The sequence below is a fragment of the Lactuca serriola genome, chromosome 5, assembly GCF_051521515.1.
Source record: "Lactuca serriola cultivar US96UC23 chromosome 5, Lser_US96UC23_V15, whole genome shotgun sequence".
NCBI lineage: Eukaryota > Viridiplantae > Streptophyta > Magnoliopsida > Asterales > Asteraceae > Lactuca > Lactuca serriola.
This window is the reverse complement of record NC_136412.1, coordinates 46,375,379-46,447,467: the sequence shown is the minus strand read 5'-3', so window position 1 is coordinate 46,447,467 and position 72,089 is coordinate 46,375,379. Positions and strand designations below refer to the sequence as shown.

Sequence of the window (72,089 nt, the reverse complement as noted above, 5' to 3'; positions counted from 1 at the left end):
TTTTAGAATGGTCAAATATCCAAGCATTTGCAATCGATCGTATACCCAAAGCGTATGGGACACGATACATGATGTCTTACATAAAGATTTGATACCCTATCAATCTTCTGCCATAATATTTTATTTGCTATGTTCTCAAAATTCGAATTGTGAAGAGGAATGCCGTAATCATAATTGAAATTTTAAGAACGCACTATGTTTCCTTGATTAAATTATTAACATTCCACAACCTAAGCCTTTAGATTTGAAATGAAGCATAATATTCTCTCCCTTAATTATAGTAAAACAACTATTCCATCCTTACAACTTTGCAAAGAATGACTCTTGTTTTCTATAATTAATATTGCCAACTTGCAATACTTTCCTCAATAATCATGCAATCATAACATTTATGCTCCCATTATCATGATGATTATTATAAACATAACACTTATGCTCCCACTAGCTTTGACATGTATTCAGAAACAACTTAACTTTCAGAAAAACAATGCTTATTGAATTTCTTAAGTTCATGTTTCTAATACTTAGTGCTTTGATAATATTTTATCAAGTCTTCTTGAAATTATACACCTTTGCCTTAGATAGTTCATATGTGTGTCTAAACAACTAAGACTAATTGCCAAACCTCACAATTCAAATTATGGAAACGGATACCGTAACCATAATCGAATTCGAGAATGCAATTTTACAATCACTATCTTCTTAAAATCTTTCTTAGTGAAAGCATTTCCTCACAATCATTTTCATGAAGGAGGAAATCTTATGACACTTAGATTTAAACGGTGTATTTGTTCCTATCCATGTGAATTTGTCAAAACCAAAGTTTACGACAAATTCAAACTCATATGGACCGAACTTTCTTAATCTTGATTTCTTGCCTTATGATAGCACAACTGCCCACCATGTCTTCCAAGTAGTTAAACAGCTCACCCTTTCCTTTCAATGTACTTTCCATTGATCAAGGTCCTTGCCTTTTATGCATTTAAATGAGAACTCATAGGACTCACATGCATAATTAACTCGATTGGAATGGCACAGAAATAAAATAGTGTCAACACGATAGGTTGTAAACCTCAACTCGTGTGCTAGTGATGATCGATAAGGTCTATTTTGATTTGTTCTTGAAACTTTTCAAGGCTATTAAGACTCCCACTAACTTCTTGACATATAAGATTCTCTTGTCAATAAACATTTCTTGACAAACAAATATTCAAGAGTTAGTGTAGCTTATATCAAAACACTTCATATATTGGTCCTAGTTGGTCTTTGTCTTATCCAAGACATCACAACTTTCACATTTGATGAATGTTATGAACCTTCTTAATACTTATCACTTAATTTCACAATCTTAACTTCAAGACTTGTTTTGGAACGAAGTATGATTGACTTCTTGATTTAACCATTTCTTCTATCCTTGATTCCTCTTCTTAAACATACAATTATACTAAGACTCTCTTAGAGGATCAATTGAGATATGGTTCTTAATCATTAAGACCTATCATAAAGCATAAAAGGTACTCTCCCTTCTTAGAATGGTGAAACTTTTATCTTTTTGCCTACTTGATTCTTTTTATTCGTTCTGCTATTGATTTAAACTTTTGCAATCAATTCAGAATTACATTTAATCTTATAAGTACAATCATATTTACTAAACCTTTAGTAAATCATGATGAATATTTTATTATTCTTATGGTGGACTTGATCAACACGCAACTTTGTGTACTCGATCTCTTAGTCCTTCATTTGACACTTTGTCAATGAATTAGTCTAATTTCCAAATATGAAATTTCTCATTCATCGTGCAACCAAGTTGCATGATTCCAAGTTTCTGTCCAATTGAAACTTGGGCGATGAGAAACTCTCCATATTTGGTAAATTCTCGACTTTCCACATCATAAACAAGAATCATATCCACTCGTTGTAGAAATATGCAAACATCAATTTTCATAACGATTTCATTGCAAGGAATTAAACGAATAAATAAATAAGTCAAATCAAAATTTATTTTATTTATAAAAGCAGCGGAAAACATTTGTCCTTACAATGCAAAATCAACTGAAAACTACGTATTCAAAAGAAAATTCCTAACAACTCTATCATAACTATCTAAGCTCAAAATCTAATCTTCAAGTCCATGCGATCTAGATCCATTTCTTTGTGATTAGATTCTTCTTGCTCTCTTACCAAGCTTCCTTTCTTTTCACCGATCCTGCAAAACATTCAAATGCCATCTTATCACATCATGTATCAAGAATCAATGAATAGGAACTTGACAGAGTTAGATAGTGGATTTTACCTGAAGCGCAGCCATACTCTTTGACTCTCCCATCTTCTGGACTCTTCAGGCTCTTTGGGCAGAATTGTATCCAACGCCCTTTCTTTTGGCAGCAAACGTAGGTCGGTTCTCCTAGAACGTCCTCGGAAGCATGGTCGGTTGACTATCCCAACAAATACGCTCCATTGCTTCGCCAAATCATTTCTGATTCAGCAGCAATGAGCATGTAAGTTAGGTTAATGAGGTTGTCGTCATGATCCATCATATAATACTTTCTTTTGAACTCATTATATGATTCAGGAAGTGACTGCAGAACCCAGTTCACAACCAACTTACCAGGGAATGACACACCCAACATAATCAACCTATCGATGTGTGATTTCATTCCTAGAATGTGGGCACACACGGATTTACCATCTTCATGTTTCATTTCCAATAGGGCTTTAGTGATGTTGAACCTTTCAATTCTTCGATCTTGTGGGTTAGGGAGAACAATTGGAGGAGGTGGAGGAAGTGAAGCATGATTTCTTGTTCGTTGATCGAATCGTGGAATACCATCTTCATGTGGAATGCTTGTTCCACGGGAGTTGGGAAGACCATAGTTGTCGAACGTTGACATCTACAAAACGGGAGAAACAAATTCAAGTTAGTTGATTGATTGAGTACTTATTAAATCACCCAAATGAGATACTAAGGCTAGGACCCAACACAATATGCTACAACCTAGAAAAGGGATGTCGTAATCTAGTTGCAGAATATTTGAAGGTAAGTGAATGACAATTCACTAATTTCCACCATGAAAAAACGAAAAATAAATTTAAGTTTTAAATCTATGAAAACTCCTAGATCCTATGAGATTTATTGAACATTTCAATGGCATGTTTAAATCTCGATATGCCCCTCTTGTTTGTGACTGGGATGTCGAGGATCACAAAGCGGGTGTGAATAACCATGCAAACTACATGGTGCCCCCACATGTTACAGTCACCTATTCGATGTGTCGGTAAACCACACACGCTCCACCGAACTATGACAAACATTGAGTCACCCTTTGCTACCTTTTCTTAGAACCATTTAGTGTGCCGGTAAACCACACACGCTCCACTAACGTCTTCGCAAGGGCACAAAGTGTAATTTCATGGAATTGCATCAATTCACTTTGCCTAAGTAACTAAGATTGGGAATTTGAAAAACATTTAGTTACTTTTATACTTCACTATACTTATAATGGAAGGTTTCGTCCTATCCTACCCATTCGGCTAACGACCCTCCACTAGTCAAGAGTGCGGTGGGTAAGAGTGGATACCCATTCAATCGCCATTTTATAGGCAATTTCCTTTAACACCCTTTATAGACCAGCTTCGTGAATGACGCCTACTAACGGTAAGACTGAATTTTACTGATACATATATATATATATATATATATATATATATATATATATATATATATATATATATATATATAATGTTAGACTTTTAATGTTATATATAGTATAGGGTATATTTTACACTTTTAAAATACTAGATGGTTAAATTTAATAATTATACCTTTAATTCAATTAAATTGTAAACCAAAACTTTTATGGATTTATTAAACTTCTTTTAATTATACACCTTAATTAATTAATAAAACCATAAGGGTGTGATTTGAATCTTTTTCAAAACAATACTAGGGTTTTAGAATTTAACATTCCTAATTAAACTTTTAATCAACTTTTAAATTCCAAAACTTGAGGGCATGTTTTGAAACATTTCAAAATATTAGGGTTTAGAATTTAAATATACATCAAAATTAAACAATTAATCAAAATTTAAATTCCAAAACTTGAGGGCAAGTTTTGAACCATCTCAAAACATTAGGGTTTTAACTATTTAAATTTCAAAACAACAAACTTTTGAGGTCAAATTTAAACTATAAAACCTAAAGGGGAAAAATATGAAACTTTTCATAATACAAGGATCAAATAACAAATAATCTAAATTAACAATTAATCACATAATTATCCATATTTGATTTATTTAATGATTTCTTGCAAAACAATTTACCAATTTAATCAAAATAATTAATCAATTATCACATAAGGAAACAAATATTTTATTAATTGATAAATATCTTCAATTAGATCAAGAATATAGTCATATATATCAAAAAACGGATTTATATTGATCTAAGATGATAAGGTAAGTATCCTCAAGCAGAAACAGCAAGAAATCCCGGTTTTCCCTCATTTTGACCAGTCGACACGTCGAGTCAGCATGGACTCGGCGAGTTCATCTTGAAACTCGGCGAGTTCAGCAAGCAGAACCACAAAAAATGATTTTTTTTAACATACAATGCATCAATACAATAGAAACCAATCAAGTCTCTGATACCACTGATGGGTTTTGGTCCTAAGAACATCCTATGTACTCATACAAACCCTAATGCTTGGATCTAGGTTTCTCTATTGTACATGCAAGTTATCCAAGACTATAAACCCTAATTCTAGCATTCAAGTAATCATATTAACGTGAGAATAGGTTTAAGATATTACCTTGATTGTTATGTAGCAATAACAATCCCAAATCCTTCTTCTATTGACTTTAGAAAGCTTAGAGTCACAAATGTCACTCCTCTAATGGTTCACAAACACCAAGATCAAGAGGATGAAGAGGAGAGAGGATGGAGGCGGCCCAAAAACGTGTGAAACCCTAGAAGGATGCTTAGCCACGTTTTTGGGTCATAAGGGATCTATTTATAGGAGGCTATTAGGGTTATCTTAACAAGGAAACCCTAATTTGGATGCTTAAGCCCTAAGCAACCCATGGATTCCTTTCCTTAAGGGCTTGGACGATTTCCTCATGGGTTTCCCCATAGAATTCGTCCACTCCTTAATACAAGGCAATCCATGGCCCAAATTGCAATTATCTTATAATTACAATTCTAGTCCCTTAAGTTTAATTAATCTCTTTTAGTCACAAAACTAATTACCAATTAATTATTGACTAATATTAATTAAACAATATGATTTCTCCCTTAATATATTATTCTCATAATATATTAATAAATCATATTTAATCCTTTCTCTCCATAATTCATCCTATCAAGTTGCTTTGGTCAAGTACATACCAAAATAGTTATGGACTTAGACACTAATCCAACATATAGTCCCTACCAAGAAGGTTGCCAAAACACCTCACAACATGTGGACTGGGAAAGTTACCAATTTAGACCACATCAAGATTTAGGAGGCTTTCGTGAGGCGTGAGACTTAGGACAAGCTCGAACCTCGTATTAAACAGTGTATTTTCATCAGCTATCCACATAATTCTTTTGGTTACCTCTTCTACAGACCCAGTGAGAATGTGGTCTTTATAGCAAGGAGATAGGTCTTGAGAGAGAGAGAGAGAGAGAGTTTATAGGCCAAGGAAACAGTGGGAGGCAAATTGACCTTGAAGAGCTTCAAGAGTCAAGTGGTGAAGGAACCTCAAACCCTAGCAATCAACTTGAGGAGGAAACTCCTGTTGAACCAACTGACGAGTATGTACCTCTAAGGCGTTCCACTAGAGTTAGGAATGCACCTGAGCATTACTATGGTCTCCATTTTACTAAGGAAGGTGACACATTTATCAGTGATAGTACACTAGTAAAGTTAGATGAACCTAACAACTATAAGGAAGCCATGGAAGGCCCTGAGTCTACCAAATGGAAAGAGGCTATGGACAGCAAGATTTAGTCCATGTATGACAATCAAGTTTGGAACTTGGTTGACAATGTATCGGGTCATAAGATGGTTGGGTGCAAATGGATCTTCAAGACGAAGACCGACATGGATGGGAAAGTGCACACTTATAATGCGCGACTGGTTGCGAAGGGTTTCACTCAAACTCAAGGAGTTGATTATGATGAAACCTTCTCACCAGTATCAAAGATTAAGTCTATTAGGGTTATGCTAGCCTTTGCTGCATTTCATGATTATGAAATATGGAAAATGGATGTCAAAACCGCTTTCCTTAATGGAAAGTTGGCTGAGGATGTTTACATGAGTGAGCCAGAGGGTTTTGTCAGTGTAGAATACCCTTATAAAGTGTCTAAGCTTGAGAAATCCATTTATGGATTGAAACAAGCATCTCGCAGCTAGAATCTTTCTTTTGAAGAGAAAGTCAAAGAGTTTGGATTTTCGAGAAGCGAATATGAGTCTTGTGTATATGTCAGAGCTATTGGGAGTATAGTTAGCTTTTCGGTACGGTATGTGGATGACATACTACTCATGGGAAATGACATCCCAACTTTGTAGTAGGTTAAGTTCTGGCTTGGGAAGTCTTTCGCTATGAAGGACCTTAGAGAAGCTGCCTATATCCTAAGGATAAGGATATTGAGAGAAAGGAGTAAAAGACTAATTGGACTTAGTCAAAGCACATAAGTGGACAAAGTTTTGAAAAGGTTCAACATGCAAAATTCCAAGAAAGGTGACTTACTGATCCAACATAATGCCAAACTGAGCAAGGCTCAGAGTCCGAGTATAGAGGCTGAGATAGCTGAGATGAGTCGATTACCATATGCTTCCGCTGTTGGCTCGATCATGTATGCTTTAAGTTGTACCCGCCTTGATGTCACCTTTGCTTTGATCATGGTAAGCAATTATCAGGGGAACCCTATCAAGGCTCACTGGACTGTGGTGAAGAACATTCTCAAGTACCTGCGGAGGACTAAGGAATGGGTCCTTACCCTTGGTGGGAGTGATGACTTGAGAGTAGTAGGGTATAGTAACGCTAGCTTTCAGACTGATAGGGATAATTTCCGCTCTCAGTCGGGCTATGTCTTTACCATGACTGGAGGAGCTATTACTTGGAAAAGTTCCAAGCAGGAGACAGTAGTTGATTCGACATGTGAATCGGCATATATAATAGTGAGTTAAGCGGCGAACGAGGCGATATGGCTGAGGAACTTCATCGGAGACCTTGGAGTTGTACCAGCTATAAAGGAGCCTATGGAGATTTTTTGTAATAGCAATAGTGTGGTTGCCTTTGCCTAGGAACCGAGAGATCAAGGCAGATCCATACACATTGACATAAAATATCACTTCATAAGACATAAGATAGAAGAAGGAATCCTCGTGGCAAAGAGGATATCGTCAGAAGAGAACCCAGCAGATCCCCTCACGAAGGGACTGACTAGGGTTAGGCATTTGCAGCATGCGAGGCACATCGGGCTGAAGAATGATATTAGTTTTATAGATTAGATAGCTCTGAAACTTGTAAGGTCTAATTGACATTTGATGATTGAATAAAAGTTGTTGTTTATTTATAAGTAAGGTGTTGCTATCTTGTGTCAATTGTTTGCTATTGTATCAATTTTGCATGTTTTGACTTCCAGAATAATTACTTTATTCAAATTCTCCACAGTCAGTCATATGTTGGAAGTAGGTATGAATCAAGATTGTCATGAAGTTGGCTTGTAGATGTCTAAGGTGTTGGATATAACAAGAGTTGCTACAACATTCATGAGTGCTCATAAGTTCTAAGTATTGGATTAAACCCACGCTCACTTGTATCACTTCATGGAATTTATCTCGAGTGATCGTCAGATGGTAATATCATATAAGTCTTCAAACATAGAGATATGAGTTGTTGCCTATGAGTTGGTTGTGCTTTGATTGTACAAAAACACATCAGTAACTTGATGTTACAAAACATGCCTTTATGTATGATTCAACAAGTAGTAGAAAAAGCATATGAGTCGAAGTTTATCTATTCCTTTTAGTCCTTGGAGGATTAAAAGCGATATCTGGGGCCCTCGATGATTTTATTTTGACCTATGTACCAAGCCCGGTCATAACCAAATTGATGTGTTCAGTTTCGTTCTATTTCAAACAAATTGGAAATCGGGAAACAAATTGTTGGACAATAAGTACAACATTGTTCCATGTATTTGTCAGGCTGATATCTAGAACAGAGGATTATATGATCACTTTTCTAAAATGGTATTTCATAGTTCAACAGAGTTTTAAGAGCTATGATTGTTGATCGGTTCCAGAAGTCATACTATAGTTATCAGACTTATCTAAGTGGGAGACTGTTCGATAAGGTGTCTAAGTCCGTAACTATATTTGGTATGCACTTGACCTGACCCGACATGGTCCATTTGGGTTACACTTCACCGAAACAATTTATACGGATAATCTTTTGAGAATAGTGTATTTATGATTTATTAATATATTATTAGCTATAATATATTAATATGAAATCATATTATTTAATTAGTATTGATCAAGAATTAACTTGGAACTAATTTAGTGATCAAATGGAACTAATTAAATATGGACTCTTATATATACATGGAATGAGCCAAGTTCATTTAGGATGGGATAAGCTTGCATGGATAGTCCATGGAGTCTTTAACTCATGGATCCTTTGGAATTGAAAGGTCATGGGTATTAGGGTTTACATGAATGTAACCCTAATCCTCCCTACTATATAAAGAGGTCTTTGACACATGAAATGGCACTAGTGTGTGTGTGAGAACATAAGGGTGGCCGATTTCTACTAAGTACATACTATTCTCTCAAGTTTCCAAGTTGGTTTGGTGATTTTTGATTCCAGTTGAGGCATCCACATTATTGGTGCTAGGCTCTCATAACTCCAAGCAATCAACCACAAAGAAAAGCATGTTATTCTATCAAGTTTTTGTATTACAAGTACCCCACCGCAGTTAGGTTTTTGTATTACAAGTACCCCATAACGTGCTAGGGTTGCATGTACACCATTAGAGTGTTAGAATGCTCAAAACCCATCATTTAGGTCCAAAGAATGGATTTTTATGATGCAAATTCGTATTTAGGCTTAGGGTTGCCACCATTAGAGCTAAAAGTGTCCCATAAGCAGTAAATTTTCAATCTTTAAGGCCTATTTGCAACCATGCATGAGATCTAGCCATTTCCATGAAGTTAGTTTTATGTTTCCAAGTTTGATCTCACTTGGTGGGTTGCAAGCCACCAAGTGATCGACTTTATGGGTTAAGACAGATTAATGAACTCAGATTTGTAATTTGGACTTAGTGTCTTAAGGGGTTAAGAGGTTTTTAAGAAAATGGCTTAATAGATCAGTACACTGGGAGTACACGCCAGTATGTGCAGCGTACAAGCCATGTAATTTGTATGCATAACGTATAAAAGAGTACGCTCAGTGTACTCTCAGATTTTGGGCTTTATGATATTGGGCCTTGGTTTGGGCCAATCTTTGGACTTAGCAGTTATTGGGCTGAAATGGGCCATCAGAAATTAGATAATGGACCAAGGACATGTTTGGGCTTAATGAAAGGCCCATTTAAGGAGTTGCCCAATTTATAGAATTGGGCCATTAGAGGGCCTTTAGTAGGCCATGAGTGAGTTTGGAAAGACTAGAAGGGATTGGGCCTAGGTTATGGTCCAATATAGATCAAGGGGGTAAAATAGTCATTTTACACTTAAAAGGATTCTCAGTTTTTTGACTAAGTGTTTACTTTGGTCATAATAGTCGGGGAGTCATTGGATCAGCCGTCAGAGATACCCTCGCACGAGTTTTCAGCAGTCAGTTTGAGACGTGAGTTTTCCTCTAGTAGGAATTGGTCGAAGGCACCAATGCCAGCCTGTTTATGTATGTTAGTGTATGTCAGACTTTGGTCCGATGTCGGGGTTAGCCCGATGCATATTATGTGTTTACGGACTTTGGTCTTTTGTCGGGGCGGTCCCAAGAAGTGTTTATGTATGCTTGATGTCTTTGTGATTCATGCATGTTATGTGTCATGTGTTCCGGGCCTAGGTCCGATGTCGAGGGAAGCCCGATGTATGTTAGCTTATATGTTAGGTGTTATGTGTTCCGGGCTTCAATCCAATGTCGGGGCAAGCCCGATGTATGTTATATGTTTATGTTATTTTCTTATGATATATGATATGTTGTGTGTATTCCAGGGCAAGCCCGATGCCGGGCGAGGCCCGATGCCAGACGTGGTCTGATGTCGGGGTAAGTCCGATGTCGGGCAGGAGTCCGATTTCGGGTTCGTCCCGATGCAGCTGGGCGGAGTCCCAAAGTTTATATTATATGTTATATGTTATGTGTATGATATGTGGTAGTTTGGGGGAGCTCACTAAGCTTCGTTCTTATAGTTTTCATCTTTGGTTTCAAGTACTTCTGCTAGCAAAGGGAAGGGCTCAGGATGATCGCATGGCATACACCACAGTTTCTAGCCTGGGATATTTCACTCTGATATTTGATATGATATTTTGATAATTTGATAGCTGTTATGATGTTTTTGAGATACATGATTTATGTTGTTTACTTGATGATGATAGTTATGGTTTTAATAATGATTTAAAAACGAAATTTTTGGACCGTACTTTTGGGATGTTTCAGTATAATTGTAATTAGTGACTAGTATAATAAAGAAACTCATAACCACCATCGTGAGGTGGTGGCTTCCGCCTTTCGCCGCTACCATACGCCGTGTTGGGTGGTAGTGTGCTTTTGCTTGTGTTTAGATTGCTTTTTGGATGCTTGGACATAATTGGACTAGAACCATAACCACCACTGTGAGGTGGTAGCCACCGCAGTGAGCCGCCGTTTACCACGACTACCTGAGGTGGTAGTGGGTGGTGCCCGACTTATTTAACCCTAATTCGCCTAATGAAACCCTAATTAACCGAAAAACCTAATTTGGATTAATTGGCTTGAAATTTGGTTGGAAACCCTAATTTTGGAAATGTGTATTTTGGATTTGTTGAGACCCGTATTAGATCATTGGAATTGAATTATGAATTTCACCCGAACACACCGTGTGATTTATCTAGTAGAGTGATGGAATTAATGGATTAAGTCGTTAATAGGTTAAGTAAGAAACAATTAACCCTAATAGTCATTTTATGGGAAAACCCTAATTTTGCTTGGGCCTTACTATTTGGTTTTGGTGATTGGGCTATTGAGAGGCTATCCAAGAACAAGTAAATTGACTAAAATATTTGTAGATAGGATGTTATTATGATATTATGATTTGTTAGATCGGCATCTTGGTAGATAGGATGTTATTATGTTGTTATGATCTATTAGATCGGTTTTTATGTCAATAGACTATTATGTGATTATCTGATATATGTGCACATGTTTGACTAGTGGTTGAGACTTATCTGCTTTATGCGAGAGCCAATAAAGCTAGGAATTCCAATCCGATGGTTGTGGGACGTGAGTATTCCATCCCGAGGATGATTGGACTTGTAGTATGTGGGCATTCCAACCCGATGGTTGTGGGCCAAGGGTATTCCATCCCGAGGATGACTGGATCCATAATATGTTGGAATTTGAACCTGATGGTTAAGGGTCTGGGGTATTCTAACCCGATGGTTGATTGGACCCATAGTATGTTGGCATTCCAACCTGATGGTTGATTGGACCCATAGTATGTTGGCATTCAAACCCGATGGTTGAGGGTCTAGTGTATTCCAACCCAATGGTTGATTAGACCCATAGTATGTTGGCATTCCAACCCGATGGTTGATTGGACCCAGATTCAATCCAAATCACGATGTTATTTTCTTGTTCTTAAATGGGCCTCTTTAATCTTTTTAGGTTTATGCTCTACTCCAGGTAAAGATCCGCCCGATTTTCATTTGCACATATAGTACAAATGCTCCCATTACCACTTCTTTTTCTTATGCCTTTTTTTTTAATTCACGCATTCCGTAAAATAGTTGACGGCTTCATGCATATTACTCGATTGATTAACATAAGAGTTTGAAATAACTTCTACTTACAAAAAAGGATTTATTTTCTTGGCATTCCAGCTAGATGGTTGAAGGCCTGGGGTATTCCAACTCGATGGTTGATTGGACCCATAGTATGTTGGCATTCCAATCTGATGGTTGAGGTCCTGGGGTATTCCAACCTGATGGTTGATTGGACCCATAGTATGTTGGCATTCCAACCCGATGGTTGAGGGCCTGGGGTATTCCAACTCAATGTTTGATTGGACGCATAGTATGTTGGCATTCCAACCCGATGGTTGAGCGCATGGGGTATTCCAACCCAATGGTTGATTGGACCCATAGTATGCTATTTGTGATTATATGTGTATTGTTGTGTGTATGGGTATTTTGGGGGAACTCACTAAGCTTTGTGCTTACGGTTTCAGTTTATTTTTTAGGTGCTTCAGATATCTCGGCAAAGTGAAGGTGTGACCGTACACATCCTCGCGTTTTAGACTTATGGTTTTTGGGATACTCTGATATGAAACTATTTTGAAAACATTTTGTAATAACTAATGGTTTTTAGATGTTTGAAAAAGTTTTAAATTTGCTTGATTTTTTATGGGTGTTACATTGACATTGTTAAATTACATTAAAAAAATAATTCAAATAAAACACATATTAAATTAAAACACATTACATTAATTTTAAAACACACAAATTTAAATCCTAGGATACTTAAAAACATAAAAAAAAAATCCTATATTACTTAAAAAACACACAACATACCAACTAAAACATAAATATTAGAGCCTAATTTTCATATTTAGCGTTGACACGTTGTTGGATTTTTAGAAATGTCGCGAGATTTTCCTTGTCGAGATCCGATTGGGGCTTTGTGTTTATGATTTGAAGATTGGTAAAAGCGGTTTTTTGGCGACGAGCTTCCTCCATTGATTGGTATTTTTTTCTAGAAAACTTCGAGTTTTATCTATGGATTCCAAAAGCCTGTCCTCGCTATTTGCGGTTGCTTTTCCGCTTGAAGACGACGACCATTTTGCTTTGTCCCTTCCCAGTGGTCAACAGAGTTGGACTTCCGGTGGACCCTCTACATTGGCAACATCGACATCATCATTGAGGTCAATCCCAAAGCCCGCGTCCGGATAAGAAGTTCTTGGTCTTTTTTTTGGAGCCAGTGGTCGAGTCCAAATGTGATGTCTCCGGATTAAGGACCCATTTTGGACCGTTATGGAAAACTGCCCATGCTTTTTGATGACCAAATGGTTTACCATTGTTGGTAACTTTGAATTGATAGCACGTGGTTGATAAAATGTTGAAGTCGTGGGAACCACTTTTATGCATATTTTTTATATTTTCAAATATGCCATTAAACTTTGTGCAAGCCACGCATAGATCACGCTATTTTCTGTTAACAACGTTGTACGATCGATCCGTTTGCCTTCCAAGTAGCACGTGAAAGTGATCCAAATCACGATTCCAAAAACTTTCTTCGGATTGCATGTTGCTTCTTCTCAAGTCACATGATATGAAAATCCAAGCTTTTGCTAAACTTCTTCATCTTCTTCGTTCCAAGCCACTGCTTTCTTTTTCCCTTTTACTTTTGATTGTGGTGTTTCTTGGACCCGTTCATCGTCGTTGTTGAGGTTCACAGTTTGGGATTGAGATAATGGGACTTGGGATGATTGTGTTTGGAATTGTTTAGAAGTTTGTTGTTGAAAACCTTGGAATTAGGGTTGAGTGAATTGGGGTCGAATGAATTGTTGTTGGAAGAATTGTGAGTTGTATGGAAGGTTAGTGAATAAAGGTTATTGTTGGATTTAAGAGTTCAACAATTACATGTTTGTTTGATAATCATTTGGAGTGTTTGAGATATTTGGAGTGGGTGTGGTATTTTGGTTTGGGTCCATTTTCTGAACAACAGAGAAAGAAAGTACGAGAAATTTTTTGTTTTAGAAGTGTAAAATGAAGATAAAGTATGTAGTATATATAGATAAAAGATGTAGAAGTTATTTAAATTTAAATTTTTAATATTTTTTTAAAGTTCATAAATGGTTGAAAAAGGACCGTTACATTTCTCTCTCCTCACGCAATTGGGTGTCTTCGTCTTTGGATGGGGCTACGCCACAAGCCACCTACGTGCACCTGGGACGGTGTTCACGCGTAGTTTTGGCTTTCCAACTCATCACCTACACGTGAAAATGTACTCCATACCGCCAGGGGCGGCCCTAGAGCATGGGCAAGCTGGGCGACCGCCCCGGGCCTCGCCAAGTCTTGGGGCCCCCAAAAATTTCGATTTCTTTATATATACATATAGATTATATGAGATATAATATGCAACGAAGAACCAAAAATAGTATTGGTTAAGGTGGCTAACATGCATAAGTTTAGGTTTGTGAAGTCTCGTGTTCGATCCTAATTTTGGTAATTTTTTTTGAACTTTTACTTATTTTACTTATGAATCTATTAAAGGCAAAAGGCCCAACAACGTATTCCAAGAGAGGATGCTTTAATTTTCAATAAGTAATCAATGTCTCCTCGAAATACACAGCTTCACACAACAATTTTCAAGAAGGAAAAAACTTAAATGCGTGAGAAAGAGACCGAAAACCTGCCATATTGTTTCTCTATTTGTTTAGAGGGTGGTTCGGTGATTATATTTTCATGTTCTAAAAATTTGGTTGCTCTTTGCACACGTGGACGGTTTTGCCCCTGCCACCATTTGGCTCTAGATGTGGTTTGTATGTCTCTCCAATGTTTTGTTCCTGATGTGGAAGGGTTTATATGGTTTTGAACTTTATTTTGGGAAGATCTATACCCTGGCTATTAGATTTTTTTACCATTATGGACAGTTTTGCCCCTTGCTCCAATTTTGCTCCTGCTATGGTTTTTTCCCCTATTGTCGGCCTTGCTCATTGTTTTTTGATTGCTTGCTGTTTTCACGGTGCTTAAAGAGAAAGTCATGTAAATGTTTTTTTGTTCTCTTTTGGCTTATTGTTTGTTGTGTAACGCCCAGTTCCTGGTACGTATTTATGTTGATTAAAAGTTCTTTTTGGAAGAGCTACTCGGCGAGTTGTATCCCTAACTCGCCGAGTAGATGTCGAGATGGGTGCGGGCTTTAAGTGATCTACTCAGCGAGTCCACGCCTGGACTCGGCGAGTGGGCCAATCAGGAGGAGACTCAAATCCTTAGGATTTGCACCCTATTTAAATGTCCTTATAGCCCCATCTCAGCCTCTATCATCCTCAGAGCGTTCCTTAGCGAAACCCTAGCCTCCATTTGTAAGATTAAGTGATTTGTTGCCTTGTGAAGGATTTTTGGGGCACTTTGGAGCAAGTGGAAGAAGAAGGAGATTGAAGAGGTCAAGGAGAGGACTTAGATCCAGAGCAAGCTCATTTGTAGTCATCCATTCTGGTAATAAAGTTTGCATATTGGTTATTGATTTATGAGATCTTGTTTGTCCCTAAAATTGTTGCTTTTAAGCCCTAAGACCCCAAATCAGTGAAGATAAACCTTTTGGTTGGATTATACTTCGGATCTAGGCCTTATAGACGTGTTAGAAGCATAAAGTTGTTGTGGTTGAAGTGATTAAGGACCCCATTGAGTGCATGACCCCTTAAAGGACTTGGAATTGCAATTTTGAGCTTATAAGGCCATGCATGCACGTAAAGGTTGCAACTTTATGTGTTAAGCATGCCCTGTGATCATGGATCTGTGGTTTTGAAGCGTTGCATGTCTCTGTTTCGGCTTATATGGAAATTGGGTCAAGGGACTCGGCGAGTCCCAAGGTGGAACTCGGCGAGTTCTATGAAGATGGCCTTAGACTCGGCGAGTTGGAAGAACAAATCGGCAAGTCCTATGAAGATTACCTGGTACTCGACGAGTTGTTCATACAACTCGGCGAGTAGGATGAAGGACTATTGGACTTTGGTTTAGAAAGAAAACTCGCCGAGTCAACGCTCAACTCGACGAGTGGAGACGGGTTATGGTCAGACCAAGGGGTGGGGACTCGGCGAGTTGGCAAGCCAACTCGGCGAGTCGGGTCAACTGACAGTTGACTTTGACTTTGACTTTTGGTATGGTTAGGGGGTAAATGGTCATTTTACCCTAACGTCGGTTAGCAGTATTTGACTAAGTGTTTGGTGCGAATTATAGCCAGAAGATTTCCGGGACAGCAGCAGCAGAAGACAGTCAGTTTCCACGCAGACCAGTAGCTACCTTTCGAGGTGAGTTTCCTTCTACTAGTAACGGGTCTAAGGTACCAAGGCCGGACCATATAGACAATATGTTAGTGTCGGAGTGTGGGCAGAGCCCGTATATCACAGTTGAGTGTGATTATGATATATGCCAGTATGATAGAATTATTTATACTTGTTGTCTGTGTGATACTTGTATGTTATGGTTAAGCAGCTGAGTGTAGGAGAGGCCCGTATCTCTCTGATAGTGAATTGTGGGCGAGGCCCGTATCTCCCAGATAGCAGAGTGTAGGAGAGGCCCGTATCTCTCGGATAGTGGAGTGTGGGCGAGGCCCATATCTCCCAGCTAGCGAAGTGTGGGCGAAGCCCGTATCTTCATGAGTGTGGGCGAGGCCCGTATCTCCTAGTTGTTCATCGTATGTTTGTATGGTATGAGGTATTATGGGGGAACTCACTAAGCTTAGTGCTTACGGTTTTCAGTTTTTGTTTCAGGTACCTCTTCTTCGAAGGGGAAGGAGCTGGCGCGGTAGCGGCCCATCACAAACATGTCTTGTATTTCCGCACTAGGAGATCTTCCTGGGGATTCGAACTCTGACATTTGTTATGTTTTATGAAAATGTTTTTCAGACACACGATATCTTTTATGAAATGTTATGATCGGTGAAAGTTTTATTTCTAATGTTTTACTAAGTATATGTTTTAAAAAAATGAAATTTTTGGCTCGTATTTTTGGGATGTTACAAGTTGGTATCAGAGCCCTGGTTTGAGGGATTCGGACACACCTTCGGGGGTGTCTGAACTCAAATCGAGGGTTTAAAGATTTTGAAAAAGAAAATGTTTTCTAAAGGGTTAAGTAAAGAGTTTTAAGAAGGAACAAAGTGTGTGATGTGCGCGACCGGCCGAACTCAAGTAAGTATTCCCCAAAGTACCCATACAAGCTTATGCTATGTTATTAGTTTCAGTATAATAGCATGCTAGAATAGGACTAAGGATCTAGGAGTGATACTTTATGTGCCTTCTTTATGTGCTTCAGTGTATGAAAATTGCATGCTAGAATCGAGTAGACAGCGGTAGGATAGCCTGTTTAGTTTATGCCTGATAGTATGAGTTTAGCACTGTATGCTAGTTCAGTTTCTCTCTATGAGAGCGGATTTGTTTAATATTGTTTCTTTTTGCCTGAATGTTGCTTGCTTTGTGCTTTGTGGGACTCTGAGTGATGGGAGCTAGCCATTAGGTGAATACGTCACGTCACATGTGATCAGGGTTGAATAATCTTAGAGTGTTGGATTTGGCCCTATTGCACAGCTCTTGTCTGAGTCTAACCGTCGTAGGGACGAGTTTGTTACTCGAAGGATTATCTGAGCCTCATCACATGTGATGGTATTCAGGTAATGGCTAATTGGCATTACAAGGAGGCCTTCAACAGCTGAGGACCGAGTAGGATGGGGACAGAGATTTCCCTAAGGCAAGCCTAGGATGGGTATAGTAGTGATCAGCAGTAGTGAAAGGGATCTGGTGGAGTCAAGGCAGTCCTTGAAAAAGGTACGGATAGATGTGGAAGGTAGTATGGGACCGTACTACTGAAAGCATAGGATCCGTACCCGAACCAAGGAAGGCCAAGATAAGACCGGGGAACTTGTAATAGATGTGATCCCTCAAGAGGTATCAGTATCACTAACGAATGTTATTTATGTATTGCAGAATGGTGGTACTATGATCGAGGCCGATAGATGGCGGTTCAGGAGAGGGGTCAGGTTCGGGATCAGGTTCCGAGCCAGTAGACGAGGGACTACGCGAGTTCATCGCGTCGGAGATCACCAGGGGTATTCTTGAGTCGACCCCCATTATCTTCGGGTCGATCAAGGAAGGGATAATTGAGTTGATGGAGGATCGCCTCCGGGCATTCAGGAGCGATATGGCATCTGGCCAGTCGGGATCTCGCACACTGTCCTTCAAGGACTTCAGGGGCTGCGGTGCGCCGGATTTTCACGGGGTGAAGGACCCCATAGCTGCCAGACGATAGATTGCAGACATTGAGTCTGCATAGTTGACTAGCTTCTGCCCTGAGGGGTCGAAGGTGAGGTATGCAACAGGATGTTTGAGAGACCGAGCTAGGGATTGGTGGGAGTCCATTGGTGACTCGTTGGGAGCCTCGGTTGTTGAGGCTATGACCTGGTCGGACTTCGTGACCAGGTTCAGGGTAGATTTTGCGCCGGCTGTCGAGCTTCAGCAGCTGGCCAGGGAGTTCTTAGACATGATACAGACGACGGAGACTGTGGCGGAGATCACCGCCAAGTTCCGGGAGAGGGAATTGTTGGTACCCCAGTATGCGGGTGATGAGGACATGAGGAGGACCCACTATCATGACATGCTCTGAGCTGATATTTGGGAGCATGTCAGTTTTTCAGATTGCCCCACCCTGGACTCTATGATTGCTAGGGCGAGGGAGAGGGAGATAGACCTGGAGCACATCCGGAAGAGGAAGGCACAGGAGGGACAGGCAGGAGGGGCTTCGGGGAAGAAGCCCATGGGATCAGATGGTAGGCCGAACGGCCAAAGAGGACCAGGCCGTTGCGGGAAATGCAGCAGGTCGCACGAGGGAGCATGTAGATTGGGATCGTCGGGCCGCTACAAGTGCGGCAAGACGGGACACTTTAGCAGGGATTGTACCGCCCCTGCACCTGTGATTCAGACATCGGAGATACTGTGTTTCCATTGCAACCAGAGGGGCCACAAGAAGGCCAATTGCCCCCAGTTGACAGCATCAGCGTCGGTGAAGACGCCGACTCCAGCTACCCTGCGGATTACAGATGGCCGGCAGGGCAAGGCAGAGGCTCAAGTGGTAAGGAGCCGGGCGTTTCAGCTGACGGCAGAGGAGGCACGTGCCGCACCGAATGTGGTGACGGGTATGATTCTTTCCCTCTATCTTACTTTTATGATGTTATGATATTGATATGTCCTATATATATATATATATATATATATATATATATATATATGTGCATTAGGATCGTTCCATGTGAACGGTATTCCTGTTCAGGTGTTGTTTGACTCGGGTGCCACCCGGTCATTTGTTTCCCTTGCGCTTAGCAAGAGGTTTACTGAGTCTTCGGGCATGTTGGATTGTCCTTTAGAGGTGGAGATCGCCGATGATCGATTAGTGCAAGTGTCAGCAGTGTTCAGGGATTGTGTTCTAAGGTTGTTTGAGGAGCGCTACCTAGTGGATTTGGTTCCCATTCCGTTGCGTGGGAACAAGATAATTATAGGCATGGATTGGTTGAGCCCTAATGGGGCGGTGATAGATTGCGCACAGCAGCTGGTGCGGATCAGGACCCCGAGTGGGGGAGAGTTGGTGATCCACAGCGAGAGGCCACAGCGTGGACCCACAGTATGTTCAGCAGCAAGGGCTAGGTGCTACCTTCAGTAGGGTTGCGCGGGTTATGTGGTGAACGTTATGGATACCCAGAAAGCGGGTAAGGCGACGGTGAGCGAGGTTCAAGTGGTGCGAGACTACGCTGATGTGTTCCCGGAGGAGCTTCCTGGATTACCTCCGGAGCATCAAGTGGAGTTCAGGATCGACTTAGTTCCTGGTACGGCTCCGATAGCAAAGGCACCCTATCGGTTGGCTCCTCCCGAGATGCAGGAGTTGTCTACGCAGCTGCAGGAGCTGCTGGACAAGGGATTTATTCGACCGAGAAGTTCACCCTAGGGAGCCCCGATCCTGTTTGTGAAAAAGAAGGACGGGTCGCATCTGATGTGTATAGATTACCGGGAGCTGAACAAGGTAACGGTGAAGAACCGTTACCCACTCCCGAGGATTGACGACCTTTTTGATCAGTTGCAGGGAGCATCTTGGTTCTCAAAGATCGACTTGCGTTCCGGTTATCATCAGATGAGGGTCAGAGAGGAGGATGTGCAGAAGACCGCGTCTCGGACGCGTTATGGCCATTATGAGTTCGTGGTGATGCCGTTTGGGCTCACCAATGCTCCTGCCGCATTCATCGACCTCATGAACCGCGTGTGCAGACCGATGCTGGACCGGTCTGTGATAGTTTTCATTGATGACATATTGGTTTATTCCAAGATGTGGGAGGAACACGAGGAGCACCTGAGGGAGGTTCTGGAGACCCTGAGGAGGGAGAGTTTGTATGCTAAGTTCTCAAAGTGCGAGTTCTGGTTGCGCAAGGTGCAATTCCTTGGGCACATTGTCAACCAAAATGGCATACTGGTTGACCCGGGCAAGATCGAGGCCGTGATGAGATGGGAGGTTCCGAAGTCTCCGTCCGAGATTCAGAGTTTCCTAGGATTAGCAGGCTACTATCGGAGATTCATCCTGGATTTCTCCAAGATAGTCGTACCCCTGGCACGGTTGACTAAGAAAGTTGTGGTCTTTCGGTGGGGGCCTGAGCAGCAGGCAGAATTCGAGACTCTCAGATAGAGATTGTGCAAGGCGCCAATCTTAGCCCTGCCCGAGGGCGTAGAAGATTTTGTGGTATACTGTGACGCATCCATTTCGGGGTTGGGCGCGGTACTGATGCAGAGGGGACATGTCATTGCTTACGCCTCGAGGCAGCTGAAGCCTCACGAGGCGAACTACCCGACGCATGATTTGGAGCTGGGGGCGGTGGTCTTCGCCCTCAAGATTTGGTGGCATTACCTCTATGGGGTTCGATGTACCATTTACATGGACCACAAGAGTTTGAGGTACCTCATGGATCAGCCGAATATGAACATGAGGCAGCGTCGGTGGCTGGACGTGGTGAAGGATTATGATTGTGAGATCATTTATCACCCGGGGAAGGCCAATGTAGTGGCCGATGCGCTTAGCCATAAGGCAGCACCGATTAGGGATGTATGTATGAGAATGACAGTAGTGACTCCACTGTTGGAGAAGATTCGGGAAGCTAAACAGGAGGCTATAAAGGAGGAGCATCGGAAAAGTGAGCGGATAGTGGGCCAAGTAACCTCCTTCGATTATGATAGCTGAGGATTATTGACACTACACAGTAGAGTGTGGGTGCCGTATCACGAAGGCGTGCGTCAGATTTTGATGGGGGAGGCGCACAAATCCCGATTTTCTATTCATCCAGGAGCAAAGAAGATGTATAGGGATCTTCGTCTATACTATTGGTGGCCCTGCATGAAGCGGGATGTGGCTTGGTACGTTGAGCGGTGCTTGACCTGTAGGAAAGTCAAGGCCGAACATCAGAGACCGCACGGAAAAATGCAGCCGCTGGACATCCCATTATGGAAATGGGAAGATATTACGATGGATTTTATCACAAAGCTTCCCAGGACCGCGTGGGGAGTAGATTCAATTTGGGTCATCGTGGATCGATTGACCAAGAGCGCCCATTTTATTCCGATCCAGGAGAGTATCTCGGCCGAGAAGGTGGCCGATATCTATATCAGGGAGATAGTGGCACGGCACGGGGTGCCGGTGTCCGTAGTATCAGACAGAGATGTGCGATTCACTTCCAGGTTTTGGAAGAAGTTTCATGATGAGTTGGGCACTCGTCTTCATTTTAGCACCGCCTTTCATCCGCAGACTGACGGTCAGAGCGAGTGCACCATTCAGACTCTGGAGGATATGTTGCGAGCGTGCATGCTAGACTTTGGTGGCAGTTGGGATACCTATCTTCCCTTGGCTGAGTTTTCGTACAACAACAGCTACCATGCGAGTATTGACCGCCCTCCTTTTGAGATGCTCTACGGGAGAAAGTGCAGGACCCCGATTTGTTGGGGTGAGGTCGGTCAACGCATCATCAGGAGCACCGAAGTGGTGCTCAAGACGACAGAGTTGATCCAACAGGTTCGTAGTAGGCTGCAGACTGCGCAAAGTCGGCAGAAGAGTTACACCGACAGAAGGCGTTCAGACTTGGAGTTTCAGGTGGGTGACATGGTCCTCCTGAAGGTATCACCCTGGAAGGGTGTCATTAGGTTCCGGAAAAGGGGCAAGTTGGGCCCCAGATGTTGGATAAGGTGTCTAAGTCCATAACTTATTTGGTACATACTTGACCCGACCCGGCATGGTCCATTTGGGTTGCACTTCACCCGAACTATTTATGGATAATTTTATGAGAGTTATACACATATGTTTATTAATATATTGTAAGTTATAATATATTAATATGAAGTTATTTAATTAATCTTAGTCTTAAATTAATTATGAATTAATTTAGAGATTAAAAGGAAGACTAATTAAATTGTGGGCTATTGTTTTATATGGTGTGGGCTAACACTAATTTTGTTAATGGGCTAGGCTTATATGGAAGTCCATGGATGATCCATGGAGCTTTTAACCCATGGATCCTTGGAAAAGGAAAGGTCATGGGTTATTAGGGTTTCACCCTAACCATGCACACTATATAAGCATGCTTATGTTGCATGAAATAGCCACTAGTGTGGTTTTGTGTGTGTGGCCGATTTTTATGTGTGTATACACTCTCTCAAAGTTTTCCAAGTGTTTGTGGTGATTTGTGATTCCATTTGAGGCATTCACACTATTGGTGCTTGGCTCTCAAACTCCAAACAATCAACCATCATCAAAAGGTATGTATTTCTACTAGTACTTTTATGATTCATAATCCTTATGCTATGCTAGTTAGGAAGAAACCTTGGAAGTTATTATTTGCATGTATTTTAGAAGAAAACATAGATCCAAGGTTTATTAGGGTTGCATGCACACTTAGGAAGTGTTAGATTGCTCAAAACCCAACACCAGATTCATTGGTCCTTTTAAGGTTTTGGCCCGGGTGGGTCGGGCCACCTATAGGTTGGATCTTCCAGCAAAGCTTAGCCAGATCCACAACACTTTTCATGTTTCTCAGTTGAGAAAGTGTTTGGTGGACGAGTCAGCAGTTGTACCCTTGGAGGATATTCAGGTTGATAGCAACCTGAATTATATCGAGAGACCAGTTGCGATCTTAGATCGAAAGACGAAGACCTTGAGGAACAAGGTGGTTCAGTTGGTGAAGGTGCAGTGGCAGCACCGGAGGGGTTCAGAATGGACATGGGAGGCGGACGAGGAGATGAGGGAGCACTACCCAGAGTTGTTTCTGGAATCAGCAGACTTCGAGGACGAAGTCTAAGATAAGTGGGGGAGATTTATAACACCTAGTTCCTGGTACGTATTTATGTTGATTAAAAGTTCTTTTTGGAAGAGCTACTCGGCGAGTTGTAGCCCTAACTTGCCGAGTAGATGTCGAGATGGGTGCAGGCTTTAAGTGATCTACTCGGCGAGTCCACGCCTGGACTCGGCGAGTAGGCCAATCAGGAGGAGACCCAAATCCTTAGGGTTTGCACCCTATTTAAATGCCCTTATAGCCCCATCTCAGCCTCTATCATCCTCAGAGTGTTCCTTAGCGAAACCCTAGCCTCCATTTGTAAGATTAAGTGATTTGTTGCCTTGTGAGGGATTTTTGGGGCACTTTGGAGCAAGTGGAAGAAGAAGGAGATTGAAGAGGTCAAGGAGAGGACTTAGATCCAGAGCAAGCTCATTTGTAGTCATCCATTCTGGTAATAAAGTTTGCATCTTGGTTATTGATTTATGAGATCTTGTTTGTCCCTAAAATTGTTGCTTTTAAGCCCTAAGACCCCAAATCCGTGAAGATAAACCTTTTGGTTGGATTATACTTCGGATCTAGGCCTTATAGACGTGTTAGAAGAATAAAGTTGTTGTGGTTGAAGTGATTAAGGACCCCATTGAGTGCATGACCCCTTAAAGGACTTGGAATTGCAATTTTGAGCTTATAAGGCCATGCATGCACGTAAAGGTCTGGCCCCGGGTTAGGGATTTTGTTTAGTTGAGGTAGTGATTCTGTGGAGTGGAGGGAGTGCATGGGCTTGAGAGCCCCTGCAATGAGAGCCAGAGTAGGTGGATAGCGGTTACGCAAAAAGGGTGGTGTCGCTTGGGGCGAGCACCGTGGCACTGGTTGGAGTAGCATTATGACCAAGAGGGTTCCTTGGAAAAGGAAAAGAGAAAGGTGTGTAACTCCGAAGGGGAGTGCAAGTTCACGAAAGTGAAAGCTGCAGAACAGAGTCGTGGTTAGAGTATTCGAGTATGGTTTTGAGCATCGTGTGCACGGCAGTGAAGTAGGAACCCATCCGGTTTGGGATGTCTGTTGAGGCTCAGAAGGGATGCGGGGGGAGAGAGAATCTTGAATTCTCAGTGTGAGTCTGATCAGGATATTAGTGGTTCATCCTGGGAGATGTTCGAGGATATCATCAGTGTATCGGGTTTTCCAACCTGCGGGTGTTGGGGCTAGTTCAGCATGGGTATGTGATTGCAAGAGGAGAACTCGTGAGAGTTGCTCTAAGAGTGAGAATGGGTCTCTCAGTCGGTCCGGTATGGACAAAGTGGGCTTTGGATCGGGGATCCGATGGTTTCTGGTTTCCTAACCCTTGTGGGTCGAGTGATTGTTGAGATTTAGAGCAGAGTTGCATCTTGGGTAATTCTCGGTTACAGAAAGTGATGGGTAGTACAGAGATCGTGCTTCAGTCGACAAAGCAGATTCAGCAGATGAGACAGAGGTTATTGACCGCCCAGAACCGACAAGAAAAGTTATGCAGACAGACGCCGGTCCGAGCTTGAGTTTCAGGTCGGCGACTTCATACTCCTGAAGGCCTCTTCTTGGAGAGGAGTGATTCGATTCAGGAAGAGGGGCAAGTTGGGGCCCCGGTATATTGGGTCTTTTCATGTGATTGCGGGGGTAGGCCGGGTGGCCTACCGTTTGGAGTTGCCCACGGATTGGAGACAAATCCACGACACTTTTCATGTGTCACAATTGAGGAAGTGCATAGCCGATGAGTCGGCAGTGGTTCCATTAGAGGATATATATTCAGGTGGATGCGAGCCTGAATTATGCCGAGAGACCAGTGGCCATCAGGGATCGGAAGATCAAGGTTCTGAGGAGCAAGGAGGTACCTCTGGTGTTGGTTCAGTGGCAACACCGGAAAGGATCGGAAATGCCTTGGGAGCCGGAACGTGAGATGCGGGAGCAGCATCGGAACTATTTTCCAAGTGAGACTTTGAGGGCGAAGTCTAATCCTAGTGGGGGAGAATTGTAATAGCCCGGAATCTCAGGTATGGTTAAAATTATGTTTTTGGGGTGTTTTAAGAGGGGACTCGGCGAGTTGGAGCCTAGACTCGCCGAGTAAGATCGCAGACCTGGTCGCAGGTTCGCGACTGGACTCGACGAGTCCGGATATGGACTCGGCGAGTCTGCGCTGTTCAGCGAAAACCCTAACCGTTTAGGTTTGGGACGTATATAAGGGACTTATTGGCCGTCATTGTTCACTTTAGCCTTCTGAGAGAAACCCTAATTCGATTGTGTGCATCTGGAGCAAGGTTGAAGACCATTGTTGATTTTGGAAGAGTTGTTGTGCAAGGAAGAGAAGGCTTGGTGAAGGGAACAACAAGGGGAGTCACGTTCTGAGGATTGGGGACACAGAGAGCACATCATCCAGGTAAGAATTCGAGTTATACTCTGCTATGTTGATGTGTATATGGATTTAGGGTTTATGGAACCCTTTTGTGACTAGATTGAATGTTACCCTAGTCCCCCAAACGATTGGAACCCTGTATTGGGACCTTTGGAGGTCCAGAATGTCCCATGCCTGAACATTTCGGGAATTGATGGAGGTTTTGGATTGGAATCCTTATGCCTTAGGTCAGAATGTAAATTATGAATCATGGGGTGTATTATGAGCACCGAAATGAGGACCTTACGTGATGAATCAGTTTAGGAAGGCCAGACCTATGAATGGTCGGAGCAGTTCTGACCTTAGAAGGCAGTTGGAGCGGTTGCATGGCATGGACTCGCCGAGTCCGATGAACAGACTCGGCAAGTAGCTTGAAGATTAACTGGGACTCGTCGAGTTGTTCTTCAGACTCGGCGAGTTGAGTCGGGGTGGCCCCGTGATTCTTCCAGGAGGAACTCGTCGAGTCAAAAAGGGGATACTCGACGTGTAGAAAGGGAATCTTAAGGAATCGGTGAGCTAAGGGCAAGTGGACTCAGAGTGGTTGAACTCGGTGAGTCTTGGGGTGACTCGGCGAGTTAGGTCGCGGGTTGAGTGAAGTTCTGAGTATGGGGACTCGGCGAGTCATAGGGTTGACTCGGCGAGTAGGGTCAGTCAGGGGTTGACTTTGACCTTGTCTTTGACCAAGGGTTGACCAGTGATTCCAGGGGTAGTTTGGTAATTGTTGTTTATTGTTGGAGTTCAGTGCATTGGTGGCTGTCCAGAGGTGGAGATCGTATCAGTGATCGGAGCAGCTTGAGCTATCTGTTCAGTCGGCAGTTTCGAGGTGAGTTATCCTCACTATATCGATAGGGTTTATGGCACCAAGGCCAACCTTTTTATCGGATGGAAATCCGGGTAATTGTCAGTTGTTACATGTTGTGGGCCGGAAGGCATTGCTATGTGGACCGGAAGGTCATGGCCTGGAAAGGCGTATGTGTGCATTTAGTATGTTGACTGATTCGTAGGGTGATATTATGCTAGTGACCGGCTAGACCGGTATCTTGAATAGAGTAAGGATATGTTATGTGGTCTGTTGATAGATTGCTGATTGTGAACTGTTATATGATTATGTGTTATGCGTATGATTGCTAGACCTGATGTAACCCGGTATGCAGGGTCGTTCTATGTTCTATTATGATATGTATGCTAATATGTTATGGGCCGGAAGGCAATATGTTATGGGCAGGAAGGCATTGCGTTATGGGCCGGAAGGCGATATGTTTTGGGACCGGAAGGTCGTGGCCTGGAAAGGCGTATATGTGGTTGGTATTTTGGGGGTATCTCACTAAGCTTTCGGGCTTACAGTTGTGGTTTATGTTTCAGGTTCTCAGGAGTCTGTGGCAAGGCAAAGGCGTGATCGTACCGTTCCTCGCGTTGGTGTTTTATGAATTGAACCTGGGAAATACTCTGTTAAATAATGTATTGAAAACCTTTTTGTAATAACATTATTAAAATGAGTGGCTTTTGAAAAGTTTTAATTGTTTTGAAATTTTGGACGTTACAAGTTGGTATCAGAGCCTTGGTTTGAGTGAATTGGGGGAACATTCGTGTGACTCCAGTCTCAAATCGAGGAGGATTTTAAAAAGAGAAAGTTTAAAATGGTTTTCAAATTAAGTAAAGGGAGGACGCGGAGGTACGATCAGCCGGAGCCAGTAAGTAACCCCAAGATACCCTACATGATATTTGTTTTATTTGAGCTTGATAGAACAGCATGCTAGAGTTAGGCTAGGGATCTTCAGGAATTCATGATAATGTTGCCTGATTTGTGATGCATGTAGCCTAGGGTCCCTTATGGGATATTCTCAGTGTTCCTCTAGTGGTGAGGGTTGATAGTTGTTATGCATGTCCTCTAGGGTATTATGGTAGTACTTCATACAAATATGGGTAGGTGCGGAAGGTAGTATGGGCCCGTACTACTGAAAGCACAGGACCCATACGCGTATCAAGGAAACCATGATCTCTAGGGTAGGGTTGCGAGATTTGGATCCCAGGATTGTGGGAACTGTCTGAGATTGGTATGGTGTCTTCGGTATGGAGATTTTGAGGCATGATGATAGTGGATCTGGATCAGGATCGGGAGCTGGAGAGTGAGTCCCGGGTGGATCGGTGCTGTCGGAGGTTATCAACTAGACGAGCACGAGTGAGTTGAATGCGAGGATTCGCAAGATCCTGCGTAATGGGGTTGCTGCAGTGTTTCGGGCTGAGTCGCCGGAATTGTTTAGGGTCGATCAAGACCGCCATGATGGGGTATTTTGATGAGCGATATGCGGCTCTCGCAGAGACGGCTGCCGTGGTGGCTACAGCGGCTGTAGCAGCGGCAAGGGAAGGAGCGAGTCGGAGTTTTCAGTATCGGGACTTCTATTATACGAAGCCTCCCACGTTCGATGGAGTTCAGGACCCGATTGTTGTTATGAGATGGTTATCAGACGTGGAGGGGTGTTTCTCCACGAGTTTATGCCCTACTGATCAGAGAGTGAGGGGTGCTCTGAACCTATTGAGGCTCGGAGCGAAGGATTAGTGGAGATTGACTGCGAGGTCATTTTCCGACGCGCAGAGGGCTGCGGTTTCAGGGGATCAGTTCCGAGAGATGTTCAGTACTCGCTTTGTTCCGCGAGATGAGAGGGAGAGATTGGCTCGGGAGTTCCTTGAGCTGAAGCAGGATTCGGAGTCGGTGACTGAGATCACCAGGATGTTTATTGAGAGGGCGATGTTTTGCCCTGAGTTCGCTTCGGAGCAGGCTCAGATGTCCCGATATCTGAGTATGCTCAAGGGGGATATCAGACAGTTCATGTCTGCACAGAGGAGCGAGACCTTGTTGGTGTTGCAGGAGGCCGCCATGCGGCGTAGAGGTTGAGTTGCAGTTGCGTGAGCTGAGGCGGGCTCCGATGCAGTCGCAGCCAGCGCCGAAACGGTCCAGTACCGTTGATGTTAGAATGGGGGATCGGAGCGGCCACACTTGTGAGAAGTGTGGGAGGGGTTACACCAGAGTTTGCTGGTCCGGTGGTGCATACCGCAAGTGCGGAAAGGAGGAGCACTATGCGCGGGATTGTCGGCAGTCAGTGCCGATTCGGGATTTGAGGATTTGTTATCATTGTCGGCAGGTTGGACATTTGAGGGTCAACTGTCCACAGCTTTCTGCAGGACCGGTGCAGGCTCTAGCACCGGCCACCTTGAGGAGTTCAGGAGGAGGACAGGATGGAGCGGAGCCCCAAGGGCTCAGGGTCGTGCCTATCGGCTCGCGGCAGAGGGAGACGGAGCGGTGCCGGAGGCAGCTGCGGGTATGATGCTTTCTTGATGTCTTGATTGTCTTGCGTTGATTGTGGCGTATTGCTTGTGTTGGTATCTTGTGTGGATTTCGATGCGATATTCGTTGTTTCGTGGGTTTGGTTATGGGTTATTGTTTGGGAATTTCGTTGGTTATCGTTTGTGAGGGTTGATAGTGGAGATGCGGCACTGGGTTGAATGTCGGGTAGCATCTACAGTCGTGGAGTGGATAATTGAAAGACTGGATTCTTTTGAGCGGATTGATTAGGGAAGAGATGTGTTTTGCTGAGGGTTGCTTATGCTTGTGGGAAGCAGCCGGTGTGTAAATGTTCTCTTTGTGCAGGATTGTTCTGAAAGGTCGTTAACGACGATCGGTGGCTGTTAGTCAGTGCTTTAAGTGGGGGAGAATTGGAGAATTCTCCGGGAGATCGATGAGTATGTGAGAGTGCTTAGCTGTTAGGATTCAGCAGTGTTCTGTCAGCTCAGAGTATAGGCTGACAAGAGCGAGTGTCGGGTATGCGGGGCAGGATACAGACCTAGGGCATTTGATTGTGGAGGCCTGGGAGCAGGCCGGGATCTAGTTTGAGTAAGTAACCGGGATTCATGTTGTGCATGTTTCTAGGGTTGGAACCGGAAGGTTCCCAGAGTTAGAACCTGAGGGTTCACAGAGTTTGGGTGTACGGACCCACAGAGATATAGCCTCGAGTGGCTAGTGTGTGTTATGAGAGTCGGTCCAGTCATGCTGGGGACTCTGATGGTATTATTGGATCCGGTTGAGATTTCGGATTTTGTATGTTGCGGTGTGATTACATTGGAAGGTCTGGCCCCGGGTTAGGGATTTTGTTTAGTTGAGGTAGTGATTCTGTGGAGTGGAGGGAGTGCATGGGCTTGAGAGCCCCTGTAATGAGAGCCAGAGTAGGTGGATAGCGGTTACGCAAAAAGGGTGGTGTCGCTTGGGGCGAGCACCGTGGCACTGGTTGGAGTAGCATTATAACCAAGAGGGTTCCTTGGAAAAGGAAAAGAGAAAGGTGTGTAACTCTGAAGGGGAGTGCAAGTTCACGAAAGTGAAAGCTGCAGAACAGAGTCGTGGTTAGAGTATTCGAGTATGGTTTTGAGCATCGTGTGCACGGCAGTGAAGTAGGAACCCATCCGGTTTGGGATGTCTGTTGAGGCTCAGAAGGGATGCGGGGGGAGAGAGAATCTTGAATTCTTAGTGTGAGTCTGATCAGGATATTAGTGGTTCATCCTGGGAGATGTTCGAGGATATCATCAGTGTATCGGGTTTTCCAACCTGCAGGTGTTGGGGCTAGTTCAGCATGGGTATGTGATTGCAAGAGGAGAACTCGTGAGAGTTGCTCTGAGAGTGAGAATGGGTCTCTCAGTCGGTCCGGTATGGACAAAGTGGGCTTCGGATCGGGGATCCGGTGGTTTCTGGTTTCCTAACCCTTGTGGGTCGAGTGATTGTTGAGATTTAGAGCAGAGTTGCATCTTGGGTAATTCTCGGTTACAGAAAGTGATGGGTAGTACAGAGATCGTGCTTCAGTCGACAAAGCAGATTCAGCAGATGAGACAGAGGTTATTGACCGCCCAGAACCGACAAGAAAAGTTATGCAGACAGACGCCGGTCCGAGCTTGAGTTTCAGGTCGGCGACTTCATACTCCTGAAGGCCTCTTCTTGGAGAGGAGTGATTCGATTCAGGAAGAGGGGCAAGTTGGGGCCCCGGTATATTGGGTCTTTTCATGTGATTGCGGGGGTAGGCCGGGTGGCCTACCGTTTGTAGTTGCCCACGGATTGGAGACAAATCCACGACACTTTTCATGTGTCACAATTGAGGAAGTGCATAGCCGATGAGTCGGCAGTGGTTCCATTAGAGGATATATATTCAGGTGGATGCGAGCCTGAATTATGCCGAGAGACCAGTGGCCATCAGGGATCGGAAGATCAAGGTTCTGAGGAGCAAGGAGGTACCTCTGGTGTTGGTTCAGTGGCAACACCGGAAAGGATCGGAAATGACTTGGGAGCCGGAACGTGAGATGCGGGAGCAGCATCGGAACTATTTTCCGAGTGAGACTTCGAGGGCGAAGTCTAATCCTAGTGGGGGAGAATTGTAACAGCCCGGAATCTCAGGTATGGTTAAAATTATGTTTTTGGGGTGTTTTAAGAGGGGACTCGGCGAGTTGGAGCCTAGACTCGCCGAGTAAGATCGCAGACCTGGTCGCAGGTTCGCGACTGGAATCGACGAGTCCGGATATGGACTCGGCAAGTCTGCGCTGTTCAGCGAAAACCCTAACCGTTTAGGTTTGGGACGTATATAAGGGACTTATTGGCCGTCATTGTTCACTTTAGCCTTCTGAGAGAAACCCTAATTCGATTGTGTGCATCTGGAGCAAGGTTGAAGACCATTGTTGATTTTGGAAGAGTTGTTGTGCAAGGAAGAGAAGGCTTGGTGAAGGGAACAACAAGGGGAGTCACGTTCTGAGGATTGGGGACATAGAGAGCACATCATCCAGGTAAGAATTCGAGTTATACTCTGCTATGTTGATGTGTATATGGATTTAGGGTTTATGGAACCCTTTTGTGACTAGATTGAATGTTACCCTAGTCCCCCAAACGATTGGAACCCTGTATTGGGACCTTTGGAGGTCCAGAATGTCCCATGCCTGAACATTTCGGGAATTGATGGAGGTTTTGGATTGGAATCCTTATGCCTTAGGTCAAAATGTAAATTATGAATCATGGGGTGTATTATGAGCACCGAAATGAGGACCTTACGTGATGAATCAGTTTAGGAAGGCCAGACCTATGAATGGTCGGAGCAGTTCTGACCTTAGAAGGCAGTTGGAGCGGTTGCATGGCATGGACTCGCCGAGTCCGATGAACAGACTCGGCGAGTAGCTTGAAGATTAACTGGGACTCGTCGAGTTGTTCTTCAGACTCGGCGAGTTGAGTCGGGGTGGCCCCGTGATTCTTCCAGGAGGAACTCGTCGAGTCAAAAAGGGGATACTCGACGTGTAGAAAGGGAATCTTAAGGAATCGGTGAGCTAAGGGCAAGTGGACTCAGAGTGGTTGAACTCGGCGAGTCTTGGGGTGACTCGGCGAGTTAGGTCGCGGGTTGAGTGAAGTTCTGAGTATGGGGACTCGGCGAGTCATAGGGTTGACTCGGCGAGTAGGGTCAGTCAGGGGTTGACTTTGACCTTGTCTTTGACCAAGGGTTGACCAGTCATTCCAGGGGTAGTTTGGTAATTGTTTTTTATTGTTGGAGTTCAGTGCATTGGTGGCTATCCAGAGGTGGAGATCGTATCAGTGATCGGAGCAGCTTGAGCTATCTGTTCAGTCGGCAGTTTCGAGGTGAGTTATCCTCACTATATCGATAGGGTTTATGGCACCAAGGCCAACCTTTTTATCGGATGGAAATTCGGGTAATTGTTAGTTGTTACATGTTGTGGGCCGGAAGGCATTGCTATGTGGACTGGAAGGTCATGGCCTGGAAAGGCGTATGTGTGCATTTAGTATGTTGACTGATTCGTAGGGTGATATTATGCTAGTGACCGGCTAGACCGGTATCTTGAATAGAGTAAGGATATGTTATGTGGTCTGTTGATAGATTGCTGATTGTGAACTGTTATATGATTATGTGTTATGCGTATGATTGCTAGACCTGATGTAACCCGGTATGCAGGGTCGTTCTATGTTCTATTATGATATGTATGCTAATATGTTATGGGCCGGAAGGCAATATGTTATGGGCAGGAAGGCATTGCGTTATGGGCCGGAAGGCGATATGTTTTGGGACCGGAAGGTCGTGGCCTGGAAAGGCGTATATGTGGTTGGTATTTTGGGGGTATCTCACTAAGCTTTCGGGCTTACAGTTGTGGTTTATGTTTCAGGTTCTCAGGAGTCTGTGGCAAGGCAAAGGCGTGATCGTACCGTTCCTCGCGTTGGTGTTTTATGAATTGAACCTGGGAAATACTCTGTTAAATAATGTATTGAAAACCTTTTTGTAATAACATTATTAAAATGAGTGGCTTTTGAAAAGTTTTAATTGTTTTGAAATTTTGGACGTTACAGTTTCCTTCCAGTAGTAACGGGTCTAAGGCACCAAGGTCGGTCCGTATAGACGATTTGTTAGTGTCGAAGTGTGGGCAGAGCCCGTATATCACAGTTGAGTGCGATTATGATATATGCCAGTATGATAGAATTATTTATACTTGTTGTCTGTGTGATACTTGTATGTTATGGTTGAGCAGCTGAGTGTGGGCGAGGACCGTATCTCTCTGATAGTGGAGTGTGGGCGAGGCCCGTATCTCCTAGATAGCAGAGTGTGGGCGAGGCCCGTATCTCCCAGCTAGTGAAGTGTGGGCGAGGTCTGTATCTCCTAGTTGTTCATCGTATGTTTGTATGGTATGAGGTATTATGGGGGAACTCACTAAGCTTAGTGCTTACGGTTTTCAGTTTTTGTTTCAGGTACCTCTTCTTCGAAGGGGAAGGAGCTGGCGCGGTAGTGGCGCATCACACACATGTCTCGTATTTCCGCACTAGGAGATCTTCCTGGGGATTCGAACTCTGACATTTGTTATGTTTTATGAAAATGTTTTTCAGACACACGATATCTTTTATGAAATGTTATGATCGGTGAACGTTTTATTTCTAATGTTTTACTAAGTATATGTTTTAAAAAAATGAAATTTTTGGCTCGTATTTTTGGGATGTTACATATTGTTTTTAACTATGGTTTGTAGCTTTTAGTTTTCCTTTTCCTTTGTTGTAAGCTGATTTGTTTATTTCTAGCTTCCGACTGTTGTTTATATAATATCTGCTATGTAATTTTTTGTTTCTCTTAAGTGCATCAGCCCTTTTTATATTTGTTGTTTGTATTTTTTTTTTTTTTTTATGATTTACGTGTTCTATTTTTTTTTCTCAATTCATTGTAGGTAAATTGAAAGAGAAAAAGTAAATAAAAAGATGGGAAGAAGGATGAGTTTTGAACTACTCAACTTACATTTTAGTAATCGATGATTATGCCCACTTTCCTTACTTTGCCAATTTTCATATACATTAGTTCTAAACATCAAAATAATATGATTTTGTTTGTCATAGATGAAATTTTTTGATGTAAATGATGGACAACAATAAGGTTTGAATAAATATAATTCTTTTTAAATTGGTGTGTAAGCTTATACTATGTGATTTGATGAAGAAAGAAAAAATGAGATTATTTTCTAATTGTTTTAGACTGCCCTTATGTATGCTATCCATTTTGAATGTCAAAATGGGGCCTCATTTTCGATTTCGCCCCGGGTCTTAAATCGACTTGGAACGGCCCTACATACTGCACAACCTAAGTACTAGTATGTTATACTACGCAAAAAGTAAATGAAAGTATTGCCTTTAAATACTTTTTACAGATAAGTCTTTGAAAATAATTTTTTGCATGATTAAACCTTAATTTATTAGAACAATAAATACATTATTTATTATTATCCCTATTCTAATAAAAGAATAGTTTTAATATCCTTTTGACATGTGTCATCATATTAGACCTCCTAATTAATACACATTTTATTCTTTTTTTTTTGCCATTTGTCACCCTATTAAAACTCTTAATTAATACATGCCACTTGTCAACCTATTAATTCTCTATTTTAAATTTTAAAATTTTCACTTTAATTACAATAAATTAATAACAACGCAATAAAAATTAAAATAAAATTAATAGAAATTATAAGATGATATAATTTCATATATTTATTTAAATTAACGATTATAACTGATTAATAATTTTGTGTTCTAACTATTAAAGTTTAATTAATTTTGTAGCCGTGGTTTCACGGGTTATTAACTAGTTATTAATAAAGTAGCCCATCTTGTACAATCAGTAAGCATGTTGCATACCTCTCGGCTACATGCAGATTATTATTATTATTATATTGGCTTGTATATCGTGATATAATATGCAAGTATCCAAACTTTATTAATATCGACCAAAATGGTAGCTATTTTTATCATTTGTTTATTCTAACATATCAAGCTAGAGATCCACAAATGCTAGTTTTAAACCGGTTCCGGTTTTAACCGGTTTTGGTTATAATCGGTCCAATTTTTTGAAAATGATATTTCTTTAAAAAATTGTTTTAAAAAACTAGTAAATAAAATGGCATTTGATTTTTAAAACATGTTCCTTACCCTAAACTAGTTCTCAACATAACCAGTTCGGTTATTTCCTACCGGTTCGCTTTTTGACCTCTATCAATCAAGCAGCATTCACGTGGAAGATTCAAACGAGTATTAATCACAAAGTGATGAAAAAATCATTTCGTATTAGGCTTCTATGAAATTATATTATAAAGTATAAATTATAGCTTACAAAGACTTGCTTAATAGATTCTGCCATTCTGGGCCTCCAACCTTTGGACCTAAACCAGTATGGTGGTAATTTTTACTCAGCCCAAACACGTTAACAGGCTACTAAATTTTGCGCATCCTGGTATCCTAGGGCATGGAATTTTATTGCTAAAATTAAAATCGGTAAATGCCTATAGTAAACTATGTTTTTTCTTAGGTTACAACTTACAAGGCATTTAATATATGATTTCTTTTATATATATTAGGTGTGAAACCTATATATTACGTGGGTGAATATATATATATATATATATATATAGAGAGAGAGAGAGAGAGAGAGGTGGATTCAATTGAGAAAATAAAAAAGGTTGAGAATGGGGGAATCATTCTCAACCACTCATTTTATTCAAGCATAAAAAGACACGGTGACAAACTTGTAAATATGAGAACAACCTTCAATCTCAAATACGTATCTGTAGTTCAAACCCATTCATCGTTCATCATCCAAATTTCTTCTCCAACTTTCAACAATCATCCAGATTTCTTCCATTAAACCATCATCAACATCATCCAGTGCTAATCAATCATTGATCTTCGTCTTTAACAACAAAAATTCGTTTTTGGTTCTTTTAATTCAACCTTCAATTGTGCTTGAATACGATCAGATCTTCAACATCTATGATTAATTATACTCCCAGCATTATTAGATCAACATCATCGATAATCAACAAAAATCCACTTCATACCATTCATTCAACATCGATTATCAAATAAAACTTGAAAATTAAGGTTAGAAAAATATCAAATCGTTTTTTTTTTTTGAAAAATTTCATATAATTCTCTATCAATCTACTCTTTTGTAAGATTTAAATAGTCAAAATATCATGTTTTTAACATTTTTAAAAAAAGTTAAATTATATGCACTCCAACTGTTTGATGAAATGCATGAACTAAATTACCATGTTATATTCATATATGAATATGTTTTCTCAGTATATGATTATTAAAACAAAAAAAACAAATATGCAAGTCTGTATGTTATTCATATGTGAATAACATATAAAAATTATATATATTTATGAAAATACATTATAATATTCATATGTGAATATACTGTGTAATATTCATAAGTGAATATATCATCTAATATTCACAAATGAATATACTATGTAATATTCACATGTGATATACCATGTAATACTTTGTAATATTCATATATGAAAATATTATCTAATATTCATAAGTGAATATACCATCTAATATTCACAAGTGAACAATGTTTTAAAAACCGGTTTGAACCGGCCGGTCGAACCGGTTGGACCGGGAACCGGGGGAAGGAACAATTCAACTATCACTGGTTTTACATTGATTTCTGAACCGGATTGAACCGACCGGTTTTTAGAAAAAACTGGTTGAACCGGTCAAAATAAACCGGTTGAACCGGTAAATCCGAATAAAAACACATGAAAAATAATTATTTACATAATAAACTTTGGTATTTTTTTCAAGTATATTTAGTTTTCTCTAAATAAAAACATATGTTAAATGTTATAAGTTTTTTGATGTGGTTGTATTTATCTAAAACTATATTTCGTTTCGGTATTATATTTTATTTTCTTTTTAGTGTATATGGATTGATATAAAACACTAAAACTTATGGTTATGTACATGTTATTTTAATGTATTTTGATTCATTTACAACTTATTTTTATGTGTATTTTTAATGTTTGAACTTGTAAACATCAAATTCATAATTTATATATGTATGTATGTGTAGGAAAATAGAAAAAAACCATGAAAAATATAGAAATCGGTTCACTCGGCGGTCGAACCGGTTGAACCGGGAACCGGTCACCATACCGGTTCAACTAAAAAATTGGTTTTTAAAACATTGCAAGTGAATATACTATGTAATATTCATAAGTGAATGCATCGTCTAATATTTAAATATGAATATACTATGTTTATTATATGCTATATTCATATATGAATGATACTTAAATTGTAAAAAAAAAAAAATTAATCATAGTTTTTATTCATAACTGAATAACGAATGTACTGTAGTAAAAACTTGATTCATTTTTATTCACTTATGAATAACGATAGCTGAAAATATAAAAAAAAATAAATTTTTTATTTTATCTTAAAACTATATCAATATGGATGTCTATTTGTAGAGAATAAAAAATCATGAATTTTGGTATATTTAAAATCATTTTTCGATAAAAATAGCTTCTTAAAAATTAAAAAAAAAACGAAAAAACTATGTTTTTGTATATATTAAGGTAATGATTAGCATAGTTTAAGGAAACATGTTTTGTTGGAAAACACATGTCTATTCCTTTCCCATTTCTGCTGGTACGACGGAGGCTTTTGCGGTAAAAATAAATTAGTGACTGAGAATGATTCCCCCATTCTCAACCTTTTTTTTCTCAATTGAACCCTCCTCTCTCTCTCTCTCTGTGTGTGTGTGTGTGTGTGTATATATATATATATATATACATATATAATGTATTTTTTTTAAATTAAATTTTAAAATAAGGAAGAAAAAAACATATTTATTGCAATTTATAATGATATTTATTACATTTAATACTTACTTATATAACTATATGTACTAGTTTATAAACCGTGAGAACTATGATTATAAAATTAATTAAAATTTCATAGTAAAAACTTAAAATTATTAAGCAATTAAATCAAATAAATTATTTTAAATAAATTATCAATTAATATATTTTTTTAGTTATATAAAATTATAATAGTTTATATAAATAAATACATGAAATTATATCATATTATAATATATATTTATTTTATTTTATTTTTTATTCTAATGTTATTAATTTAATGTAATTAGACTGTGAAATTTAAAATGAAAATCAATTATCAATAATTAATTTAATGTAATTAAAGTGGGAAATTTAAAATTTAAAATGGAAAATTAATAGGTTCACGTGTGACATATAATATCAATTATCGATAAGGATTTCTAATATTGTGACACTTGTCAATAAGAGAATAAACTTATTCATTTATTAGAAATTAGAACAGGAAGATTATGTGGTTTTTTAATTTTAAAAATAAAAAAAATTTAGAAATCGACATGTGGAAATTATTTATTTAAAAAATATCACAAAATGACAAGTGTCAAAACTTATGAGAAATTAACATATTGCAAAATGGATCTTCATTTATTAGAGTAACTGTATATATATATATATATATATATATATATATATATATATATATATATATATATATATATATATATATATATATATATATATGGGATTGTTCACTTAAGATTAAAAAAATAGAAATCTTGAGATTCAACCTCAGCCATATATTTCTCATTTTCAGTTCTAACGTTCCAACGTACCGGCAGCAGTGAGGTATGCCTAATCATAAATGAGTATATGACTGAGAGGTATATCCATATATGATTATACATATATGTCTACTCACAGATTGAGTAATCATATATGATTATGATAGTTGGTGGTGGTAGAAGTGGCGGTGGTAGAAGTGACGAAGCTGGTAGTGGTGGGGTTGGCTAGTGGTAGAGGTGGTGGTAGCGGTGACGGTTGTGATGTTGGGGATGGTGGTGGAGGAGAAAGGAATGAGTGACGCTATATAATCATTTATGATTATAACTAACTCATCGCGTCGATACGCCGAAGTGTTAGAACGACAGATGTAAAATATGTGGTTGAGATTGAATCTCAAGATCTCTATTTTATTTTGAATTTCAACGGAACTTACTTCTCTCTCTCTCTCTATGTATATATATATATATATATATATATATATATATATATATATATATATATATATATATATATGTACCTTGACCAACTCCAGGTCCAATAGAAGCAAGCCCTACAGCCAATCCAGCAACAATAATGGAAGCGGCAGAAATCAATGGATTCATGATAAGTTCCTCGTACCAAAAAAAATGGTTAATGATACAATCAACCAATGAACTATGACTTAATGATTTCATTGCTACGATTCATACAGTCGAAGTAACTACGAACTTTGAATTTAAGTAATAACATTCTTGAATCATCAAACCGACTTTGATATCTCTTTTTTAGTTTCTCTCGAGAAAGTCTTTGTGAATCCATACAACTTTAGTTTTCCTGTTTCTTTGTCCCGAAACGCTCTTTGAATTCTTCGATTTTTTTTATTGACTTCATCCGTTTATTCATTGAACTCACAGTCACAGATGAGACAAAATGACTTATATAGAATCCCCATCTACATTCACATTCGATTAGTAGGGCAAATTAGATATATCTTTAGCTCATATATGGGGGCTTTTACGTATGTATAAAAGTTATGGGAAGGCTTTGATATTCACAAAATTAATATAGTAGTTTTTTCATAACTAGCATATAGCTGTGTTTTCATTACATTTACACATGTTTTGATACAAATTATTAATTTATAAAAAAATCAAACTAAAAAGAAAAGAAACAACTAAATAAACTAGGTTTTACCTAATCGAGATCGATTCTCCGGTTACTTAACCAATCACCTTTTAGAATTTTATAAATGTTTGAACTTTCTACAATCGAACGATGAACCCTAGATGTCGATATCTAGTTGAAATTGGATATTTTTAACTGGTTACAATATTGACCTAAACCCCAATGAGGCAATCGTGCCTCGATGTCCACATCTAGTTGTAACTTCTTGAGTATTTATTATATTTTGGTTTCATGTTTAAAATCATTTGAATATTAAAACAAAACAAAAAGGTGTCAACCATTTATGTTGTCGTAACTTGATAAGACATGTGAAAAATATGGTGGATAACTTTTTGATTCATGTTTAAATCATTGCACTACTCTGCCTCTGTGGTCATGAAGGTTTGTCTACAGTAATTCCAAGACATGAGACATAGCTTCACGTTTGCAACAGTGATTAGTTAGATCGCGAAAGCTAGAACGGAAACTCTCATTAGGAAGTTCCCTCTTGAAAACAAAAAGGTGTCGGCAAGATACATTTCATAAGTGAGCCAATAGCAATCAATCCGGTTACAATTGTCATCACATCTTCCACTCCTACAAAGGATAAAAATCAATGACTATGACTTAAATAACAACTTGGATGATTATTATAAAAAAAGAGATAGATATTCACTTATATCTTTGGTTTATTTTCTTAAAATAAAAGTGTTTTGAGTTTTATACATTATCTCTATTCATTTAAAAAAATTTGTATAAAAATCAAACCACCTATATTTTAAAAAGAAAAGGAAACATCAACTTCATTGTTATAATCGGTAATTGACATTTGATGAAATTATAGTTTTGCTAACAAAGAGGGTTTTTAGACCCTGGAAACACATGTCATCATAGGTGGCTAACAAACATACCAAATAGCAAGACCAAGAAAAATCTTCCTACATGGCAATCAGAGGGCCCCACAAGACACTTGTGACCAACAACATCAACGTAATAGATTTTGTGGATATGCCACCTCAGATAAGGATAAGCACCCATTGCTTCTCATTGGTCAGTTTCCCAGCATTTCCCTCAAAATCTACTAAATCATCAAACCCCAAACCACAGCCACAAGATCACCACTTCAATCAATATTACAAAAGGATGCACCCACATCACACATTTTCAACTCACACTCACCTCTACAAACTACAAACCACCACTCCATTGCCGGAAAATATGGCCGCCGTCACACAATCTCCGGTCGCAGTCTTCCGACCATGCGCCTCACGAACCAGGTTCCTAACAGGATCATCAGGGAAGTTAAACAGAGAAGTATCACTCAAACCTGCAAACACTTTCTCATCTGCTTCCTTCAAGATCGAAGCCAAAAAAGGCCAATGGCTACCGGGTTTAGCCTCACCTGGTTACCTCGACGGAAGGTAAACATAACTTCAAAAATCCCCAATTAAAAACCCTAATCCAATGTCCATGAACTAACTGTAAAAGTAAAACCATGTTTAATTTCAGTCTTCCAGGTGACAACGGGTTCGACCCATTGGGTTTAGCGGAGGACCCGGAGAATCTGAAGTGGTTCGTCCAAGCTGAGCTTGTGAACGGGAGGTGGGCCATGTTGGGTGTCGCCGGAATGCTACTGCCGGAGGTTTTCACAAGCATCGGCGTACTCAACGTTCCTAAATGGTACGACGCCGGAAAATCAGAATACTTCGCATCATCATCAACCCTGTTGGTGATCGAGTTCATTCTTTTCCACTACGTCGAAATCAGAAGATGGCAAGACATCAAGAACCCAGGAAGTGTAAACCAAGATCCGATCTTCAAAAGCTACAGTTTACCTCCTAATGAAGTCGGGTACCCGGGTGGCATATTCAACCCACTCAACTTTGCACCAACCGCTGAAGCCAAGGAGAAAGAGATTGCCAATGGTAAGTTACAAAATTACCATTTTACCCCTAATCCAGATTCTAATATTATTATTTTTTTACAGGGAGGTTAGCGATGTTGGCGTTTCTAGGGTTCATCGTTCAGCATAATGTCACCGGAAAAGGGCCATTTGACAACCTATTGCAGCACCTTTCGGACCCATGGCATAACACTATTGTCCAAACACTTTCAGGAAACTAAACAGTATCTATCTTCTTTTGCTTTATTTGTAAACCATGTGTTGTGAATATAAAATATGAGATGGTGATTTATGATTTATTTGAACTTGTTGTCATTATCATAATTCACAAAGGTAAGTTTCAGCAAAAGCTATATAAGTGGCTGTTTGTTTTTAATTTAATCGGCTTAACGGTTATTTAGGCTATGTTCGACGAAGTAGCTGAAATGCGAATTGTTAGCTGAAAAAGTTGGCTGATAGCTGAAATGAAAACTAGCTGAAAAGCAAGCTGAAATATATAAAATTACGTAAAAAGACATGTGAGAGTATGTATTTAAATAATTAATTAAGGGGTGTATTTTAAATTTTTTAGAAAAGCTCCTAAAAAACTTGTCTACGTAGCTTTTCAAAAAGCTAGCTTATAAGCTACTTTTTGGCTTACCAAACATGACAACATAAAAAAGCTCAAAAAATAAGCTAGCTTATCAGTTAGCTGTGGTGCGCCTGACACATCGTTACAGCCTTAGTCGGTGTACAAAAGAAAACAAACCTTATATATACAACACATCATTACTTATTAATACTTTTTAGTTCATATTATACAACCAAAGTATTACTTTCTAAAAAAAAATGTCACGACCTACATCTAAAAAAAAAACGTGACACGAGAATTCTCCTTCAGCTTTCGTTGTTTGACATTAGATGATCCGGTTGCTGAAACAAACATAACTCCATGTTACTAAAAAACCCATAATAGTAATGTAATTATATTTCTTTATTCATAAATCATAATGTATTTTTTATTTTTATTTACCTGAGAGTATGAGTTCCCATAGATCAAAGGAAGAGGACATGGACCGGGTTCAGGGTTCCATGGGTTACACAAGTTGTCATTGTAGACATTTCTAGGCATCTCAAAGTTACAATTTATAGAATAATCTAGAAACCCTTGTAAGTTGGTTGATGTATCTGGCTTCATTTCTTTTGTTTGTGGAAAATTTAGATTTCCAAAGGGGCTAAAAGGGAAATTTGATGTACTACATAGTTCTGCCAAACCACCAACTACTTGCCTTGACCGGTCAACTTTTTCCATTTCTATCCCTTTGCTGGTAAACAAACCGGAATAGTTTGAAAGAGACACACCAGAACATTCCCCATCTCTATAAGTAAAAAACAAAAAAGAAATATTAATTTCCCAAAATAATCTAAAATGAATCTTTGTGATTTAAGGATTTATGATTTATTGACCTTTGAGGAATGTAATTTTGTTTATCTGTCAAGATCAAATTTTGATTTTCGTTATTCGGAAGCCATTGTAGAGTTTGATCTTCTTGGGTATTGGTCATCATTAGAGGTAAATGCAACCCACTTTGGAACTGAAATGCCAACATTATTGTATGTCAAATGTATAATGGAAAGGGCAAAAATGGAATTTTGCAAAGTGATAATACCTGGTTTGTGCAATCTAGTGGAATAAGCTTTTGTTGTCCGAAATTTTCCTAGAAATACAATTCGTTTACTCGTTTAGTGTTAAATGCAAGAAATAGCAGTGTACTTTCATTGATTCTTATTACATTATTATAATGATATGAAAAAAATGAAAGTAGAATGCTATAATTGGGTAGATTTGTAAGAGAAACAAATACCTTGTGTATCCGAATGCGATCAAGTGATTCCCTTAAGGAGTCTTCCATTTGCTTAAGATGTTCAATGTTCTCAATCTTGTCTGGATTACTCCAATAACTAATCAAAATTTAAAAAAAAAAATGTAGAAAGATAAAGAATCATATTTTTAAAAAATGTAAGAAAAAATGTGAGAAATTACACGAAATGGATAGGTGAAGGTTTGAAAGGCACCTTAGTCGCTTATGTAATTCAGAAAGTTGAGATCGCAACATCATTGCATGGTTGCTTAAATCCTGAAAATTATATTTAACTATTAAATAAAATATTATTTATCAACAGAAGTTATTATGCAATTTTCAAGATAAAAAGTTATAGAGATGAGTATCTTGTGACCTCAGCTGATTGACTGCTGCAAAACAAAACAAAACCAAAAGTAAAAAAGATAATCAGATGTTTGTTGCATCACAAGGGAGAGAAAAGGATTTAGAAAAGTGTCAAGGATTAATGACAACCTTGCCCCTGCAAAATCTTGTATATTTACATCATGGTCCAGCTTCTTGAACGTCTTCTTCAAAGCCTATTTAGGTAATTTTTATTTAATTACTATTTGAAGATAGTTATAGATGGAAATGAATGATCAAACATATGTAATTTGACTTACTTCGAGGCTCTCCAATTTCCTTTTTGCTCTTTCTTGTGGTGTTAGTCGAGCAAACTTTGCAATAACCTCATCAATGTTGCTGGAAATACAAAAGGAATATTGAAAACTTATTATTAATGTCGAAAAGAGCTTTTCTTTCAACGAATGTTGATTCATGGAGATTTATAACCTAATAAAAGCGTAGTATGAGCAATTGGGATAAGAATTAGTATGATTAGGAGATGACCTTCGTTGTCCGGTGAATAATGTAGGTTTTCCGGTTGGAGAGAACATGAGAAGGATGATGTCAATATCACATAATACAGATAACTCCTTGGCTTTTTTTAGGATTCCATTCCTTCGTTTAGAAAACGTCACTTGTCGATTACCAATGTTCTCTAATCTCTTGATTTTCAGCTTCACCCTCCCCATACTGCAATCAACGAAAATCTTCAGATACAGAGATGAGAAATTAAACATATATTTGGTGTAATATCGTCAGAGATGGCGCAAAATACCTTAAAAGTTACAATATTCGAGGAAAACGAAGCGAAGACAGGTGTCTGCTAAGGTATAACGAAATTCTTTCAAGCAAATATGACCGACTTGATTCCCTAGAAATGAACAGAAACCTTGATTTTAATTATCCGCATACAGGAAGAAACTGAGAGGCATCAAAGTTAACATAACAAATCCGATGTAATCAGAACTCGAGGTATTCAAAGAAATGATGTTAATTCCGTGAACAAATTGAACATGATCACAGAAAGAAGAGAGAGAAAAAGAAAAAAAGGGAAGGTCTTACACTTCTGCTGCGAATGCGGACCTTGCGATCGTCACCACGGAGCGATAGAAGCGAACGCTTGTAAGAAAATTATATATATATATATATATATATATATATATATATATATATATATATATATATATATATATATATATATATATATATTCACACAGATTGCTGAGGCTGGTGACCTGACAACGTTTGATGGATATATGTATGACGTTCGAACTAAGCGGTGAAACAAAGAGATGATGCTCTACTGCTATGTGATAAATGCGATAAATTACATTAATAGTCCTTTGGATAAGAAAAGTTCTATTTTCAGTCCCTACTAAAAGTGTTGATAAATGTGAACCTTAGTAATGTGTCTAATGACAAGGTAAACCATCAAATTCAAGATAACGAGCCGTGTCGTGCTAACAATCGAATTGGATACTTATGAGGTGGTTGGGTGTTCATTATAAAAAGGATTACGATTATTGAATAAATCAGTACCAAATAATCAACCATAATAAAACAGGTTCTAAAAATATACTGTTTGGATGCGTTATTGTTATTTGAAGTTGTAATAATCAAATAAACATTTGTTTAAGTGTCTGAATTTTTTTGATAAATTATACAATTAACAAATAATGTTAATCTTACTGAAAGGTACCAACCTTTTTTTTGTCCACTAAAGTTCTTAGATCTTTAAATTGACTATCTTTTTGAACAAATACATACTTTATTAAAACAAATCGGTATGATCACAATAAATATCAATTTTGTATTTAATTTCAAATTCAATGTAACAAAACTGGTGATTTGCACAAGTTTTAACCACCATCTTCTTCATCTCTCCAACTTCTAACTGATCTCCATGTTTACTGTTTCATCACCAAAATGTCAAAACTACCCTTTTCTTTTATAACGATTTGATTGCTGAAGCCTCTAATTCCACTCTCGTTAGTAATTTTGATGTGGGGTTGAATTCAAGATTTATCGGAGGTTGTGTTGAGGTAAGTGAAAAATAGGTTGCTGATGCATCAATGGTTTTGCTAATGAAATCTGATCTTGAAAGATAGTCCTTTATGGGACAGATGAAATCAAGATGATCCCTCGCCTACCATGAAAATAAAAAAATAAATGCTTAAAAAAGATTCACATTGTTGAATTTTAAATCAAAAAATAAGAATCAAGAAGCATACCAGTCGATATTCAGGGGCCCGTTTTGGAAGCTTAAGATACGACATGTTATGTGTCTTGTAATCCCACAAAAAAGACGTATGATGGATCCACCGATTTTTAGTAATTGATTGTGCATTTCCTCCGAATTTTCGGACACCAAATACATAATCTATAACAAAAAAACACAATTAATTATGGTTTTAAGTAGGATATTTTTATTGGATTCTCATATCATATATACATATACCATTCTCACGAAGCTTGAAATCAGCAACTCCATGGAAGACTTTAGAGTACAACAAGCTGCTCCATGACATGATAGGTCTAGGATATGGTTGTACATGAGGAACATCATCTTTGTTGCATATAAATGAAACAAATATTGTTCCATCATCAACTATAACTGTCCCACCACCAGTAAACCTTCGAATCACAGGGATTTTATCTTGTATCACAGGGGTAATTTCAACAAGTTCACTAGGTTTCCTAATATAACATATAAATTTAGAATGTAAGAGAAAAAGATTAGATGAAATGTGTTGTTAGGAGTTGCAAAGAAAGTTACCCAGAAATCCCCATGACTATATTGGGTTTATCTGTCCCATCATTAATGATGCACCAATTGTCTGATGAGGTTCGAAGAAGACACTCCTCCATGTGTAACTGGTGCAGGATGGGTACTCCCTTCATTTTGATAATATTCATCAATGGAAGTCCAACATTCCCAATTTTTCGTGTACCCATTCAAAGCGCAATCTTTCTTCAATTCCTGGCAAAAACAAATTGCAATGTTGATTGTATCATAGAAACGCAGGAAGCAAATAGGGGTGATAAGTGGTTAATGAACCTAATTAATTGAATGGTAACTAATATGTACCTTCAAATTTCAATAGTTCAATGAAGTAGGCGATTACACAAAGAAGCACCGAAGCCAATCGCGATGAATTGAGATGAAGGAGATAAGAGATTGTCAGATTGCGATAACAGCGAGACTGAGACAGTGATAAAGGAGCGATTGAGTTGAGACCGTTTCTGGATTGGAGATCTGAAGAATCGTTTCTCAGTCTCAACTTCCCTAATCTTCCTTCTACTCTGTGGCCCTGAATCTGATTGATGTGTTGCAATTCCTAAATCGTGACCTAATACAGGGTGGGTTTCAAATCAAAAAAATTTACAATGACAACCTGACCAAAGCCTCTCAAATCTCAATAGTTGATTTGATGCAACACAGACAACTCGAAAGTAGAAGAAACCTACAAATCAACACGACTCAGCTCTTCGACGATCCTTGTGTGCAGGGCTGACCAAATCGATACTGCCCACAGGTATTTCCTCAGCTCGAAAGTAAAAACCCCGTTGTTAATTCCATAAAAACCCTCAAGTTTTGTAATTTTTTTTTTTATGGATTTTACAATGAATTGTTTTTTGGATCCATTAATACCTCACATTTATATGAATTTTGTTGTTATAGGGTGCTAAAAAAAGTATATTATTTTATCATTCGTTTAACACAATAATGGAAAAACTCAAAAACATGTTTCTTTGGAATGAGCCATGAATATCAGTTTGTGCTACTTTTCTGTTGTGTTCTTGATAAGAGAATGTGGAAGACCTGATCTAACAGAAAAGAAATAGACTTACAATAGTCAAAAACTTAGAATACATAGTACAACTTATCTTGCTAATTTTTGGTTTTATCATGCATCTTATTCTTTATAGAGAAATCAACTTGTGACTCACGCTCTACTTGGGTGATATTGAGGCTTTATAGCTAATACTACATTTCTTTCAAATCAAGATATGCATATAGAAGTCAAAGTCAAAATGGTGAACCTTTAATCCAAGTTTTATGAAATAAAAAGTTTTTGTTCTAGTTCTATTTATCTTGGATTAAAGTTTTTAAAATCTTATCATATCATCCTTTATTTCATATGGTTGTGATTATGACGGTCATCATTTTTTACTCTGCTTTGATCATTCTTGAAAAGTTCAAGATCCTTCTATCTGTCATGCCTTAGGCATGTTGTATATTATATTACTAAGTTATAACCCGTATACTACACGGGTGAAAAATATTTATTAAAAAAACATTTTTTTAAAGTACAGTGCTATCAATTGGTGTTTTTTTCAAAGTACAATGTTATACTAAATTAAAATAAGTTCTTAATAGAATTTTCTAGTAAAATTTTTTTTGACTTGTTTCAAGTTTCTGAAACACACCACCTTTAGATGGAAAATATTTAGAGGAATTAACTTGAGATCCTACAGCCTATTGTACAGAAATTCCATAATCATGATTCTCCATACAATATTCATGAAGAGTGACTTTAACAACTTTCATGCATAGTAAAGATATTATAAATTCACATTTACTTTCATAATTATAGGTCATCTCCTAGTATCCACTGTTACGTTTCATAGCCAGGAGATACGAGTCAGTCAAAAAAAAAATATATCAACATATTACATATATATAGAAAAGGTTAATAATAACAACATTTTCCTATAACCTTTTTCTCCTTTTATAATATTTTTTTCAAGATTGTCTTTAGTATGATTTTATTTGCCTCCATATTGCATGATATTCTTTGGATCCTAGGCTATTTTAAGGGGCAATGATATGCTAACTTCATGCATATCAAGATGGGCTTCACATATTGGAGCAGTTTTCAGAATATTAATCGGCCAACTAATTTGCATATGTGACATTTTCCATTATTTTTTTTTCATGTAACCATTATCCAATCCCACAAATCTTCATCCCTAAAAGGATCTATAAAGCAATGGAAAAGTTACAACTAATGACCATCATAAAGTTGTATATATTGAGGAGCAAAATTTGGAAAAATCATGTGAACCTTCATCTGAAGCAACTCCACTTCTTGAGTGTCATCTGGGATCCATTGTCTACACCTGGACAAAGCTACTACACTTGATTTAAGTCTTGAAAGAACCATATGAATGTCTATCTAAAAGCTAACAAAAAGATCTTTCACAAACCATCAGTTGGAGTATTTGCATCATCAACCCTTACACCAAAAGCACCATCTATTGTTTTGTTGGAATGACCAGACAAATAAAGTTCAATAAGCGTTTCTTCTAGTCTATAAACAGGAAAAGAGACATTAATCAAAATTTGAAGTAAAAAAAAGAAACCAAGAGAATTCAATTTTAAATAAAAGATTAAACTATTGATCAAAAGACGTACCATTCAGAAGGCATTGGTAGATTTTCAGGCAGACCATCGTTAAACAGATTGTATCAGCTGCAAAAAATACCATATAATTATTTACAACTAATTAACCACTCCACATTATTTTGACTAATAATGAAATTAAAACTAAGATGAACAAAAAAAAGGCAATATCTAGAGAGGTAAATTCATATGTTGATTCATTGGGGGTTACTTCCTTTACTACATTACCTTCAAATTCCTCCTTGTTGCTCAAACAATCAACTTTCACAGTTTCCACACCTACATATAATAACTATAATTGTTATGTATGCCAACAACCAAAAGGCAAAGCTATAGGATTGGCACTCAAATGAAAATATATAAAAGAATGAGCCACTATCTAAACCGAAAATTAATTGCAAGACTAAGCTACTATGGTATTATAAGTTAAAAAGAAACACCAAAGGAGGCAAAGATAGCATTTTGCGATAACCATGTACATCAAAATTTTCATTTGGGCAAATCATCGAACACTTGGCATGCGTTATGAAATAATTGGAACTTAGAAATGAAAAGAGATGCTTTTACCTTGTTAGCAGCAAAAGCAGATACATGTATGTGTGAGTGATGGGTGTTCTGCGCATAGATTGATAGAGAGAAAGAGGGAGATGGGTTTTCAGGTGGGAGTAAAAAAAGAGAGTAAATGTAAATTGATGGGAGTAGCAGGGAATCGGGGGCGTATTGGAAGACGAAAGCAAAGATAATGTGGAGATAGTTGTGAATTCCAATCGATGCTCACCTACACTACTTGCCCTAAAGGAAATATGTTTGATTGATACCTGTATAGCTGATTTAGATGTGATTCCTTTGAATTTTACTGTAGTCAGCAACATCGATCTTCCTAAGAGCAGCTTGAGTACCTAAAAGAAAAAATCAATAGTAATTTCTTAACTAAGTAACAATCGATATGAAAAAACCATTATATTAATTCAACCGAATGCATAGGGTATCAGATTCAAATTTGGAAAAGATTAGGCTCCTGATTTCTTGCTACTTAGTTTCTGATTTTTGAAGATTGATTGCAGATTTTAGGGATTGAGTTCAGCTAAATTAGGTTGATTTTTGAATATTATAACCGAAATGCTGATATTTAGGAATTGAATGTGGCGGACGATCTAAATCATTGGGCGGGAAAAAGAGAGAGTAGAATGATGGTGGAAGGACATGTGGCATAAGAGAGTGCTTAAAAGATGACACGTGGTTGGTTTAGGAGTGTTTTATTAGGCATGGAGATTATCAAAAGAATATTATTAAGGTAATAATATTAAATATTTTGCATAAAGTAATTATAATTTTATAAGCATGTAAACACTTTTGATGACATGTTTACGTCATTTAATACTTGGGTAAGTTTTTAAAGTTTACCAATTGGAAAGAGCAAGTTATATTATAATTTGATTTTTAGTATTTCATATCAATTTTGATTGATAATACTTGCTATAATCTGTAACATGCCTTAGTTTGGTGGCTTAAGGAGGAGGTGAAGTCGCAAGCTCTAAAAAAACGACAAACAAATCGATGAAAATCAAAAGAAGCAATGACATCAAACAAACAACACAACAAAACCCTCATACTTAAATCAGAAGCCCCAAGAAGAAACATAAGAAATCGATGAAACGTACCTACGTGGGAGCGGTATAATCGACCTCCTTTGAAGGTTAAAAGTTAAAACCCTCCTCTGTCTGTGTTGGAAGTTACAGGAAGAAGATGGAAGAAGTCAACACAAGATGAAAAAAGTTAATAAATGTATCAAAGTTACAATGGGATGAAACTTAGATGTGAATAGTACACTCAGTATTAGAATATACACTTTTAGCTACAGTAGAAGTAGAATTTTGAGGCAATCTAAGGGGGTGTTTGGCTTAGCTTTTTAGAGGCCAAAAGTCCTTTTCCAAAAAGTTACAAAAAGTCAGGTTTTCCTGACTTTTCCAAAAAGTTGATTTTTCTTCTATCCAAAATCCAAAAGTTGCTTTTAGAAGTCTTTTTTCAAACATCTTTTGGCTTTGATCTTTTACTAAAAGGTCTTTTGGCATATGAAAAGCTAAGCCAAACACCCCCTAAGTTACTTTATATATATATATATATATATATATATATATATATATATATATATATATATATATATATATATATACAGAGAGAGAGAGAGAGAGAGAGAGAGAGGTTCAAATGTGGATACACATATATTGTGTGGATGTAGGGATTACTCTAGACCAAGTATTTTCATTAATTAAATAAGATTTTAATCCCAATTATTCCCAATCAAATCTCTTATTTTTAGCCTAATTATAGATATATTTTTAATTTGTATTCATTATCCTTTAAGCCATATATAATCCCTCTATAGTCGACTTCATGTGGATCATCTAAACTCATCATCGGCCGGTTTTTTTTCTCTGCAATTGCAATGGAGCAGCCGAACAATAATCAAGATCAGGTACAAATGATTTACAGTTTGTGTTTATCTAATTAACAAGTTCGATACAATATGTGTTATTATCATATTTTTTTTCAACAACAACCAAGCAACGATCTCAATTTACAAATTGATCCTCCTCCGATGAATGCAAGTATGATTCGAAAAAGAAGATGTTCAATCTGTAATAAGTTGACGAATCATGACATGCGGAATTGCCCATTTGCCAGGAAATCAAATTAGAAGTCTAGTTTTTTGGAGTTTATTTTTCAATAAAAACGAGATTTTGGTTATATGTATGGGTTGATTATATCAAAGAAACTTTAGGTGTTTTCATTATGTAATTCAAATAAATTCATACATCATTTGATGTATGGTTAGATTATATTATATTAATTGGTGTCTGTTAAATCTATATAATGAGCAATATCGTTTTTGTTTGGATGTTACACATGTGTTTTTGAATTATTCAACAATGTAATATTAAATGTGTAAATAATATTGTGAATGTGATAATGCAATGTTAATCTGTATGAATTTATACTCTGATGTTACATTTTGTATATTGCTGTTTTAGAATTGTTGTAATTTAAATCCTTTATAGAATTCCTATAGGTAATTTAAGGATAACATAACCCATAAGTTCAATACTAACCTGAAAGAAAAGTGAGACAAGATTATACTATTTTCATTAGTATAAGTCTTTTTATAATTTTTTTATGTAGTTTGTTTATAACAGTCAGGTATTTACTTGGTAAAATGAAAATAATATATACATTCTGTCAGAATTCTGATCGAATCTTATAAAATCCATTCGAATATTACACAATCTATTCGAATCCCATTGAATATTGGTATCATAATTGGTTTTCGTAAGTAAATTATTCTTGATTTCAGATCATAATTCAATTTTCGATATTATCTTCAGTTTTTATAGCCTTATGGCAAGGAACCTACTTACCAAATCTAATACTAATTACGAAGATGTTCTCAGAAAACAATATATTATCAATTAATAAATCATATCTTTAAAAAAAATAAATTAAAATCATAAATCATTAACACCTTAATAGCCCCTGATATCACGTGTTATCAGTTACACCGAATTGGATTGTTTGTTAGTTGAAATTCATATTGATCAAGTCGATTATATTCATTTTTTTTTCTTTCTGCAGATCGGGTTATGTTATCATATTCATTCTAATGGATGCGCAACTACTTTCACTTGATGAATAAGTAATTCCTATAAATTATGAAGAACAACAAGAAGAGTTTGATTTTTCTGAGTATGATACACTCGACAATGTAAACCTGCAGATTGTTGATACTAGTAACATCAATGACTGTGAGTTTATTTTTATGTATGAAGTATCTCATTTTTCATAATGTTTTCTGTAATAAACATTTATATTTCACTTATGAATTTGTTTCTTTGTAAGGCGGTTATTCATATGCCAACCTTGGTTCTGACACACTCTATAACTATGGATTGTCAATTGGTGAAAGCAGTAAATCTAATGAAGGTGATTCTTTTAATTATTTAATGTCCCCAATGCCAACACAATTTAACTCTATATATTGTAACTTCATTCCTTTTGTTAGCGGAATTTGAAGATGCAGAAATCGACAATTACTCATCTGATGACGATGATATAGCGCAAAATATTGATCTACTACGTGGTAACATATTTTTTAACCCAATAATTTTATTGTATTCATATTTATGATTAATTACTTTCAGAACAATCAGCTGCTGATCATGATTACGTTTCCCCTGGTGGGTCAATGTATTGGACTCTAGAAGTATCTGATCATATTAAGCCAAAGATTAAATCAATATATGATTCATATGTTGATGCTGTTAGAATGTATAGAAACTATGCATTAGAAGTAGGGATGGCAATGGGTACGGGTATACCGGGTTTCGTGTTCCCCATCCCCATACCTGCATCCCCATACCCATCCCCATCGGAGATTAGAAATCTATCCCCATCCCCATCCTCAATGGGTATCGGGGATCCCCAATGGGTAATCGAGGATTTTTCCCCGTTACAAAGTTTTGAACTTTTATGAAAAATAACTCATAATTATATATTAACCAACAAAACAAAAACTAACAGAACTAATATAAAACACTATAATCACTGAATGTCTTCAAACACGAACAATAACATTCAAGGTTACAAATTAAATCAGTCTTTGCAAAAAAAAAAAAGACATAAGAATTCTTCCCAAAACTATACGTTTGATTGTTAGAAAACCTTATTTTGTCTACTAAACATTTGCTTATGCATTATTAAAAATAAAAACATAATTAATACTATATATATATATATATATATATATATATATATATATATATATATATATATATATATATATATATATATATATCGGGTGCCTATCGGGGCCGGTTTCGGGTACGGGTATGGGTACCCGACGGGTAGAACCATCCCATCCCCATCCCCGCTTTTTATATTCGGGTAATACCCATCCCCGTCCCCATCCCCGGTCAACTCAGGGATTTACCCGGTCAACTCGGGTTAGGGTTTTGGGTACCCGTTGGGTACGAGTTTTTTTGCCATCTCTAATTAGAAGCTGGATTTGATGTTAGACTTGGGACTCTTAGAACATCAACGTTCCGTGTTATCACGGAAAGACATTTATTGTGTAACCATGATAGCAAGCCTAACACTGGTAAAGTGGATGCTTTGGACATTCAACACAACAAGCCTAAAAGAAGAAAAGATTCATTCAGGGTGGATTGCAAGGCAAAGATTGTTTTAAAGATAATACCGGGCACTGTAAAGTATGTTGTTCATGATTTTACTGAGAAGCATTCTCACGCTTTGTTTAGTAAGGAAACTATTCACCTATCACGTGCCAAGAGAAAACTTGATTACGCACAGGAAAGTTTTATTCACAACATGTCCAAACAAAACATTGGTGCGACAAAAGCACATAGATTCTATACTGGCATAACTGGTTGTCATTCTGATCGAGGCTTGCTCTCTGACTTCAAAAATAGTACAAGAAATCTTAATTGTTTCATAGGTGGGCGAGATTCCAAATTTCTAGTTGACAAAATGAACGAAAGGAAAAAATATGTCCCGAACTTTACTTTTGAGTACAGAGTTGTCGACAAGAAGCTAAATTCACTTTTTTGGGCGGACGAGACAACTAAGTTTAACTATAATGCTTTTGGAGATGTTGTATCACTTGATGCCACGTTCAATACAAATAGGTATGTTTTTCTTATTTTTACTTAATTTATCTTCAATACAACATGTAGTTAATTTTCCTTTATTTAAAACTTATTTTCTATCACAGGTATAATATGGTTTTCATTCCATTCACTGGTATAGACAACCATAAAAATGTGTAACATTTGGGGATGGTTTGTTGAGCAAAGAAGATTATGACTCTTACTCTTGGTTGGTTAAGGCCTTCTTGAAGACATTTACAAAACCACCTACATTGATGTTATCAGATCAGGATCCAACATTGTCCAAAGCTATTAAAGAATTTATTCCGACAACACAACACAAACTTTGCATGTGGCATATAACTAAAAATTTACCAAAGAAGGTACAATTTAATTAAACTTAATCGTATAATACATATTTAACCACACTAGTTACATCAGAATCATATCTGTTCTTGAAGATTTGAGATTCCTTTATCACAATTAAATTAGAATACAACCTATAATCTGCATATCATTACATTTAAATACATTCTTATTCATACTAACACATTTCTATATTTTAAACAGATATCAATTGAAATTTCTACCAATCTAGAGTTCCGTAATCGTTTCCATGGCTTAATAGGGAATTCTAAAATTGAACCACAAGCATTTGAGGCTGGTTGGGAATGTTTGTTGCGGGATTTCAATATTACAAAAAACAAGTGGTTGAATGCTATGTACGGGTTGCGTAGATTATGGATCCCATCATTTTTCAAGGACATACCAATGTCTGGTCTTATGCGGACTATGTCATTTTCTGAAAGCCAAAACTGGTCATTTCAAAACAACACCCTTTATGGATTGTATTTTGTCATTTTTATGATGTCTTTTGAGACTAATTTGGAACGACAAAGACATAATCAAATTTTCAATGATTTCAAGACTTCCAACACTTTTCCTAAAATGATCAAACATCTTCCTTATGAAGTTCATGCATCCAAAGTATACACCCGTACCATTTTTTACCAAGTTCAGGAAGAGATTTTAAAATATGAGGATACATATATCCAAAAGTGTGTGTCATGTGAAGATGGTGTTGACACATTTACTATATTGGAGAAAAAAACCATTGTCACTAGACAAACTCAAAAGGAAATAGGTGATGAAACAGTGCAGGAATATCATTACGATAGAATTCTCAAAGAAACTGAATTCAAGGTACATATACTTTTTTATTTCTTAATATTTTATTTAGTTGAATCTAAATTTATTTACATCATCTCAATTTTTAATATTCCAATTTTTCCAGGTTACACATTCAACATTAGAAGATACCTTCGTGTGCAGTTGCATGAATTTTGAACATGTTGGCCTTTTGTGTAGACACATTTTTTGTGTTTTTAAATATTACAGTCGTGTTGAAATTCCATCACGGTACATATTGAAACGTTGGAGAAGGGATGTCATTCCTACAGAATTGCTTAAAAGACGCTTATTGGACTCCGGATATGACTTACATACCGACAAATATGCCATTGAAATTTTTGTTGGATTAGTTTTTAAGTCCATAACTATATTTGGTATGTACTTGACCCGGTTGTGCATGGTCCTTTTGGGTTGCATTCACCAAAGCAACTTGACAAGGTAATTTGAGGAGAGAGAGAGAGAGGGGATATTATGGTTTATTGATATATTATAAGAATATTATATAAAAGGAGAAATCATATTTATTTAATTAGTATTAGTCATAAATTAATTAGGAATTAATTTGGTGACTAAAGAGATTAATTAAATAAAGGGGCATAAACTGTCAAATGTATGATAGTTGAGTTCTAGGTTGGGAAACCTAATGGACTAAGGGGGAACGAAATTATGATGAGGGATCATCATATTTTCCTCCAAGGGCCTTATTCCAGAAGGTTCCTTGGGCTGCTTGGTGGCTAAGTTGTCCATTAGGGTTTAGACTGAAACCCTAGCAGCCTGCACTATAAATTAGACCCCAAGGCTTCAATTTTTGACTACTTGCTTTCAAGAGAAACCCTAGGGCCGAAAATTAGCATCCTCCCTCCTCTCTTAAAGTTGCCTTCTTGCTTGTGGTGATTGTGATCCACTAGAGGAGTTACAATTATGACTCTAAGCTCAAGAGAAGAAGATTCAAGCCACTATTTGAAGAGGTAAACATCTAGATCTGATGTAATTAGCTAATTTCGAAATTATGTATGCTAGATTAAGGTTTGCAAGTCTTGGATTCATTGCATGTACAATAGAGAAACCTAGATCCAAGCATTAGGGTTTGTATGAGCACATAGGATTGTTCTTATGCATAAAACCCATCAGTGGTATCAGAGCCTTGATTGGTTTCTGTTGTATGTGATGCTATGATTGATTATCTGCTGAAAAACATTTTCTGGCCCTCTGTTCGAACTGAATCGACGAGTCACTTCATGGACTCGACGATTTCACCCAACTTAGGCGAGTCTAGTGAGTGACTCGGCGAGTCGGAGCGTCAGACAGAGGGATTTTCGGATTTTCTTGTTGTTTTGCTGAATGATAATTGCCTTATATGTTTTTAAATGATAAGATTCTATTTTTATTGTTATTGAAAGATTATCCTTGCCAAAACACAAGATAATTACCAATTGATTAGATAATAAATTCCTCAAGTTTTGAAAAGTTCAAAACTTTACCTCAAGTTTTGAAATATAAATTCCATGATTAAAAGTTTAATTATCGAAAAGTTTAAATTTCAACCCTTAGATTTTACAAGTTTAAAAATCAACCTTATACTTTATTTATTATAAGATTAATATATATATATATATATATATATATATATGTATGTATGTATGTATGTATGTATGTATGTATGTATAAGAATAAGCTAGTCTTATCGCTAGTAGGCCTCATTCACGAAGCCAGTCTATAAGGTGGGTATAAGGTTGCTTCCTATAAAATGGTGCTTAATGGGTGTACACCCACACTCACCGCTTGCTTGACTGGTGGAGGGTCGTTAGCCGAATGGATAGGATAGGGCACTTAATACCTCATTATAAGTATAATGAATATTGCAAAGTAACTAACATGTTTTTACAGATTCCCAATCTTAGTTACTTTAGGGTAAAATGTGAAAACGGTGCTATTCCATGGAATTATACTTTGTACCCTTGTCAAACGTTAGTGGAGTGTGCGTGGTTAACCGAAACACTAATTTGGGATTGACATTGGTGGCAAAGGGTGGCTCGATGTTTGTCATAGATCAATGAAGTGTGTATGGCTAACCGGCACATTGATTAGGTGATAGAGACATTGAGTGCACCATGTTGATTCGCATGGTTATTCACAACTTGTTTGCGATCCTCGACATCCCAGTCGAAAATTTGAAGTGCATATTGAGATTTAAACATGCCATTGAAAAGTTCAATGAATCTCAAAGATCTAGGAGTTTTCAAATACATTTAAAACTTAATCTTTTTCATTTATCATGGTGAAAATTAGTGAGTCGTCATTCACTTACCTTCAAATTATTTACTTTTAGAGTACGGCATCCCTTTATAAGTTGTAAATAATGTTGTTGGATCCTAGCCCTAATTTCTCATTTGGGTGTTTAATTGCGGATTCAATTGTAATCAAACTTTATTCCTTTCTATTTTCAGATGTCTAACGCAAACGCAAACAACACTGCTCCTAGTTTATTCTCGCTAATGAGCCTATGTCAAAAAGTGACATTTGATGGATCGAATTTCAACGAATGGATGAGATACATTTGCATGTTTGCTCATTACGAGGACAAAGAATATGTCCTCGACGAGAAGCTTGAAAAGATCAATCCAGAAGTTGCTACTCCCGAAGAGTTGGCCGTCTTTGAGGCCCACGAGCGTGATGCAACGAAAGTTCATTGCATTATGCTGGCCACCATGAATCTTGAACTCCAAAGTCCTATGAGGGCATGTATCCATATGAAATGCATCAATATTTGCTGGAGAGGTACCACCAAAACGCAAAGCAAGAGCGTTATGAGATCATCACCAACATGATCACCGCTAAGATGGGGAGTGGAGAGTCCCCAACCTCGCATTTGCAGAAGATGCAGAGGTATGTTGATCGTCTTCACAAGTTAAATGTTAACTTTGGGGAAGATTTGGATATCGACATCATTCTCCACTCCTTTCCCTCATGCTACAACCAATTAAGGATGACCTACCATATGAATAAAGAAGAGGTCACCTTGAGCAAACTCCAAGGGCTCCTAAGGACTGTTGAGAGCAACCTCAAGGACAAATTTGTTGCATCATCCTCTACTGTGGCTGCTCCCGTGTTGGCAATAGGTCAAGGAAATGGTAAGAAGAGGAAGGCTCCATGTAAGAGCCACCAAAAGGGTAAGACCCATGATGTCTCCTCTTCTAGTGGAACCAAAGTTGGTTCAGTCAAACCCTCTTCTGACCCCAAAGAAGTAGAGTGCTATTACTGCCACGAGAAGGGCCACTGGAAACGAAGCTGCCCTAAGTATCTACAAGACATAAAGGATGGGAAGATAAAGCCCACAATTGCAAGTATGTATTCTATTAAATTTAACAACTCATCACTTGATACTTCATGGGTTCTTGACACAGGATGTGGTTACCACATTTGTTCTGATTTGCAGGGCCTAAGAATAAGTAGGGAGGTGGAACATGGGAAACAGAAGATCGTCGCATGTGACCAGAGTCATATTTTATTCTTTAGTGTTAAGTAATGGGTTAGGGTTGGATTTAAATAATTGTTGTTATTCGCCAGATATGGCAAGAAACATCATTTCATTTCATGGATTGTTTAGACAAGGTTTATGATACTCATTTGATAATAGTAATGGTTCTATTAATGTTTATTTGAATGGTGTCTTTTATTTCAATGCATTACCTTGTAATGGGAGTTATGAATATGTGTTAGTTGTTGATAATTTAGGAAATGATGTGTTGAATATTGATTCGTCTAATAGTCTAGAGAAAGCATGCTTGTGGTATGTCGCCTTGGCCGTGTCAACAAGAAACGCATAGCCCAACTCCAAAAGGATGGAGTGTTGGAGTCATTCGACCTTAGGGACGATGACATGTGTGAATCTTGTTTACTTGGGATGATGACCAAATCACCCTTTACTGGAACTTGTGAAAGGGGTGAGGGTCTATTGGATCTCATACACACCAATGTGTGTGGGCCCTTTAGATCCACCACAAGGGATGTTTGCCGCTTCTACGTGGCTTTTACAGATGATTATAGCAGATATGGATATATCTACCTAATCAAGCATAAGTCAGAAACCTTTGAAAAGTTTAAAGAGTTTAAGAATGAAGTGGAGAATCAACTAGGCAGGAAAATCAAGATGCTTCGGTCAGACCGAGGAGGAGAGTACCTAAGTCTTGATTTTCACGACTATCTAAAGGAATGTGGAATTGTTTCGCAATTGACGCCTCCGAGAATGCCACAGTTGAATGGTGTGGCCGAGAGATGTAATCGGACCTTGTTGGACATGGTTCGTTCGATGATGAGTCGGGCTTCATTGCCGATAGCTTTCTGGGGGTATGCCTTAGAGACTGCCTCCCATATCCTTAACTTAGTTCCCACCAAGAAGGTTACCAAGACACCTCACGAGATGTGCACAGGGAAAGCTCCCTCGTTGGCACATATCAAGGTTTGGGGTAGCGAGACTCACGACAAGCTCGAACCTCATAGTGAGAAGTGTTATTTCATCGGCTATCTACAGAAGTCTTTTGGATATCTCTTCTATAGACCGAGTGACAATGTTGTCTTCGTTGCTAGAAGAGGAGTTTTCCGAGAAAGGGAACTGATAAGTCAAGAGGATAGTAGGAGGCAAATTGATCTTGAAGAGATTCAAGAGCAAAGCGATGAAGGAACCTCTAATACTGGCACTCAACCCGAGGATGAAACTCCTGTTGAGCCCATTGACGAGTCCTTACCTCTTAGACGTTCCAGTAGGGTTAGTGTTCAACCCCAGTTTTATGGTTTTCATATGCCGAAGGGGATATGTTTATTAGTGATGAAACACTGATAAATTTGGACGAACCTAGCAGCTACAAGGAAGCCATGGTAGGCCCGGAGTCTGCTAAATGGAAAGAGGCAATGGACAGCGAGATTCAGTCCATGTACGACAACCAAGTTTTGAATTTGGTTGAAAATGTACCGGGTTGTAAGACAGTCGGGTGCAAGTGGATCTTCAAGAAGAAGACGGACATGGATGGGAAAGTACACACTTATAAAGCACGATTGGTTGCGAAAGGATTTACTCAAACTCTTGGAGTTGACTATGATGAGACCTTCTCACCAGTTGCGAAAATAAAGTCTATTAGGGTAATGCTTGCAATAGCTACGTTTCATGATTATGAAATATGGCAAATGGACGTGAAAACCGCTTTTCTTAATGGAAAGTTGGCTAAGGATGTGTACATGAACCAACCAGAGGGTTTTGTCGATGCGATGCATCATAATAGAGTGTGCAAGCTTGAGAAATCCATTTATGGATTGAAACAAGCGTCTCGCAGGTGGAATCTTTGTTTTGACGAGAAGGTCAAAGAGTTTTGTTTTCTGCGAAGCGAAGATGAATCATGTGTATATGTTAAAGCCAGTGGGAGTACAGTAAGCTTCCTCGTATTGTATGTCGATGACATACTACTCATAGGAAACGACGTCCCAACCTTGCAGGAGGTCAAGTCCTGGCTTGGGAAATGTTTCACTATGAAGGACCTCGGAGAGGCTGCTTATATTCTGGGAATAAGGATAATGAGAAACAGGGAAAAGAGACTCATAGGACTCAGTCAGGATACATACTTGGATAAGGTACTAAAGCATTTTAGTATGGAAAATTCAAAGAAAGGAGAGTTGCCAATCCAAAGCAATACTAAGCTGAGTAAGACTCAGAGCCCAAGTACAGAGGCAGAGATGGCTGATATGAGCCGAGTACCTTACACTTCCGCAGTCGGTTCTATCATGTACACTATGACTTGTACTCGCCCTGATGTGGCCTTCACTTTGAGCATGGTCAGCAGATATCAAGGGAACCCTGGTAGAGCTCATTGGATTGCAGTTAAGAATATTCTTAAGTACCTACGAAGGACCAAGGAATGGTTTCTAGTCCTCGGTGGGAGTGATGACTTAAGGGTATGAGGGTACAGTGACGCTAGTTTTCAGACGGATCGGGATAATTACTGATCGCAGTCAGGCTGGGACTTTACCCTAAATGAAGGAGCAATGACTTGGAAAAGTTCCAAGCAAGAGACCGTAGCTGATTCAATGTGCGAATCAGAGTACATTGCGGCAAGTGAAGCGTCAAAGGAGGCTATATGGTTGAAGAACTTCCTTGGAGACCTTGGAGTTATGCCATCCATAAAGGAGCCAATTGAAATTTTATGTGATAATGAAGGAGCGATCGTCTTAACCAAGGAACCAAGAGATCATGGCAGATCTCGACATATCGACAGAAAATACCACTTTATTAGACATCAGGTAGAAGAGGGACTCCTCGTTGTAAAGTGGGTATCGTCAGAAGAAAACCCAGAAGATCCCCTTATGAAGGGAATGAGTAGGGTCAAACACTTGCAACACGCTAGGAGCATTGAGCTGAAGGACGATATAAGTTTAGATTAGATAGATAAGAAACATGTAATAGATAATTTGTACTTGACATTTGATGAATAAATAAAGTTGTGTTATTTATAAATAAAGCTACTGTCTTGTGTTGGTTATTTATCTATTGTTTCAATTTTGCATGTTTTGACTTCCTAAATAATAAGATTATTCAAACTGTCCACACTCGTTCATATTTTGGAAGTAGATATGAATGAAGACTGTCATGAATTTGTTTGTAGATTGTCTAAAAGGTTTTGGGAATTACAAAGGTTTGCTACAAAGTTCATGAGTGCTTATGAATATGATTTGAGCATTGGAATAAACCCATGCTTGCTGGTATCACTAATTTTATAACGAGTGATCGCAAGATGATAATATCATATGATCTTTGAACCTAGAGATATGGTTATTGTTTGTTGGTTGATTATACATTGATAATGTGAAAACGCATCAGTAACTTGATGTTATAAAACACATTGTTGTGTGTGACTTAGATAGTGAATGATAAAAGCATATAAGTCGAAGTTTTTATGTTCCTTTTATCCTAAGAGGATAAGAACGATATCTGGCCACTTGATGATTTGGTTTGACTTGTGTGTCAGGCTCGGTCAGGATGAAGTTAATGTGTTCAACTAAATTCTATGTGAAACAAATCGGAGATCGAGAAAAAAATGCTAGATAATAAGTATTGTCAGCATGATATCTAGAATAGAGGATATTACGATCCCTTATCTGAAGGACTAGTTTTGATCAGAGTTGACAAAAGCGTATAAGAGCTACGATTGCTGATCGGATCCTGAAGTCATATATGAGATATAGTTACTAGAATTTTCCAAGTGGGAGAATATTGGTTTAGTGTCTAAGTCCATAACTATATTTGATATGTACTTGACTCGGTTGTGCATGGTCCTTTTGGGTTGCCTTCACCAAACAACTTGACATGGTAATTTGAGGAGAGAGAGAGAGAGGATATTATGGTTTATTAATATATTATAAGAATAATATATTAAAGGAGAAATCAAATTTATTTAATTAGTATTAGTCATAAATTAATTAGGAATTAATTTGGTGACTAAAAGAGATTAATTAAATAAAGGGGCATAAACTGTCAAATGTATGATAGTTGAGTTCTAGGCTGGGAAACCTAATGGACTAAGGGGGAAGGAAATTATGATGAGGGATCATCATATTTTCGTCCAAGGGCCTTATTCCAGAAGGTTCCTTGGGCTGCTTGGTGGCTAAGTTGTCCATTAGGGTTTAGACTGAAACCCTAGCAGCCTGCACTATAAATTAGACCCCAAGGCTTCAATTTTTGACTACTTGCTTTCAAGAGAAACCCTAGGGCCGAAAATTAGCATCCTCCCTCCTCTCTTAAAGTTGCCTTCTTGCTTGTGGTTTTTGTGATCCACTAGAGGAGTTACAATTGTGACTCTAAGCTCAAGAGAAGAAGATTCAAGCCACTATTTGAAGAGGTAAACATCTAGATCTGATGTAATTAGCTAATTTTGAAATTATGTATGCTAGATTAAGGTTTGCAAGTCTTGGATTCATTGCGTGTACAATAGAGAAACCTAGATCCAAGCATTAGAGTTTGTATGAGCACATAGGATTGTTCTTATGCATAAAACCCATCAATTTTCTCGAGGATCAACATAAGTTGAAGAAAAAATATATAGGCGATTGTCCATCAAATGAACTTCCCAACAGAGACAATTACTATACGAACCTTCTAAAAGTCAGTATTCCTGATGTGGTTGACATTGAAAATCCATCAGATATTCGGAACAAAGGTTCTGGCAGTAGAGGGAAAAGATTGAAATCTAAGAAAGAAATGCTTCAACTTCAAGGATTGAAACCCAAGAGATTGTGTGCATCATGTCAACAGATGGTTAATCATGACAAGCAAAATTGTCCTCTTAAAGATAAAGCTAACTAGTTTGCAATGACTTTATTTTATCCTTAATTTCTTGCATTTATTGCTTATGAACTATTGCTTACATTTTTCGTTTTCCTTTAACATAAAACTAAATTTTTTCATATTTCATTTGTTTTTCATTCCTTTCACATTTGTTTAAGAATTATGTATACTTGCCAATATAATTTATGGTTCCAAAATCAGATGTCTAATGTAATCTACCAAATACTTATGCATATATTAAGTACAAAATCCAATTTAACTCATGTTTGGACCAATCTAATAGAAAACAAAATACACTTGTCTCATATATTAAAACAAATATTAAATGTTTCAAATTTTTAACATTCTTTTAGATTTAACATACTAACCATTTTAATAGGACAAAAGATCATCCCTACTCCAAACTACCATACTTAGAACCCTATTTGAAGCAAAGTCAGGTGCCTATTATCACATTAAAAAATTGACATACCATCATTCTCACGGAATACACAAACTGCATTTCACATTCTACGTATTTCACTATATTCTAACCATATTCAAGTATAATATGGTTCAAATAACCACATCATTAATAATAACAAAATCAAAATAATCGCAAACAACAATTGCCAAACATTATTCATTCAAATATAACATTCACACCATATGTACATTCCCGAAACACTATATACCAAAACAGTATGAAATATCCATTTTATATTTTGTCAAAACACTAGTAAAAGGTTTATTCTACCAGAACTGCTTTTATAAAAAACAAATGATCAGTACATTTCACACCACCAAAATTGTTACATTATAACCCACATATTAATATTAATAAGTACCATCCATATTCATCCATAAAACAAAAGTTTTTATAATTCATACCAAACTGTTCCAAAAAAAAAGACAAAAAAAAATCAACTTCAGAACACTTCATTTAACTTCAAAATAACAAAACATAAAGAGTCAAATGAAATTGGACTACAACTTCAACGTCGATGCCTTGCTCTTGTTTTCTTCCTTTCTTCTGCTGGTTCTTGCAGAAGTAACTATCTTTGTAGCACATCAAGCTTAAGGAATTCAGCACAATCCCTCTCTAGCATTTTTTTATGCACATTTAATTCGGCTTTCATCGTTCTAGCCAAATACCCGCTCCTTAAATTCATAAGTGCAACATTGTCTGCATTCCCCTTTCCTGTAAAACCAGAATCCCATTGCCCTTCACCTTCTCACGCCAACGAATGTTCATCACAGGTGGTTTTGCTCCAGTTAAAGCTTTTACCATTGAATGATTTTGTAATGATAAGTAGTTGCACAATAGTTTCACCTGTCATAATAAAATAAACAATCAATATAAAATAATAACATACATATTTATTCAATGAATATATTAATGTACAATTTACCAAAACCATACGCGTTGTTCCTTAAACACTGTCAACGCTTCCTTTTCGATTCACATGATCAATTATGAAGCACTTTCTTGTCCTCAGATCAAAACACACCAAGTAATACATATCCACATCCACTACTGGGATAAATACATGTTACAAAACACAGATGCGTAATATAAATTCTAATGAATGTGTAATAAAATTAAATTCCAATGAACTAACCAACCCAACATCTTTCAAACTTGGTAACACTCTAAACTTATTAGTGTAAACTCTCAGCAATCCATCAAACATTCTGCATGTTTCGACACCTACACCTAATTTGTTCAACATTTCACTAGTGTGTAACAATAAGGAAAACACAATATTCAATAATAAAATAAATTATTTACATTGAATTTTACAAAAATAAATTCTTCATTCCATACCAGAAATTTTGTGTCCAAGAACAATCTAACTATCGATCCTTTGTCCCTGGACTCCTCCATCCTATTAAGGAATGCTGCCCAACAATCTATTATTCTATAATGGATATATACATCCATCTTAAAATGGTACACGAATCCTTGGTGCAAAACTTCACCAACTCCAATATCCCAGATCGGGTCCCTACATATTTAAATATATTAATTAAAATACTAAAATCAAATACTATATTACAATTATTGAGTTTATAATATTTATTATACTTACCCATTATCTCTTTTATATGCAAAAATTGAACTGCACATATCAATATCCTCCTTTTTCAACCTATCACCAATCCTAATAACCCATTCAATAAAAGGTGAATGAAATAAATTTGTAGATTTCTTGTCCCTTTTTTCCCATTTTACCATTATCATCTTCATTGCCAACATTGTTCATCTCATCCTCTAGATTTCTTCCTTCATTCGAATTAAATCCAAACACAACAATTGGATTCTCTTCTTCTTCTACACGTTTATTACTTGAAAACATAATCTCAATTTTAGTTGCCATATTTATCATTTCATTCATCACACCCGGTAACTTATAAAACTGAGTCATTGTAAGATCATCATGTGTGATTTCATTTTCCATACGTGGTGCCACATAACTACATCCTTCATCTACATCCTTGCTCTTACGTACCAAACCCCTAATAGGTGACAAATCCCCTTGATATTCAACAATTTCTTTTCCATGGTATGGAATATCATTTTCATTATCATTCTCCTTATCATAATTATTCTCATTAAACAACTCATTTTTTTTTTAATTACCCACTCTTTCAAAACTTTACTATCTGGAAATTTTTTTCAAACCATCTTTTAATGCAACTTCCATGTTACTCTTCTCTGCTAGCAATTTACCATAACTATGCTCCAACACAGCATCAAATGCCTGCAATATTAACAAAATTATATCAAAAACTTTAAACAACTAAATTAGGTATTGTAATCAAACCGACACGATTGCAGGGAAGGACAACAATGATGCTATTATAACTGATGCAGAGCAAGAGAAGCAAAATGATTCTATGAGAACTGACACATTTCTTCAAGAATCACTAACATTCTAATTAAATAAAAAACTATGTATTCTAACTACTCATCCATATATAACAAATAAAAAAAATCAAAACACATTTACAGAAAAAACTAATATTGAAACTAAAACATTATTAACCCTACCTCAATGTCCTTATAAAGTTTGCATTCTTCCTCCTCTTCTTCACACCCCATTCTCTCATCATTTAAGCTACTATCTCTGAATTGCATCCCGAACCCTCCAAACTTAATTTCGAATTCTTGTATTTGTATAAGCTTATCACCCTTGACATGTGCAATAAATGGTATCCTTTTATCCAACTTCATATTTTCAAACCTCACGTAAGACACATATGACATGTCACACCCTGAAAACCGAAGGCGGAAACATTTCCGGGGTTGACTCCACGTTGAGTATCAAATCCAATGCACATAGTAAGTAAAGTAAAACAACCATTACATTACATAAAGAAAAGTTTACGTTTGTTTCAAAAGTAAAGTTATACATGTGATACATAGTATATATGAACAAAATGAGACGAGTCTTCTGCGCACTCCGTCTTCGCCAAAAGAGATTGTCGGGTACCTATCTAATGCGAACCTGAGAATACAAGCGGTTTGAAAATCAGCATAAAGCTGGTGAGTTCATAAGCGGTTAGTTTTCTGAAAATGTACGAGTTCCTTTGGTTTCCTGAAAAAGTAGTTATCCAAGAAAATCCTATATTTTCTTAAAAGTTGGTTACCAAATCCAAAATGTAATGTAAAAGGTGTATAATGAAAACATGATTGTTCTTGTCAAATGTAAAGTTTGGTTATCTAACTTGTTACACTTTTCTGGTTACGTACCACTGTTACCTAGGAAAATCCTATATCTTCCTACATGTGTGTGTGTGATGAACTGTTACCAATTCTGATTATGTTCAATGTTATCCCCAGGAAAATCCCATATTTTCCTGAATGTGTGTGTGTGCGAATTCTCCTGAAAGTCTGATTATCCTTAAAGGTACATTAGTTTTATTACGTACATAAAACTAATAATTAAGTGTGAAGTGTTCATAATCTTGATTGCGAGTTCCATAACCATACTTCATACCAGATATGACTCGAGTCGTGGCCAGTATCCTTTTTATGACTTTCGTCACCCTTGAACCTTTCGGTTCGGCTGTAGCTAGCAGCCAGGTGCGGGATTGTCAGTCCCGTATAAATCTATACACTCAAGTCACGATCCCTATCTAACTGATTCTGGTTACATGTGCGGTCCTCCACTCGTGTATCTCTGTGGAGTGTTCACCGAGGACGTGTCTCCAATCTTTAAGATTACTCTATACTCTCGTGTCTAGGGAAGTAGTATCTATGACTAACTAAGTTTTAATGGTGCCTGTCCTTTACAATCGAGCCTAGGTGTTTTATTAAGGACATTACAAATGTTTTATGATCTCTATCAATAAAAGAGTGAACAATCAATTGTGAAACATAACAGTATATAATAAGAATTGAAATCGTTTGAACAAACAACTTTGCAAGTTAAAAAAAATTGTTAGTAGGTTTTCAATTCTTAAAAATGTGCGAGTATGAAATCATTTAAATGAAATAATGAATTTAAGTACAAGATATTCTTGTACTTTTGCTTGTATCCCCCCTGAAAACATTTAAAAACCATTGGAAAAGGGTAGGGGTATGAACTCACCGGACGAGAAAATGTGTCAGTTCAGACGCTAAGTGTCGATTCGAGGCTTGATAACACGCGAGATTCCTATGTAATATGAAATGGTATACAAATATATCTAATTAGATTTTAAATTACTAATTAGATATGATATTACATTCCAATGAGCGAAAACACTTCAAAACGAGTGCTTAGAGTGACTTGGGTGACATCTACGGACGTGTATTGATGCGTGGGACTTGGGAATTGAGTTTACTCTTCAAGAGTAAACTCCTTATGGAGTTTTCGGCCTCTCATACCATACACACATGAGTTCACGGCCGTGAACTCATGTTTGGGTGTTTTATGGTGCTAAAATGGTCAATAACACCATTTAAAGGAGTTTACGGCCCTAAACATGGAGTTTACGGCCGTAAACTCCTATACCCCCTTAGATTGATGATTTAATGGCCTAAAATTAATCACATGTGATTCCTATAATTTTTACAAGCCTTGGTATGAATTTAGGGCACCAAATGACTCGTCTTTAGGAGTTTACGGCCCTGGAACATATTCTTGGGGTGTCATGGCTGTAAACACCTAATTGGAGGGTGTTTGACATGTTTAAGGCCCCCAAACTATTTTTAGATGATTCTAGGATTTATTCCAAGGCTATTGGTGAAGTTATATGCCTTTTTAACACTAGAAAATGGGTTTACTCCCCATGTATGAGGAGTTTACGGCCCAAGCAAGATCTTGGACAGTAAACTCATTTTTACTCCTCTAATTTAATGTTCAAGGTGTTCCAAGGCCAAATCCAATATTCTACAATTCATATATAAGCTTTAATGGAGTTTTGGAAGGGTTTAAGGGCATATAAACCCCATTTATATGAGTTTACGGCCCAAGCATGTTCCTTGGCCGTAAACTCTTATTTGTCCCTCAAAATCCATGTCTAGGGTGTTCTAAGTCCGGTTTTGCAAGCCTTAAGGTCATATCTAAGTCCCAATGATGGTTTGGAAGGGTTAAATTGCTCAAAAACCCATGTTTTTATGTGTTTACGGACCAAGCATGCTCCTTGGCCGTAAACACATGTTCCAGGTCCAAAATGATAAATTAAACACGAATTTGAAGGCCTAAGAGGTTAAACAATAAGTTGGGGATGTTACCTCAAAGATTTGGAGCCTTAATTCAATGTTTTGGACCTTGAATCTTTGGTTGAGGAGAGAGGTTAGAGAGAGAGAGTAGTGAAATGAAGCAAAAGCTTCAAATGGAAGTTTAGAACACTTTAAATAGTGTTCGGGATTTGGACACGGTGGAATTCTACCTGATACTGGTGTTAGACGGGGCTTTTGGTTGCACCCAATCAATTTGCCGTAACTCGATATGGTTAATTCTAGAAATGATCCGATTACTAATATGAGGTGTTAGAATGAGTTCTAAAGGCATTAGGACACCCATTAAGTCATAATATAAAATACACGTTAATGACTTAATTAAATGACGGAAATTGGAAACGAAATTGGAAGCGGCGATTGGATTATCGAAATGAGTTACGAAAAGGGTTACAAGCAATGATACGAAATTTCGGGTTGTTAAATGACAGTTGCAATAAAATGGATACATAAACAAAAAATCATAACACACTTCAAATTTAAAATTTATATTCAAATAATCACATTTACATTCAAAATAATTAATCGCTTACCAATAACAACGTAATTGGGCCCGAGTAGTAGCATGTTTTGTCATCCCTTCTCCACAATTCCTTTCTCCTTCGTAGATTGCCCAACATGTACTTACACCAATCACTTTTGGAAAAGTCCTTCCTAGAACTAGCTTCTCAACCACTTTGATATTATTGGTGCCACCAACCATTGACTCTATGAAGGTGTTAATGAACAGAATAAGAAAATTCAACCTGAATATCACATTGTCTTCTTCTGTACTTCTAATATGTTTCACAGATGCTTCACCATGATACTTCTTGTCTACATATTGTGCTTTCCATTCTTCTAGAATCTCATTTTCGGTTTCACAGTAAGGCATTCTACTCAGATCATCACCTTCCATAGTTAAACCCATCATCTTATGCACTAGGTCTTTGGTTATTTCAATCACTGCATTCTCCATCACAAGTCTATTGCTTTATGGATCGTACACATCTAGAAGATAATAGTTTAGCAACCATGGTACAACATCCATATCTAACTTCAACAATGACCCAAATCCCATCTCATAAACCGCTTTCTTTTGTGCTGGTGACAACACTTTAACAACTGCATTAATTCTACTTGGTGTCATTCTAGTAGGTAGCCTTCTTAAACCCGGTGGATAGTCTCTTTCAACTTTTCTGATCTTATCATTCACCTTCCTTAACTTCTTATTTTCATTTTTTTTATCCCCTCTAACATAACTTTTTCATTTTTTGCTTTACATTCTTTTTTTCCTTCTCGGTTTGGCTTTTCCCCTTCTAACAGAACATTCACATTCTCACCTTTTATCTTTGACCTAAGTATCATTTCCTCCATTAAAACATTTAAGGGACGAGATTTTTTCTTCTCTTGGGTTGATCTTGATGACTGTTGACGTTTCTTCTTTTTCACACTTGTACTTGGGATTACTATTGTTTCTGCAATCACTGCATGACAAACACCATTTTCAAACCATTACAATAACATTATACAAAAAAAAATCACTTTCAATGATACTAATATTGTGAACTACAATATATTAACTTGTAACCAGATCATTGTAAAATTGCTGAAATCTAATTCAATCATACACATTCTATAAGATTACCTTTTATTTACAAAATGGTTCTGCATCACAAAGTAATACTAACACTACATAAAATTACATGAATACACATTACTCAATTATACAGGAACATAATAAACAATCAAACTCCTACACATAACTTTTATCAATCACACATTGAATTTATGGAAGAACAAAATGTCATTATATTACTAGTTCACAAAACACATTACCAAAACCACTAAAAAAATTATCCTTTAATTAAAAAATAGTTAACACACAACACATCATTTTATTGGAATTGACTAAT

The 72,089-nt window shown here is 37.9% G+C and overlaps 4 protein-coding genes across 6 annotated transcripts; 2 read left to right on the top strand and 2 right to left on the bottom strand.

Annotated features, from left to right (window-relative positions):
* Positions 1-40,714: 40,714 nt before the first annotated feature.
* On the top strand, positions 40,715-41,989 carry LOC145052402 (chlorophyll a-b binding protein P4, chloroplastic-like). The gene is made up of 3 exons (XM_079000227.1): positions 40,715-41,208; positions 41,297-41,712; positions 41,775-41,989. Exons 1-3 carry the CDS (start codon positions 40,730-40,732, stop codon positions 41,909-41,911), a joined length of 1,032 nt encoding a protein of 343 aa, XP_078856353.1. The 5' UTR covers positions 40,715-40,729; the 3' UTR covers positions 41,912-41,989.
* Positions 41,990-42,221: 232 nt separating this feature from the next.
* LOC145052401 (agamous-like MADS-box protein AGL65) lies at positions 42,222-45,060 on the bottom strand. 2 transcript variants are annotated; one of them, XM_079000225.1, is made up of 12 exons: positions 44,960-45,060; positions 44,673-44,768; positions 44,402-44,587; positions 44,176-44,254; positions 44,027-44,091; positions 43,908-43,923; positions 43,746-43,807; positions 43,535-43,631; positions 43,340-43,387; positions 43,137-43,264; positions 42,703-43,048; positions 42,222-42,602 (listed from the first exon to the last, which is right to left on the bottom strand). In XM_079000225.1, exons 3-12 carry the CDS (start codon positions 44,584-44,586, stop codon positions 42,567-42,569), a joined length of 1,062 nt encoding a protein of 353 aa, XP_078856351.1. In that variant the 5' UTR covers position 44,587; positions 44,673-44,768; positions 44,960-45,060; the 3' UTR covers positions 42,222-42,566. The 2 variants fall into 2 exon arrangements, with proteins under 2 accessions (XP_078856351.1, XP_078856352.1); XM_079000226.1 differs by having other exon boundaries at positions 43,908-43,920.
* Positions 45,061-45,684: 624 nt separating this feature from the next.
* LOC145052403 (Biotin/lipoate A/B protein ligase family) lies at positions 45,685-47,523 on the bottom strand. Of its 2 annotated transcripts, XM_079000229.1 has the most exons (6): positions 47,366-47,522; positions 46,986-47,247; positions 46,674-46,877; positions 46,356-46,594; positions 46,129-46,277; positions 45,685-46,043 (listed from the first exon to the last, which is right to left on the bottom strand). In XM_079000229.1, the coding sequence occupies exons 3-6, from the start codon at positions 46,850-46,852 to the stop codon at positions 45,846-45,848; spliced, it is 765 nt and encodes a 254-aa protein (XP_078856355.1). In that variant the 5' UTR covers positions 46,853-46,877; positions 46,986-47,247; positions 47,366-47,522; the 3' UTR covers positions 45,685-45,845. The 2 variants fall into 2 exon arrangements, with proteins under 2 accessions (XP_078856355.1, XP_078856354.1); XM_079000228.1 differs by having other exon boundaries at positions 46,986-47,523.
* Positions 47,524-51,750: 4,227 nt separating this feature from the next.
* On the top strand, positions 51,751-56,371 carry LOC145049487 (protein FAR1-RELATED SEQUENCE 5-like). The gene is made up of 12 exons (XM_078997885.1): positions 51,751-51,780; positions 52,499-52,502; positions 53,018-53,104; positions 53,199-53,282; positions 53,362-53,439; positions 53,501-53,671; positions 54,355-55,003; positions 55,090-55,099; positions 55,204-55,347; positions 55,535-56,167; positions 56,259-56,315; positions 56,363-56,371. The coding sequence occupies exons 1-12, from the start codon at positions 51,751-51,753 to the stop codon at positions 56,369-56,371; spliced, it is 1,956 nt and encodes a 651-aa protein (XP_078854011.1).
* Positions 56,372-72,089: the final 15,718 nt, after the last annotated feature.

Bases quoted from the DNA above. Each gene is read 5' to 3' on its own strand.
- LOC145052402 (XM_079000227.1), top strand. From the start codon at position 40,730: ATGGCAATCAGAGGGCCCCACAAGACACTTGTGACCAACAACATCAAC. The intron at 41,209-41,296 runs GTAAACATAACT...GTTTAATTTCAG, and splicing joins CCTGGTTACCTCGACGGAAG to TCTTCCAGGTGACAACGGGT. The intron at 41,713-41,774 runs GTAAGTTACAAA...ATTTTTTTACAG, and splicing joins GGAGAAAGAGATTGCCAATG to GGAGGTTAGCGATGTTGGCG.
- LOC145052401 (XM_079000225.1), bottom strand. From the start codon at position 44,586: ATGGGGAGGGTGAAGCTGAAAATCAAGAGATTAGAGAACATTGGTAAT. The intron at 43,388-43,534 runs GTATTTGTTTCT...TTGTATTTCTAG, and splicing joins ATCGCATTCGGATACACAAG to GAAAATTTCGGACAACAAAA. The intron at 43,265-43,339 runs GTATTATCACTT...TTGGCATTTCAG, and splicing joins CACTAGATTGCACAAACCAG to TTCCAAAGTGGGTTGCATTT.
- LOC145052403 (XM_079000228.1), bottom strand. From the start codon at position 46,852: ATGGGTACACGAAAAATTGGGAATGTTGGACTTCCATTGATGAATATT. The intron at 46,278-46,355 runs GTATATGTATAT...TTTTTGTTATAG, and splicing joins TTTCAAGCTTCGTGAGAATG to ATTATGTATTTGGTGTCCGA. The intron at 46,044-46,128 runs GTATGCTTCTTG...TTTTCATGGTAG, and splicing joins GGGCCCCTGAATATCGACTG to GCGAGGGATCATCTTGATTT.
- LOC145049487 (XM_078997885.1), top strand. From the start codon at position 51,751: ATGGAGCAGCCGAACAATAATCAAGATCAG. The intron at 53,283-53,361 runs GTGATTCTTTTA...TCCTTTTGTTAG, and splicing joins AAGCAGTAAATCTAATGAAG to CGGAATTTGAAGATGCAGAA. The intron at 53,672-54,354 runs GTATACCGGGTT...ATCTCTAATTAG, and splicing joins AGGGATGGCAATGGGTACGG to AAGCTGGATTTGATGTTAGA.